Source organism: Jatropha curcas, chromosome 5 (genome assembly GCF_041381405.1).
Source record: "Jatropha curcas cultivar XTBG-Jc1 chromosome 5, XTBG_Jcur_1.0, whole genome shotgun sequence".
NCBI lineage: Eukaryota > Viridiplantae > Streptophyta > Magnoliopsida > Malpighiales > Euphorbiaceae > Jatropha > Jatropha curcas.
In genome coordinates, this window is record NC_143155.1 from 4,287,738 (window position 1) to 4,359,826 (window position 72,089).

At 32.8% G+C, this 72,089-nt stretch overlaps 6 protein-coding genes across 9 annotated transcripts in view; 4 read left to right on the plus strand and 2 right to left on the minus strand.

Moving 5' to 3' along the window:
• Positions 1-1,366: 1,366 nt before the first annotated feature.
• On the plus strand, positions 1,367-23,806 carry LOC105628987 (Rho GTPase activation protein (RhoGAP) with PH domain-containing protein). 4 transcript variants are annotated; one of them, XM_089720934.1, is made up of 22 exons: positions 1,368-1,948; positions 3,677-3,713; positions 6,172-6,248; positions 6,811-6,881; positions 6,956-7,034; positions 7,207-7,351; positions 7,447-7,566; positions 8,908-8,985; positions 9,154-9,209; positions 9,290-9,359; positions 11,830-11,917; positions 12,903-13,146; positions 14,259-14,486; positions 16,053-16,403; positions 17,850-17,899; positions 18,561-18,621; positions 18,708-18,791; positions 20,473-20,586; positions 20,690-20,859; positions 21,650-21,719; positions 22,697-22,897; positions 23,193-23,806. In XM_089720934.1, exons 1-22 carry the CDS (start codon positions 1,895-1,897, stop codon positions 23,376-23,378), a joined length of 2,634 nt encoding a protein of 877 aa, XP_089577060.1. In that variant the 5' UTR covers positions 1,368-1,894; the 3' UTR covers positions 23,379-23,806. The 4 variants fall into 4 exon arrangements, with proteins under 4 accessions (XP_089577058.1, XP_089577060.1, XP_089577061.1 ...); XM_089720935.1 differs by having other exon boundaries at positions 14,259-14,480; XM_089720932.1 differs by lacking the exon at positions 3,677-3,713 and having other exon boundaries at positions 1,367-1,948.
• A 14,366-nt stretch (positions 23,807-38,172) lies between these two features.
• Positions 38,173-44,476, plus strand: LOC119371460 (uncharacterized). Its single transcript, XM_089721963.1, has 4 exons — positions 38,173-38,306; positions 38,511-38,870; positions 43,690-43,978; positions 44,081-44,476. The coding sequence occupies exons 1-3, from the start codon at positions 38,244-38,246 to the stop codon at positions 43,696-43,698; spliced, it is 432 nt and encodes a 143-aa protein (XP_089578089.1). The 5' UTR covers positions 38,173-38,243; the 3' UTR covers positions 43,699-43,978; positions 44,081-44,476.
• A 1,955-nt stretch (positions 44,477-46,431) lies between these two features.
• On the minus strand, positions 46,432-47,597 carry LOC105629016 (protein FAR1-RELATED SEQUENCE 5-like). The gene is made up of 2 exons (XM_012210531.1): positions 46,737-47,597; positions 46,432-46,650 (listed from the first exon to the last, which is right to left on the minus strand). The coding sequence occupies exons 1-2, from the start codon at positions 47,595-47,597 to the stop codon at positions 46,432-46,434; spliced, it is 1,080 nt and encodes a 359-aa protein (XP_012065921.1).
• A 1,182-nt stretch (positions 47,598-48,779) lies between these two features.
• Positions 48,780-51,809, plus strand: LOC105628989 (Phospholipase A2 family protein). Its single transcript, XM_012210503.4, has 3 exons — positions 48,780-48,968; positions 50,388-51,070; positions 51,363-51,809. Exons 2-3 carry the CDS (start codon positions 50,455-50,457, stop codon positions 51,491-51,493), a joined length of 747 nt encoding a protein of 248 aa, XP_012065893.1. The 5' UTR covers positions 48,780-48,968; positions 50,388-50,454; the 3' UTR covers positions 51,494-51,809.
• Positions 51,810-61,039: 9,230 nt separating this feature from the next.
• Positions 61,040-61,694, minus strand: LOC105629017 (putative invertase inhibitor). Its single transcript, XM_089721962.1, has one exon. The coding sequence runs from the start codon at positions 61,653-61,655 to the stop codon at positions 61,116-61,118; it is 540 nt and encodes a 179-aa protein (XP_089578088.1). The 5' UTR covers positions 61,656-61,694; the 3' UTR covers positions 61,040-61,115.
• Positions 61,695-70,251: 8,557 nt separating this feature from the next.
• The window catches only part of LOC149496095 (uncharacterized), a 7,255-nt gene continuing 5,417 nt past the window's right edge, over positions 70,252-72,089 (plus strand). Inside the window, exon 1 of the mRNA XM_089720991.1 lies at positions 70,252-70,703. Within this exon, the coding sequence (XP_089577117.1) occupies positions 70,252-70,703 (452 nt within the window). The remainder of the gene's footprint in view (positions 70,704-72,089) is intronic.

Genomic DNA, 72,089 nt, shown 5'->3' on the forward strand with positions numbered 1-72,089 from the left:
CTAATCAAATATAGGATACCGTTTTAACATTGTGGGTCCACACGGTATTGTTTGGCTCGTGACATGGCGCGTGGAAATAACGCGTTGTATTGACTTCCTCAGTAAATTCAGTTTTGGGCTCTTCGTTTAGGGGAAAGTAGTAGATACAGATTTTAAACAAAGTGTACAGGAACTTACTTCCCTGAACATTGTCTGGCTGAGTACTTCACTTCTAGAGAGTTGGCTTAGATTACATTGTAAAGTGACCAATAAACTTATGACAAATCAGCATATGGTCAATTAGTTTAAGTAATTCCATAAATTTGCTTTTAGGTTTCCATTCTATTAATGTTGTACTATTTTCGTTAATAAAAATTTTAATTCTCAAAAGAAATTTGAAATATAACTGTTAACAATATTTTTTTTTTGTGAAAATAACTATTAACGATATTTAATTATATAAATTTTGTCATGTTTTATCATATCAATATATATTCTAAAGTTATTATATTATATAACTTTTTTTGTTTTTTTATATTCAACAGAGTATCATGTTACTAAATTAAAAAAAAAATTATCAAAATGTTATCATGACATAATTATCAGAACTATTAAAAAAATTAGAATTTAGAAATTCAAAATATAGGTCGTTTAAAATATAAATCGTTTAAAATTTTTGCATAAAGATTAATTAAGCAAATAAATTTTCTAAATTATAACAAACTTAAGAGTAATTTGACCAAATTATCCTTTATCTCAAAATTAATAGTTAGTTGCTTGTGAAATACTTATTTATTTACTGTAAACAAAGATAATATTAGAAAAACACCATATATTATTTCTTAAAATATACAAAACGACTTATATTTTGACACAAAATAACAAATCAAAAACTACTTATATTTTGGGATAGGGAGAGTATTATTATCACCCTCTTTAATCAATATTATCGCCACCAACACTATTTACTAAAATAAATTATCATTTTTTATTTAATAATAAATTTTTAAACATAAATTTTCAATATTTAATTTTTAATGTTTCAACTCAAGAACAAAAATTAATTATTTTAAAAATATTTTCTTAAAATTCTTAAAAATATTACTCAATAAAATTCATTGGAATAATGAGCGAAGTATTAATTTTTTTTTAAAAAAGTTGACCAAATATTGAATTTTTAATTTCACGTATAAGATAATTTAAATTCCACTTCTAGATATTAGTAATTTCATTTTTTCTCCAATTCTGAAATCAATAAGCTGAACCGCTCAACGAAGGCGTGGCAGATTTTAATACGATATGACCAGACTTTGACTAGAACTGGTCGTAGAGAACAAAACCCTCATTTCTCCACTCCCTCTCCTTCACTAGGCTGTCCTCTCTCTCCCTCTCTAGCCATAAGTAGGTGAAAAGCAAAGACTCCCTCTTTATCTCTCTCGCAGATTACAGGTTACCATATTACTACACAACCACTACTGTTGCCCTCTACCTAATCCAATACCTAAAGCCACATTCAACAATAAAATAAAATTTCCATAAACGAATAAAGAAGCTACCTAAGCGAGAAAGTGAAAGAAAAATGAACGGAAAGTGAGAGAAAATAAGAACAAATTCAGTTATTACTCATTCATTTGCCAATTTATGAAGATGCTGTGGTAGCTCTGCTTTGCTTCCTCTTCTTTCTTCTTTTTTACTGTTTAGTTATCAAATCAAAAACCCTAAATACATTTCACCCACTTTCTAGATCTTGAACCGATTGTTAAGTCTTGAGTTACCTTTCCGATCTAGTAAATCACTGTCGATGTGAAACTCGGCTCCGGCGAGTTGAGCTAATGGAGGACTCAGGCGATTCAGTTTGTTGAAATGTTAAGCATTTTGAATTATTGTAGTAGTATTTTGGTTGAGCCAAGTTCCAATGTCGGCTTCTTTAGCGGCTTTCGAGCGGCCAAGAGCCGGAGCTTCGAATACGGTACGGCTTTTCTTCTGGTTAATAGGAAAGTGAAAGAATATTTTTGGATCTTATGTTGTGTTTGCGTGTCTTAGGATATGGGAAGTAACTTAAACGGTTTTCGGTTATTTCGAGGATAGTATAAGATTTGATTTATTTCCTTTGTGCATTTCCTTCGTTGGATAAGATTGGATAACTGAGATTGAAGTACATTTCCTTGTTTACTTTTCTGTTTGGATGCTGCGAATCATGGAGAACTGGGAATTGGAATTAATTTATGGAGCTTCATTATCTGGAAAAAAATCAATTCAAATGACATTCTCTGTTTATACGAGGGTCCCCTTTTCTTAAGTGGTATTGTCAAATTTTGAAATTGAATTCAGGATTTCTAATTAATTTCAATTCCATTATTTTCACAGGCTATAAAAGAATCTGGTTAATGGAAAGTTGTTTACCTGTTATTGACAAAGTCAAATAAATGCCTGTAAGAAACATAAGATATGATACTGGGTTAAATGTAATGCAGTGCTATTTTTATGAATTTCATTGTTGAATCTAAATTGCTTTTCAAATTGTCTATAGGGAAGAAGATTTGGTAAACTTCTTTTTGATTTTGATGTGTTAAAATCATTGTTTAATTTGACATCACTGTCAGTGGTAAAGTCACATCTGTGACTCTAACAAAATGTGATCCCATGTCTTTAACATTAACTTTCTTGAAATATCTTTACTTGGCATAAAATTGTAGTGACCAATTCTCACAATTTTTCAAACAATCTTCAAAATTGTTTGGAAATATGAGACTTTTTAATTAATAATGCATCATAAATATTTTATTTGTTTGGACAGAAAATTCTATTCGAGGCTAAGCATATTTTCTTTCTATTGAATTTAAAAAAGTAAATGACAATTACCTCCATGCTTTAATGGAAGGAAACTTTTACCTGCCTGTACTTGAAATTGTAACAAATGGAGTAAACAAAGGCTGATAAGGATTCTGAAATCTTAGATGCTGCATGAAAACTCTAATTCTGTGGCATTATTATTAATGTATCAGATTCTGAAAGCTGCACTCCTAAAGTCATGGATTTTTAATACATTGTGAACAAAAAGGACTGTGTTGAACCTTGCCATGATTTTCTTTGTTCATTTTAAACTAGGTATGAATCCATGCAATTGAAGGGATTGATGTGAGTAAAATTGTCCTAGGGAATGTGTTTCCTGTAACATGTGCATGAAATGAATATAAAAGCTAAAATGCATAATGTGATGTACAGAAAAGGAATAATTTTTTATAGTTAATTAGATTCTATGCTTCATTATCATGAGAGAGAGAAGAAAAAAAAGATAAATTTTTTTAAGTAATTTCCATGCTTAAGGTAAGTTCAAGAGAGACTTCTACTTTTGTTAAGAAAATTAACTGATGACCAATGAGCTTGGGTCAAGGGTTGTGGCCCGTGAGATTGTGGGTTCAAACCCTAATAACATCCAATTTAACTAAAAAAACAAAAAGAAAAGAAGAAAAAAGGATTGTAATTGGGTCTAGTTAATTGAATATCACTTATTTATTGAAGTGTCAAGTGTGAGTTAAATATTTTTGATTTTATTGATCGTCTATCCCCTATTTGTTTAATGAAATTAGAAAGTAATATGCAAACAACACCATAATTTTGTATGTTTCCTTAAAGTTTACTTTTTGAACTTTGGCGTATAATCATCTAACATGAGATGACTTTGACTGTTTGACAGGTTTTCAAGAGTGGTCCTCTTTTCATTTCGTCAAAAGGCCAGTGATGTGTTTTTTGCTTATTTTCCAATTTCATTCTTCTCCTCCTTGCCTTGGTTTCTTGAGGATTTTAAAGATTATATATATGTTTTTTGATAAGTACTTCATGCTTTAATTTTGAGATTATTTTGTAAATTATTTGTGTCTCCAGGCATTGTCTGAATAAAAATGGTTTTCTGCAATAAAGCATGTATATTGATTTATGCTTAAATATGAATCTTGATGCCAGTCCTTGATGTAAGGTTATTCATTTACAAAATGATGCACAAAACTTTTGAATGGTTTCTGTGCTTAGTTCTGTCAAACTTGCCAACTAGTCTTTTAATAATTTCTTGAGTCCATTTGGTCTTTTGAGGTTACGGGATCATACCAAGACTAATTTCAATAGCTATTTGTGCTTAGTGCTTGTTAATTTCCTAAATACTGCTGTTATTTATGGATGTTTGTTGGCTATGTCATGGCTCTCTAATGGACAAGTTCTATTGGGAATTATTTAGTTGTAGTGGTATTATACTGTGTAATTTTCGGTGACTCTTGTCATTAGAGAGACCATTCATTATGTAAGTATTTTGAGTGGAAATTGCATTAGGAGGCTTTGTTTCTAATACTTAGTCATTCTGAATTATGGCATCTCTTTTGGAACCTTAAATATGCTTGGTGCTTGTGTTTGAATTTCAGTAATTGCTGAGAAATTGGAATATTAAACAAATTAATTTCAAGAGGAATACTTACAGCCTTTTTGTAACAACAACAAGAACAACCAAGCCTTAGTTCCAAACTAGTGGAACCTGTTTGTAACAAATGAATTAGAAATGTAGAATTCCTTTCTAAAGAATTTCTCATGTTTAGAATGACATAGCTCAAAACAGGAAATTTTAATTGAATTTCATATTTTTCTGTTTGGAATGAGCCTAGAATTGAATGTTCTTGTCCTTACTAAAATATCCTTAATATAAAACTTGGAAAACAATATTATGACTAAAAAAAAAAAAAAAATCAAATATATCTAATCTATTATCAACTTCATTTTTTAAAAATATTAAAAAATTTAGTTAAGAGAGTAGGAAAAAAAAAAAAACCTTGAAGACAGAAAAATAAAAGATAAAAAAAAGAGAGAGAGAGAGAGAGAGAGAGAGAGAGAGAGAGAGAGAAAGAGAGAGAGAGCAGGGGGAAGGGAGAGAGAAGAAGAAGAAAAAGCAGCAGCAGGAGGAGGAGGAGATGATATGGGCATTATTATCTATGAAACAAGGTTTTTTTAGTATTAAGGGATTATTTGGAAATTCCACCTATATTTTAAACTTAGCTTAGTTATGTTTAATTCTATAGAATTGAGTTTTGAACAATTTTAAATGTTACAAAAATAAAAACTTGAAATTCTAAGTAAATTCTGCAAAATTTTGCAGAACTCATTTGTTCCAAATGGGTTGCCAGTGTAATATTTTGTTATTCCTGTTTTCCATGATAATGTGCATGAATAGAATAGGTATTTTTGTTGATTGAGATGAAAGCAATAATTTCTTGAAAGACATTAGCGAATTCAAGGAAATTGGGTATTGGAACATGATTTTGCTAGAGCATGAAGGATGTTCTCTTGCTGATTAGTCAGTGCCAAGTTGTTTATATTACCTTAATTGTGTTGAAAGATAAAACTGTTAGTTTGTGTACTTCTGAAATTGTAAGATAAGGACATGCTTTTCCAACTAACAGTTGGTGGCTAATGCCCTGTCATGACCTCCATTACTATCTTTCTCAATTTAATACTTGAGTGAGTAGATTATTTTATCTAGCAAATTGAGTTTTATTTCAGCCCCATCGATTAAATATTGCTGGCATGTGTGTGAACATATTGAACTTATTAGATCTTATGTGGAGCTTAGAGAATTAAGGACTGATTACATATATATGTGCTTCAGGAAAATTTTGGGGTTCAGTTATGTATAAAAGATGAACTCAGATTCCATTAGTTTCACAGATAGCAATAAACCGGCAGAGAATTTAGGTTTCGGAGCCCTTTAGAAACAAAGAGGCAGGAGGCAAGGGCTTGTATTTTCTCAGTATCTTGAAGCTTAATTCGGAGAGTGAAGCTATTTGGTGTTAAATTAACTATTTCATAGCCATTCTGCACCTGCTCATGTATGCTGCATATCTTTCTTTTCTTACCAAAGAGGCTAAAGAAAAATGTGCATTCACTAAAATCGGAACTAACTTGGGGATGGATCTAGCATAAACTATCATCTTTCCTGCACCCATTAGTTCATATTTTTTGGAACGATGAGATACTAAAGTAATTATCGATTGCACCCAGAGTTCTAATAAATAATAGTGTATTATTTGTAAATATCAAGTTGTACCAATAATATCAATTCAATTCCATCATATTGCCATAAAGCTTGCAATATATATATATATATATATATATATATTGCCACTCAATTATATTATTGTTGAATATCTGCAGGATTAGGCTGGAAATCGTGGAAGAAACGGTGGTTTATCTTGACTCGCACTTCCTTGGTGTTCTTTAAAAATGATCCTGTTAGTACTTTATTTATTTTATATTACTCCTGTCCAATTTTTATTTGTAACTTTTTCATTGTTTTGTGTTGTCTATAATTTTTTAATTTGCAGCCTCTAAAAGATAGATATTAACTATTAAGGAATCTGAATAAGATAGTTGTAAATTGAACTCTGAAATTGCCATGTAACAGAACTTCTTGCTCTGATTTATTTATGCAATTGTCTTTATGAGTACCTGTGTTTTCTTTTTTCCAAGCGAATCATTTAGTCTTAGCTTGTTATGTGGAAATATTCTCTGAAGACATATTTTAAATTCTAGTCTTGGAAGGAAAATTGGTTAGCAGAAGACAGTGTACTGTTTAAATGAAAAACTAAGCCTTTTTCAAGAAAAATAAGCCCATTTTTCTTATGGTGACAGTTTTTACGCACTCTATGGGATTGTCTGTTTCAAAGTGAAAAACAATCGCTTCATCTTATTTATCACAGTATCTTGATATTAACATTTTTTGTGATTATTCATTTATTGTTCTGGATCATTATGAATTAATTGAAATAAAATTTGTGTTTGATTGGTATGCAGAGTGCTCTGCCGCAAAGAGGTGGTGAAGTAAATTTAACTTTGGGGGGCATTGACTTGAATAATTCAGGGAGGTATGTTTACTGAACAGACCCTCATTGGAAGTGATTTCTTATGAATATGGCTAATGGTTTTTACTCTTGTGCAGTGTTGTTGTCAGAGAGGATAAGAAGTTATTAACTGTCTTGTTTCCTGATGGACGTGATGGGCGAGCATTCACCCTCAAGGTGCTTCTTTTTCTGCTCTTCCTGATATTGATTTCTGTTTTTCGTACTACATTATGTTTTTCTTTTTTCTGTTAAGATGTTAGGCATGTGGCATCTTGCATTCTCTCTTCAAATTTTATGAACCATTGTTCAGTATGTAAGTTCTTTTTTGGTTTTCCTCCTCTAATTTCAGGCTGAGACGTCCGAAGATTTGTATGAGTGGAAGACAGCCCTAGAACATGCCCTTGCGCAAGCACCAAGTGCTGCCCTTGTTATGGGACATAATGGAATTTTTCGAAGTGATACAAATGAAGCAATTGAAGGATCTTTCCATCAATGTTTGTACTTCACTGCTTCTCCACTTAGTCATATGCCATTTTTTCTGCTAGTTTTTCTAGACTTGCTGATTCTTTATTCTGCATATTTTGATTAGGGAGGGATAAACGTCCTGTTAAATCATTGGTTGTTGGAAGGCCAATTTTGCTTGCCCTTGAAGATATTGATGGAGGACCATCATTCCTCGAGAAAGCTCTTAGATTTCTTGAGAAATTTGGTGAGTTATTTATGATTCTAAATTGTGTGGAAGTTGATGTTTTAAGTTTCTCATAGTGGAAACTGGAGCATTTCTGGTATACCATTCTTCAAGATTCTAGTGATCATCCCAAAAAGGGAAAAAAGAAACAAGATACATTAAGAATTTCAATATTTTGGATGATTTTGTTTTATTGTATGTAAATGTGTGCAGACATCTCGTCAAATGTCCAATTGTTTGGTTATGATAATAATCTGAGAGGGATACCTGTTGGATTGTATGATTTTTGTGGGAAGGAAAATTAATCTTGTTAAGAGCTGCATTTTTACACGCTCATTGGGTAGGCACAGAATTCTTTTGGAGATTCTAATTAGACCATATTATACCTGAAGAATTATTTATTGTGAAATTAGCTTCCTTCCTTAAGGGATTAAGATAAGGGATTTACAAACTCAATATTGGAGCAAACTAGTTAATCTATATAAATTGAGAATTCCAATTTCCCCGCAAGTTGAAGAGCTTACTTTCATGGCTATATATGTTCACTTTTATTTTTGGGAGGTTATCTTGAATAATTCTATTGTCACACTGTATAGATAGTTCTATCACTGCACTAGGGATGACTCTCCGCAGGACAAAATAAAATCAAAGAAGTAATGCAATTACAACTATTTTACAAATGTCATTACTTTGTTTACAAAAATCTATTGTTGATGATACGGATATTTTTGCAGGTAATGCCTGTTATCACATACTTCAGCACCATTGTTGATGATTCAACCATTATGACCCCCTATAACCAAAGTATCACTACCATCAAAGCTTTGTAACTGAATATAGTTGATACTACTAATATTACTAAAAACCATTGCTGCTGCCATACTTTAATCATCACCACTCCTATGCTTCCGCTAAATAACTACATATGGGAATTCAAATCTGATTGCATTAGTACTTTATTTTTTGTAACCGAATATAATTTTTCAATGGAATGGTCGTTATATTTGTCATTCTATTCCTTATTTTATCACATTGTCAATAATGTTCCATTCCATTATCTCCTGCCAGATGTATCTTGACCTGTGACATTCATGTGACACGATATCATTGGTTTATATATCTACAAGAACCTTCTTGCTGTAAAGTGCATTGCAAAATGCTAATGGGCGTGATACATACTGCTTGCATAACCTTGTAACAGTGTGGTAGTTTAATTGGTCAGAGCCTATAACTTGAAAACTGTGGAATTGAGCCCTGTCAGTCCCGGATTTTGAATTGGAGAAGGGTGGTGGAATAATGGGCCTACGTACATTTTTGCACACTCCTGTTATTGATACTCATTGTGAGATACCTTTCGTGCAGGAACTAAAGTTGAAGGAATTTTGCGACAGTCTGCTGATGTTGAGGAGGTTGAACGCAGAGTTCAAGAATATGAACAAGGTATCTTTTCTATTCAATGTTTCCCTTAAATATGGATAATGACTCAACTTTGCTGCCTAAATGGATATTTCCTCAATCATTATGTTTTTGTTATGCTACATTTAAGCACTTGCATTCCATATATTTGAACCAAGGTTTCATTACTAATTTCTGCTTGACCATTACCAGGAAAGTCTGAATTTGAACCAGATGAAGATGCTCATGTTGTTGGTGATTGTGTCAAGGTACGCTACATGGTCTTGTTTGTGACTTACTGATGAATCAACCTGGTTCTGTGCTCACCTGCAAACTTTCTGATCTTTAGCATGTCCTAAGGGAGCTGCCCTCCTCTCCAGTTCCAGCATCTTGCTGCACTGCATTGCTGGAGGCTTATAGTAAGTTCAACTTCCTATCTTCCTCACTCTTTTATAAATTTGTATTATATGTAGGTCCCGTCATAAGTTTGTTAGACTCTACTTTGTTAAACCTGTTAAGTATTAGTTGTAAATAGAGTTCTATTAGGAGTTAGATTCCTAATTAGTTTATGATTTGTATTCCTAAATAGCTAGGTAGCATAGGAATTCCTTATATATAGACCTATGTAATCGATTGATGATATATAAGAAATACAACTACAATATTTTTCTATCAACATGGTATCAGAGCCTTCCATTCACAAAAAAAAAAAAAAAAAAAAAAAAGGAAATTTCCCGAAACTTCCCTTACGAGAAGCCACTGCCACCCTAGGAAGCCTTTCTAGGGTTAGTATTTTGCCTCACCGCCCACCCCAGGATATTCTCCAGCCGCCGATCAGCGACTCCCCAGAATCCGGTCGCCGGATTCCAAGCGAATGGCCACCACTCCCACCTCTTTCTTCCTGCCCTGGTTCACGCGCTGGCATGTCCAGTGGTCTTTTTCACTTCGGTTCCTCTCTCCGGCGTTGACTTGAAGAGAGACATGCAACCTAGTGAGTTGCATTGTCATTCTTGGGCTTATTCAATAGGTTTGTTTGCTGCGATTCTGTTGCAGCTGTGTCGGGCAGTCTTCTGCTACTGTTGTTGCTTTAATTTGCTGAGGAAACCTATTTTTTCCTTTGTTGTGACAATTGTTTTAGGTAATTTTCGGTGTATTTTCTAGTGATTCCTTTTTGCATTAGGGTTTAGTACTGCACCTTTGCTGCAGTTACAGGTATTCTGCTTTTGAACCTTCTCCTTTGTCGAGAGCAGTGCAACCCCAATGAGTTGCATGGTGTTTTTGGCCTTCAGTGGTGTGCTCCGTTTGCCAGATTTTCCTTTGCTGCATTTCTGAATATCTGCGGACTGGGCTTCCTCTTTGAGGCATTGATTATGGAAGCTTGAAACAGCCCTGTGAGTTGTTTTCTGGTCCGGTGAGATTTGTTTCGACAACCTAAGTGTGTTGTCTTAATTCTGTTGCTACTATTTGGTTTGGGATTCTATATTGCTATAATGAAGTGGGTACAGTTGCTGAGTATGGTATTGTGCTTTGCTGAAAGTAGTAGTTTGTAACAAGTTGAGCATGATTAACATCTATGCTCCAACTTGAGGGGGAGTGTTAAGGATTAGTTGTAAATAGAGTTCTATTAGGAGTTAGATTCCTAATTAGTTTATGATTTGTATTCCTAAATAGCTAGGTAGCATAGGAATTCCTTATATATAGAGCTATGTAATCGATTGATGAGATACAAGAAATACAACTACAATATTTTTCTATCAACAAAACCCATTAAAAAGGTTGCTCAAATGTTCATAGTTTTGCTACTAAGGTCTTAGACTCTAGTTGCTTTCTACTTCAACTTCTTGATTTGTCCTATCAATTACCATTTAACTTATAGAAACAGACTATTGGATATCTGATTGAAGTCCACTGTGGCAGGAAAATTTGTAAAAGAATGAATACTAACATTTGTTATTTGCTGATATGAGAAAAATAGAAAAGGAGACGGGAAAAAAAAATATTTCACTATCTACACATTTTTTTGGTCAGGGTCAGCATGCTCAGTGAGTAACCACTCACATACAGTGGCTTGTTTAGTATATCCATTTAACATCGTACACTTTGTACATGGTAGGACCAGATTGAGCAATTAAGGGACTCAATAGAACACAATTAAGGGACTCAATAGAACACAATTTCACTTAGATGGCTCACTGTCAAAGAACACATAGTTGAGGGTGCTTCTTACTTCTTAATGATTTCTGCTGTTAAATTTTGATTTGTGATGGAGGTTTATAATTTTAATTCTATTTTTGTTAATATTTTGAATGGTGTAGGGTTTCATCTAATTTAATTGAATTTTATTTGATCAGATCTAATTATTAAAAAAAAAAATTGTATCTTTTAATTAATTTATTTACACCTATATTATAAATTAGGATACGTTTCTAATTTTTTCATTGCTTATAAGAATTCAGAAAAAAAGATTTTGATCTTAGTTTTGTGTTGTAGTATATTCATGTGATAATTATGTTATTTTGGCATATATGACAAGTATGAGTTGGCAAATATTATATAATAATTTGTGCATAATCTGCCATAGACCAACAAAGTATATCTGTATAAAGTTTGTGATGCATTTTTCTAATACAAATTTTCACATGCTAAAAATTACTGAGAAAAGCATGTGACTTGAAATCATTGTGAATAACATTCAATCAGGAATTAAGATAACTTTTAAAATGGGAATAATACAAAGGCTTGCTAAGAAGCACTGTGTCTATTCTCAAAGTTTATTAATGATATTTATGTGTGCATATGGGTTTGGATTTTGTTAATGTGTCTTGTTATCTTGCTAGTGAGTGTCTGGTTAGATGTTGATATTGTTATTTTACTGTTTTATTGAATTAGAAATTGATCGTAAAGAAACTCGGATTAATTCAATGCGTTCTGCAATATTAGAGACGTTTCCTGAACCAAACCGACGTTTATTACAGAGGTAATCTCTCGATTGATCTTTTTTACTTGGTTTTCTTATCTGTCAAGCTTTCTTTGGTATAGATCTTCATGCTTATTTATTCAGATTTGAGTTGGAAATTAAAATCTCAAGTTTGCTATGCAACTCATAGTTTCCTTATGTGTTATAATCATTACATTGATATTGTGTGTGTTTTTCATGAAGTTGGAGATGTTTTATCTTTTACTGATGAATGTGAATGTAGAAATATTCTTATGGTAATGCCTAATGAGCCCTATGCATTGAGCATAATCAAGATTTTTTTGTCAAATTATACTTTTGTGTATTAGACTGCAATGATGAACTAATGCTATTCTATTTAACTCCCAGAGGCTTACACTGCAGAAAGTAGAGGATTAGCTTGCATTGCAAGTGTATATGGCTTCATTGGGCAATTGCTGTTCTTTCTGCTTTGTTGTGCATTGAAAACCAAAAACTTTTAAGTAGTTCTAAGAATGTGTAAAAGGGACAGGACCTTGTGAAGGAATTTGTGGTAGTCATTAGCGGTGTTGCAAAAGGTTCTTCTGCATTCTAAAGTCATTTCCTCATCCTGCTTAGGATCAGAGTTTCTTACAGGCCAACCTCATTCACTGGTCAGTCTGGCATCAGGATTACATGTTCCTCGTATAGTATAATCTTTAGTGATCTCTATTTTTCCATTGTTTTCTATAGGAGAAAATAATATGCCAAAGAGGAAGAAGCATGCTTGTTTATGAATTTAAATGCAGCTGCAGGCTCTGAGAATTTGTAAACTTTTGTACTTTGTCAGCCTATTCTTTTCATAAATGCCACTGCTCTGGAAGCTTGCAATTCAGTAACAAATTTTCTAGTGTTGGCATTCATATTTTGAAATGCTCTTTAAAGCTACTTAATTTGTGATTAAGGGTCTTTGATTGTCTTCAGTGTGTTATTTGTGCATCCATTTTTTTCTTTTCTTTTTATTTTCATTTCACTTGATACTTTGCAGAATTCTTAAAATGATGCACACAATCTCATCTCATGCTAATGAGAATCGAATGACTGCATCTGCTGTTGCTGCTTGCATGGCACCCTTGCTACTGCGTCCTCTGTTAGCTGGTGAATGTGAGTTGGAGGATGACTTTGATATTAATGGTGATAGTTCTGCACAGCTTCTTGCTGCTGCAAATGCTGCTAATAATGCTCAAGCCATCATTACCACTCTTTTAGAGGAGTATGAGAATATTTTTGATGTAAGATACTATCCATTTGTTTGCTTGATAGTGGGAAGCTTGTTTAATTACTTATGCATGTTTGAATGAAATATTCTTTCAAATGGACACGTTTATGGATCATAATTGAGTGAAAAATGTGCTAATTGAAAAGCAGTCTTAGAGCAAAGTTCTTGACCTGGTATATGGTAATCAACGGGTTACTATTCCTATCAATGGATGCTGATGTTTTCTCATTTAAACAAAATAATATGGAACTGTGGGCTCAGAGCACCATATGTATTGCAGGAAAGATATAATTTCTTATTTTCATCTCCCTTGTTTTTCTTCCCTTTATTTTTTGTTTGAGAGTTTGGAGGGAAATTATTAGGAGGTTCAGTGATGGAGAGTAAATCTTTCTCTGCTCTTATGCAATACTAATAGTTGGATCAGAAATTTTAAACTTTGGCATCACATGATAGTTTTTGTGAATGCTTTTGATATTTGATTCTTTTGATTAATTTATATGGTCGCTTAATAACTTATGCATCAATATTGGAAACAATTGGAGAAAACTGAATCAAGGAATCGATAAGGATTTACTGAGCTGATATTGCTTCTTCAAGTTGGAAAGCTAGTTTCTGTTAGTGTTTAATATCTGATATTAAGCAACTGCTTTTTCTTTTACATTGATCAGGTTCAAGTTATGCCACATGCTGATTGGACTAAAATTTTATGCAGAACTAGGTTGAGTCAATTCAATCATATTCACTGAAACCTGTCTGACCCTGAATGTGCCTGTTCAGGTTTCAACATAGTCATACTGTAGTTGGTCTCATAACAAACAAGTGCCATGTTTACTGGGACTCGTTAGACTGGTTTGGCCAGTCTGGATTGAATAACTATACTGATTTATGATGTCAAGAAAGGAGTATAAGTAAAGATTCCAGAGGGAAGCTGGTGAAGTATGTGGATGGAATTATCTTTGCTCTTTATATGCCACTTGGGAAGAGGCTTGTCAATCTTATATGTGATATATTCATCTGCTTTCACTTTGGCATTGGCTAAATATCTTACAAAATTGAAGTTTCTATAAACGATATTGTTTTATCCTTGTTCTAGTAATGATGCCTAGCTCTTATCCGTTATTTCAGGATGAAAATCTACATAGGTGTTCTATCTCTGCTGATTCCCGGATTGAAAACAGTGGTAGTGAAGATTCATCTGATGATGAAACTATGGATGTAAAGGAAAATGGTTATCATGATGCAGAAAATGAAGCTGATCAAGAAACTGATGATGATGCTGAAAGAGTACTCAGTGGCAAATTAAGTGAGAGCAGTGGTTATGCTGGCAGTGATCTTTATGACTACAAGGTTGAGGTTGTCTTTTCTACAGAAGTATTCCCATATATTTCTGACTGCTCTCCCATCCATTTTAAATTAGTAACTAGTTCAACCTATTGTCATGTGACTGCACTGGTCTAAGACTGATGCTGCTTGGAATTCTAGACAGATTCCTAGTGTCATTATTTTAATTTCAAGCTGTGATACATAACATAAGCTTCCTGCTGCCATTAGTTGGCAATCGGTTCATTTCGTGTTTGGGACTTCATCCTAGTTTAGGCATCTTATTGAAAATCTATTTACTGCTCATTGCAAGTGGCAGTGCTCAATCTTTAATATTACTTCTCTTCAAAAGTTATGTTTGGATATCCTTCGGCTGATGAAAATAATATGTAAGGTAATTTTAGTTTTTGATTGTGGTACAAGACTTATGTGGGATATCATAAGTCAGCAATTTTTCTTTTCTTTACTATTTTTTTCCTTTTTTCTGGATCACTAGAAAGAGTAATTAGTGATTAACAGATGAAATCAAATGGGTGTGACCTGTTCAAGCAGTGATACCCATCTGAATGGAATTTATATATCATAAATGAAATAGAATACTACATGAATGAAAATATGGAATTCAGATCAGCTGAATTACTCCTTTTATGCTCTTCTACATCCTAGGTAATTCTTTTTTTCTTTTTATTTATTTATTTATTTTTTTTGATATACAAATTTTTTATAATAGTATCAGTGGAGTCAGCATTACTAGTTTCTTGATGACTAAAGACAATTCACTTCACCAAAAGTACAAGGGGAAAAAAAGAAAGAAATAAAAATATTTAAAAAAGGTTTGTCAAAGGAATATGATCACAAAAAAATGATGTCTTAAAATATCTAAAGAATGTGTGACATATTTACACTCATCTGTCTGAGATTTGATATTTTTTGAAGCCCCATGCCTAAGTTATACCTTAGCATAATCAACAAGATGGCATCCACATCTCTTACATTTTACTCATCTCACAAATTGAAGTTGGCGGCATTATTTTGTTTGGCTGATGTCTAATGGAATGTTTATCACATTGATAAATATTTTGCTACTTCAGCAGTTCATTAGCGATTTCCTTGCTTCAGACTCCTGTTCTGGGTAGATGACATTTTCTTCTCCTTAAGATCCAACCTTGATTATGATTATGTAGTGACTACGTGGTCACAGTTAAGGTTGGATCTTATTTATCTAGATTTTCTTACACTGCTCTGTTACTGGTAAATGGGAACCAGAATGCTTGATGTGCTAGAGGAACAGTGGGTTGGGAAAGAAAAGCATAATGCTTTTGGCTTTGATGTGGTTCTATGCTTGCAGTGAAAAACGTTTATTCTGTTGGAAAGAAAATCCAAGATATTTTCTTTTTCTAGTGCTGGAATTTAAGTAATCCAGTCAAGGGGAAAACTACATTTCTGTGGATCTTGGATCCTGTTTGTTTGGGATGATTTCCCTTTCATCAAGATTCTTATCTACTTGATCTCACTTCACCCTGCCAAATTATTTTTCAGACACTTGTTGCTGAGATATAATCTTATTGATCTGTATTTACTCTATTTGTTCACGTGCAGGCTTTTGGTGGGGATGATTCCGATGATGGATCGCCGAGAAATAATCATGCTTCAGCTGAGAGTTCAAACTTACAAGTTGATTCTGTCCAAACTAGAGATCCTAATGTTCAAACCAGGGAACAACCAAATAAACTAAAGAAAGGAAATGAGAATTCAATTAATGAGATGGATGTTTCAAATGTGTCACCTACTGGTGAATCTTACCGGTCAATGGGGGAAATTCTATCTTCAATGGATCCTGTCCCATCTTTACCCATATCTGGCCCTGAATCATCTGCGGAGAAGCCAGCTGGTAAAGTTGCAACCTCCAATCTCAATGGAAAGCGGTCAGCATTTTGGGGAAGAAGTAATGTAAGTCATTATCTGTCGATGTACTTTATGGCCACATATTGGCTAGATGGAAAGATAAATCACATGCAGTTGATGATATAATGTTTTAAGTTGATGTCTTGCTTTCAGAAGGGCACATCCTTTTCTTTATTTTGTTCATTTCTTTACCCATTTATTTTGTTCCATACAGTGTATATCTTACCCTCAACTAAAATGATTCTCATCTTCTCTTATGTATAGATATCTCTTTCATCAAGAAAATAATAACAAAAGGGTGTACATTAACACTGTTTAACTAGAGGAATATAAAGTAGGAAGAAAAGGTGATTAGTTTTCCCTTCTTTTTGGATTGGGTAGAAAATGGGAGAAGGAAAATTAAACTTCCCTTATTTGGAAAGCTAAGAAAAGTGGAGTGATATAAGACTGGAAGTATTAAAAATTGCAATTGTGCTCTTATTTAATCTAGTTCAAAATAACGTGGATAATCAGGCAGTTTCCCAAGAAAAATAAGCTGATTGGTGAAATTTTCCATCCCCCTATTTTGGAGAGAAGGATTTGGGTGGCCCCGAGGATTTTGGACAACTCATCCTCACTTTCTCTTCTTGTGGTTTCAGCCTTTTCCATTGGCAATGCTATTTTGCCCCTCCCCTATTTTTGCACTCTCTCTCTCCTTCTCTCACTCTCTCACTCTCTCTCTTCCCAGTCTTTTCAATCTTCCCAAACAAGTGATTAAAAGTGTTTTTAAAATGATTTAAGATGATTGAGAATGGTCGAGTATGAATTTGATGTCAAGTTTGCATGATTGACCAAATTAGTCAATGATTGATATTGTATGGATTAGATATTCTGGTATATGAAAGATGATTATGTTAATTAAGTGTTAGAAGATTTGTTATGCATAAACCAGTGGTGGATGAAGTTAAGAATGCTTAAGAAAGTAAAGTAAGTCTATTACAATTGAGTATCTTGAAATTCAGTCACCAAGATTGATTTAGTTAAATAGGTAAACGAACTCCAAAAATTATGAAAGTTTACAGAGAAGTGTGTTATGATGTTGGGAAGGTTGTGGTTAAAGGGCAAGTGCATTGGATAAAGGGAAATAAAGTTATAGCTAGATTTATGCAGGCTGCTCATTGGAAAGGGAAACATCTATGCATGTATGCAAGGTTTACCAATATGACTTTTGTCAATCTGTTTTTTTATGTTATTGGGTTGGTGGCTTGGAAATTTGGAAGAGGAAGTGCATGACATCCTTCAGAGAAATTGTAGTGTAGTGTGAAATTATCTCTCGACATTGGTTATACACTCAGCTAAAGCTGTTTATTCTCCTCAAGGTTTTTAACATTGGTTTTGCCTAGGTTTTCTTTGACATGAGTGAAAAAATGATGTTAATTTCAGTTCCAACAGTTTCATTTGTGTAAAGCAAAATTAGACATCTAATGTATTTTTTTTTTGAACTCTATACAGGCCAGAAAGACACCATCAGTGGAGTCAGTTGATTCTTCCGGCGAAGAAGAGTAAGATACTATTTATGTACATTCTCTTTAACAGCATTCGCACTATGAATTGCAAAATTTGTATTCAGGTGTATGTTTCTTTGGCTTATGCTGTCTGTCAAGCAAGTTCAGTTATGGTATCTGCCTTAACATTGATAACTTAACATTCTATGAGAAATAATGGTTTTCAAATGGGTTAATAATATTATTGTTGTAAAAACAATTCAGCATAATGTAATACCTATTATCCCTGGTTTCACTATTTCTTGTTTATTTTATTTTATTTTATATTCTCCTTCAAAATCTGTGAGACTTAAAATTGTAAACTCGAAATATGTCAAGGTAAATCATAAGTTTAGATCAAAGTTAAACCTATAAATAATAAATTGGACCTAAGAAAGGAGTTTGCACAAACTAAATTGAATTTTTGCTAAATTGTTTCTGTTGCACAAGTACCAATGTAATTTTCTGTTGATCCAACTCTGTCATTTTATATTTCTGCCAGAAATGAGTGAAAATACAGATGACTGTTAACAGTTTAGTTTAGTGTAACCGTTTTTCTTGAATGCTTTTCTTGCATTAGCTTGGAAGTTCAGCTTTCTTTTTGTTTTATATTTGATATGGTCTATATTGGTAATCTAATCTAATCTAGTTTAACAAAACTGAATTATATTATTTGTAGACTTGCTATTCAGAGACTTGAGATCACAAAAAATGACTTGAAGCAAAGGATTGCGAAGGAGGTCTAATTACTTTCTTTAAACCTGATTTATGCTTAATTATGGAATATTTACATTTGTCTAACAAGATTTGCTGTTCATCTTTTTAGGCAAGAGGAAATGCAATTTTACAAGCTAGCTTAGAGAGGAGGAAACAAGCTTTGCATGAGCGACGTTTGGCGCTTGAACAAGATGTACTTATTTCCAACTCATTACATTTTGCATCCTCTTAAATTTTAGCGGGTTTTATTTTTATATACCTTTTGCATCAAATGTTAGCTTTCTAGAAACCTTATGCATTTATACCTTTTCATTGTTGCTTCTTCAGTACACATATTGTACTTGTATGCAATCTAGCTTAAGATGGTTCCAACTTACAAGAACTAAAGGAATTGACATAATTGCAACTTCAAGCCTGAACTGAAATAAGCATGAATAGTTCTATTTATAGTAAATCTCTGAAGTCAATTCTGATGCAGGAATGCAAAGCATTCTGAAAATTTCTTCTCTCAAATCTGGGTTGAAAATATTTCTTTGTTCATTGATTGAATACAAGAGTTATCAAAATAGTAATTTCATCTACCCATTTAAAATAGAGAGAGAGAGAGAGAGAGAGAGAGAAAGAACAAGATATATCTAACATTTTGCCTACCCCAAGACCATAGACACCTAAAGGGTCTTTCTATCAATTAAGAAGTTGGTGTAATCTCCTGTAGAAAGTCCTCAACTCCTTCCTCCCCCTCTATTATCAAATAAACCTGGTAAGATGATGCTGGAGTACTTCTGCAATGCCAGTATTCAAGCATCTTCTTTACCATGCTGTGGAGCACCTGACAAATTCCAACTAGGCAATCTTTTTCTTCTATACCAAAAAGATGAATAATCTCTTTGTGATCATATTCTATTTTTGTTTTTGTGACACCCTAGACGAATCCCACATTGGCTAAACACAATGTACAAGTGAAGTACATAAAAATGGGCAAGTGTTAGATTAGTAAGAGACCTTTGGCCTATTGAGTTGGTTCTAGCCCAAGAACAAAGCCGTGCAGGCTTTAGTTGGTTCGGCTCAAAGCGGGCAATATTTTGCTAGGTCTGGGATGTCACAGACTTGGTATCAGAGTCAAGCTTTGTCCCTCTGGCTGGTGTTGCAGTAAACTTCAGCGAGGACGCTGAGTCCCTAAGGGGGGGTGGGATGCCACAGACTTGGTATTAGAGTCAAGCCTTGTCCCTTTGGCTAGTGGTGGGGCAAACCTCAGCGAGAACGCTGAGTCCCTAAGAGGGATGAACTGTGACACCTTAGGCGAATCTTACATCGGCTAAGCACAAAGTGTAAGTAAAGTGCATAAAATGGGCATGCCTTAGACTAGTAAGAGGCCTTTTGGGCTATTGAGTTGGTTCTAGCCCAAGAACAAAGCCGTGCGGGCCTGAGTTGGTTCGGCCCAAAGCGGACAATATCTTGTTGGGTTTGGGATGCTACATAAACATAACCATGATCCTTAGTAAATGCATTTATTCCTGACATTATTTCTTATTGTATTTGTATTTCAACATTGTTGTGTTCATTTGCTTGCTACTCGTGGCAATTATTGTCAACTTCTAACTTCTGGCATTAAATGCTAAATCAATACATGTGCATGATTCCCTTTTTGGATTTTAACATTATTAAATAGTAATAGTTCTTTGGTGTTCTTGATTATTTTGTTTGAGGACTGGGATTGTTGGTGCAAAAGTCTGACTTTTGTCCATAGACAGAAAGTTCAATAATATGTTTTTGGATAGAATGGTTATGTGTTTTGAAATGTTCAATGCTTGTAGAGCAAGTATACTATCATGCATTTCTTGTTTGTGTTCACTGACATGTGGATGACTCTATAGGTATCAAGGCTGCAAGAGCAGCTGCAAGCTGAAAGAGATCTTAGAGCTGCACTGGAAGTTGGCTTGAGCATGTCTTCTGGACAGTTCTCCAGTTCACGTGGCATGGATTCTAAAGTGTGTTCACATCTCGATGACTTTTTACCTTGTTTCCTTTACTCCTTCAAATACATAGAATATTTAGGTAATGCACATTCTTATGACTTAAAATTATGTGAAGACAAGGGCTGAGCTTGAGGAGATTGCTCTTGCTGAAGCTGATGTGGCCAGGTTGAAGCAGAAAGTTGCAGAACTTCACCATCAACTTAATCAGCAACGACAGCACCATTATGGTTCGCTCTCTGATGCGTGTGACCGCTATCAACATGTCCAAAATCAAAGCACTCAACAGTAAGTATGCCAATCGAGTATCTTTGCAGTTGCTCAATTTATGCTATTGACAATTATGAGTACTTAGCATGTTGCATTTCTTTTCATGTTTGAACTATCAGTTCACTGGCCTTTTCAAGACTGGGGTTTCGAGTATGTTGATTGTATGAACATGATTTCTGAATTGGGGAACCACAGAAGTTTCTTCTGGCGTCCTCCCCATTGAAACTCTCTATTCTAGGAGTAATATGTTGAGTTCCTTTTTTCTGAATTCACAAAAGACCAAGGATAATTATCCAAGTCTTTGCGCCCATTCCCTGCCCCTCGATACCCACCACTCCCAAATCAAGACGCATGTTTTCTTTATGTGTGCATACTGCATCTACTGCATGTCACCAATCTACTGGATTCATATGTTTGTTGTGAGAAATTATTTAAGCTACATAACATTTTTTTTTTTTTTTTAAAAAAAAAAAGGTAAAATACTTGATGTGGAAACTTTGAATATTTAAAGCCCTATCAACAGAATGTGTTGTAATGCAGTTCATTTGATAGTTTTTGGTGGAAAGAATTGGCAAAGCGTCTTTCTTTTCTTAATGTGAAAGCTAACTGATTCTTATTGCAATTGCATTTTATTTGTCTCTCCTTTCTCTTTCCTTTTGTTTTAATGGTAAGGAGCCTAGCAAGAAGTAGACATAGAAGCATTGTGATCACTGAAATTAGAGACAATTTCACTGGGTGATTCATGAAAGTGGTTGCCATAACAATTTTCAAAGCCTATTTAACGTCCTCTTTTTTCTGATATCTGCAGGAGATTTCTTCAGCAAGATTTTGATGCAACCCTTGCTTTCGTGAATCATGAAAGGAAACAAAGAACTGAGGTATTTGATAGCTCCAAGTTGCTTTCAGTTGAAACTCTTTTTAAGAGCTTTAGAAGTGCTTTGATATAAACTGAGTGGTTCCTGTAAGCTTGTGTTTTATAGGAACAAGTTATTGAACATGGTTATTATCACCTATTTGACTAAATGATAGTGTTTTTGAATTTTAGATTATTCATCCACATGCTTGTGTCACTTGTTCTTTGATGTTTGGAATTTCAGTCTTCCTGGCTGCTTAGGCACAAAACCTTCTCTTTAATTTGTCCTCTGATTTATAGATTTAGAATTACAATAGTTCACCAGAATTTGCAGAATAGAATAGAGAAAGATAATCCATGTAGCTGACTTCCATTATTTTGAGACTTCGGTTGAAATGAATTGAGTTTTTTTTTTTTATTTTTTTTTATTTTTTTTTTATTTTTTATTTTCTTTCTTGGAAGGATTTGTCCTCTGATTTATAGATTTAGTATTATAGTTCACCAAAATTTTGGCTCTGAACAGAATATAATAGAATACAGAAACAGAATCCATGTAGCTGATTCCCATTATTTTGGAACATATTCAAATGAATAAAAAAAATGGGTCTGGAACTCTTGCGCAAAGCTTCTATGCTTCTGTATAGTAGTTGAATTAACTGTAGGTTCTTTGATAAAATGTTTTAGTGGAAAATAATTCCAACACTTCAACTTTCACCCAACCATCCCCAACTTGTAATAACGAAAAAAAAAAAAAAAAGAATGAAAGAAAAAGAATAGAAATATAGAATTTGCAAATGAAAATACATAATTAAATTTAATTATTTGCCCTGAAAACCTTGAGACATAAATGTATATGTTATTTTTTCTTTTGGCTTTATACTTGATTTTGTTTGACAGAAAGCACTTTTAAGCCCTAGCAATCCTCATTATGATCTCCTCTTTTGGTGTATTTATCTGACAGTACCCTAAAAATCCAACTTAAAGTTGACTATTATGCTGCAGGAGAGCTTGTTAGGAGCAGATTGGAGAAATATTAAAGGAACTGGATTAGCAACTGGCAGCAGTAGTAGGCAGCCTCCTCGAAAGCAATTTATGGAACCAACAAGCCTGATTGATTCCAAAAGCACAGAGGCTTCCACCAACATGTCCATGGATGAGCTCTGCGGTGTTGATTCTGCTCCCTCCACTTCGAGAGCAGTAGAGGTAAGGGTATTCTCATAGCATCTGCTACTATAAATTCATGTTATTTAATATGTTGTTGATCTGGAAAAATCTGACCTAGTGATATGAATATGTTTTTAAAAATCTGGATGACCTTTCCCATCTAGCAAAAGTTAAAGGACTGAGAAAATGTTAATAGTAAATGGAAAGTTTTGTTTTAGATAAAGAGGAAAAAAAAAGGATATGCATTCATATGCATGAGACTTATATACAGGAATAATAATAATCTTGGATATTCTTTTTCACCCAAGATATGATTTTGTCATAATGGTTGCAGATGATGGATTATCCAAGACATCCATCGGCAGCATCTTCTGCCTTGGTAGAATTAACTACCCGGCTTGATTTCTTCAAGGAAAGGCGTTCTCAATTAATGGAACAGCTCCACAACCTCGACTTGAACTACGGCACAGCATCATCACAAGATTTTGTTTATAGACCATCATCCCCACCCTGGAACTGACAAGAAATGTTGCTCAGCGGTGAGTCATGTTGTACATTCTTTCAGGATTGCATATACTTGTATCTTGAGAACTCTTTGCTTCAATTCCAATATTCTTCCCCCCATTTTGCTCTCCTTTTTACATTGTTCTAGTTAGAATGTGATTGGATTCTAATCACCAAGTCTCCATCCTCCTAGCATTTGTTTTGCTATTCTGTCTCAACTATTGTAAACAAAAAAATTGGGCGTTTCCTGTTGTGTCAATAGCAGGTGATCTGTACTGAACATATATTTTGGAAGACTTTTTTTTTTTTTTTTTTTTTTTTTTTTTTTTTTTTTTAATCTTTTGAGAAATCTATCTTGTATGTATTCAACAAAAATGGTCCTGTGTATATGAACATAAATGAGTGAATGAATGATCGAAATTTGATGGGTGCATTTTACGGAAATTTTTGAAGATGAATTCAATGACCAGTTTGTTGACAATGGCAACCCGTTTAGAAGTACAGCTGAGCTGATGTGTTCATTTGTGAAATGAATCATTGGTTAAATGTATAAAGACGATCCAAAATGATATGAGCAGATGAATTCAATCGCATTATACGCTGGTGGTTTCATACATTGGTACATTGGAATTCCCGAACTGATACGAGTAGCTAGTTTATTGGAACTGAAATGAGGTGCAGTTCAGGTAAACTTGTATGTTGCGCTTGGTTGGAATTTAACATTTTTATGAAAAATTATTCGTAGAAAAATAGATTCCTAGACGAGCAATTTTAGAAATATTAAGCTTTTATGTTTTGTTATAAATATTTTCTAGGAATCTTTGATAATTGTATCTATTTAATTTATGAAAAATATATACAAATTAAAAGAATATTCTTAATTCATAGGTATTTTCGTTATTTCATATTTCAGAATTATATCATACAAATATAAGCATCGGTTCCATAACTTTTGTATAATAATAAATTAATATGAAATGCAAATATTATTAAAATAATTAATTAATATAATATAGGACAATTTTTACATAATTTTTGTATTATAAAAAATTAATATAAAATATAAATATTATTAAAATAATTAATTAATATAATATAGAACATAATTTTTACTGTAATTTTTGTATTATAATAAATTAATATGAAATACAAATATTATTAAAATAATTAATTAATATAATATAGGACATAATTTTTACTGTAACAAATTAAATTATTCATAATGCCCACCGCAGGTTCAATGCGGTGGATTTTACTCACAATATACACGAGGCATTTTGAATGTTATATATATGGAAGCATTTCAGACATTTAATATTATCAATTTTTCTTGACAAATTGGGCAAATATATTTTTCGAAATACAATATATATTTAAATAAATTATGAATTTGGAAGTAGAGGAAATTGATTAAAATAAATGAATGAAATATTTTTATAAATTGATTGTAAAGCTAACGAATCAGCCAAACAAACATGATATGTCCTCTAACAGTGTAAAAGTCCCATTTAAATTCTCCGATGAATTCAATCTAAACCATTTCAACTTTAAGCAACAAATTAAATTTTCAAAGCTCTGATTTATTTTTCTTTTTCCAAACACTATTCATTTACTTTCTCTATAATTACAATTTTATTACAGGCAATCCAAGTTACTTTTGCAAATTTCTTTGTTTAATTTATTTTAATTGCACAACTAGTGAAGCATATACTGTGGATTCAACCCACAGTCGATGAGTCAGTTTAAGTGCAATTTTAATTTTTCAGTTAGTATACTACGCACACCTGATACACCTACAATTTTCAATTCAAGCTATCAACCAATCGCACCATTTCATTGGCTCATTCCCTTGAATGAACCAACAATCTTTAGTGGCATGCTTGGTGGGACGTTGTTGTATATTCTAAACACCTTTCACTTGAGTTTTAAGAGGAATCCATCCTAACCACCTTTCACTTGGCCAAACTCCTACAAACCATGAATATCTTCATGGAGAAAGTCACTGGAAAGAAGATTGATGTTGTTGACTCACTCGTCATTTAATCTCACACTTCCCCAAGTCCCTCGGGAGGCACTGGAAATGGTTGTGCTCTTGCTGAAGAGAGGCATCAACCACCACGGCGAAGAGAAGAGCCGGAGCATCACCCATAAAGAACACCACTTCAATTAGGTAGCCCCACTAGCAAGCCTACAATGACTCAACATATTATTTTTGTGTCCACTTGTCCCATCACTTACCCAAATGTCTATAAGATTGAGGCTTCTCATGCTACTCAATTGTTGAGAGGTGTATAGGGAAGTCAAGGAGCTAAAGGAGTTTACCAATACATACACTAGTGTCATTATAGTTTCTTAAGTGATAGGTAACATTGTTCCTTAAATTTCCAAGTCACCATGGACGTTTTGAGGGACGTTGTGTAGGAGCTATATGTGTGGGGCCTCAAATAGGTTGGCTTATTAGATTTGTGAAGCCCCATTTAGAAACCATCGACAGAGAGCCCTTATCTTAGGGGGTATAAAATTTTAGACTTTTCCTTGTTTTCTGGAGAAGATGGATAGTTGACCTTAGAGCACATTATCAGATTCACCATCCAATGCGGTGAAATAACTAATTTGGAGAATTTTGCTAACTATAAGCTTAGATTGTTTTCTAACTCCTTGACAGGTACAACTTTCACCTGGTATTCAAGACTCCAAATGAACTTATTCAACTCATCATATGAAACGGAGCAACTCTCTGTACTCAGTTCTTTAGAGTTGAGCTAAAGGTCTATGTGGCTAAATTGTCTAGGTTGACACAAAGAAGTGGAGAGACAATTGATTTATTCATAGCAACATTTAAGAAGCTAAGGAATTGGTGTGTAAGGTGTTATTACGTGAACATGAATTTGCCAAGATGGATAAGAGTTCGACTTCAAGTTGAAGAAGTTCCAAGGGATAGAGTTAGGGATTTCTATGAGCTGACGGTGAGGGTAGTATAATATGAAGAACTTTGAAAGAATAATCGTAGAGGGAAAGAAGCTCAACAAGGACATATTAGCAATAGCCTCACCAGGAAACTGTCGTGGCTGACTTGGTGAACTCAGGTTCCTATGTGTGCTCGAATCTGGGAGTTCCTATAATGACAGCTCTTAAAGGAAGAACTCCAGCTCAGAAACTTGACTTACCTTTGATGTTTCTAAGATAGAAGAGATCTTCAATTTCTTTCTAAAGGAAAATTTCATAACTCTTCCAACAGGTCATAACCTGCTGACGAAAGAAGCAACAAAGGGCAAACAATATTATACGTATCATGATTTCTGGAACCATATTACTAATAACTGTTGAAATTTTAAAGAATGCTTTACAAAATCTCATCAACAGGGGAAGCCTTGAGGTTCCTTGACAAAGAGAAAATGCTAATAGATGAAGATCTTTTCCTACTCATGCCATCCATCAATGTTTTTGAAGTAGATATGAGGAGTATCATTAATTGGTTGAAGAAGATGCAGGTTCATCCGAGTTCTTAAAGACTCATAAAGAGCCGCAATGATACTAGCAACAGAAGTTTCTAAGGGGAGCTGGTCCCTGCTTTGACCGCTTTTTCCTACAAAGGCAAGAGTTGTTAAATTTGAGCGAAAGTTTCAAAGGAATGAATCAAAATTTGTTGTTCTCCCACCTGTTGAGCCTAGCAAAAAGTGGATGATGATGCAACATGCAAAGTTCCTCAGCCTCTGACTTAAACTCAGAAGAGGAGGTTGTAGGGTCCCAATAGGCAAATATCCAAGAGAGGAGTGAATTGGTATTTTCAAAAATTAATCCTTTTTCAAGAATTTTTCAATCACAGTAGAAGCAACATATCATACCAACTCAAATAAGATAATAAACATGTATAAATCAATTAAACATTCAATCTGATTTATTATAGACATTAAAACATAAAGCTAAACCAGTTACTGAATATAGCTTATTGAAACTAGTCAGTAGAGTTTCTGCAAGTCAGTAACTAATCAAGGCAACCTCAGAAGTCAAATAATCACAATGCAACAGATAATCAAGTGAGTGTGTGAGTATATTCAAATATAACTATCAAGAGATAAAAGAGGAGAAAACAACAAAATCAATTTTATAGTGGTTTGGCACTTCTCACACCTACATCCACTCCTCAAGAAATCATCTTGAGATCCTCCACTATCATACTCTTTTCAAAGGCAAGAGCAAAGGCAAGTACAATGGAAATAGTTCGACTCCTTGAACTAACCATTTCCCATAAGTTTTTCAAAGAACTTATAAACTTTTCCTTTCTAGTTTTTGATAAAGAACTAGATAAAAATTTAACCCCACTAATTTTTAATAAAAACTAGGAAACTTACAAGACTTGCTCTTACTCAAAGAGAGGTGCTTGATTACCCAAACAACAAAAGTAGCTTCACACAAGCTTTATTCTCGCAAGATTTTTGATTTAGCTTTCCTCTACTCTGTTCTAGATTAATAAGAACTTATAATAGAAAGAGAGTTAAGCCTATTCAAGCTCAAGAAAGAGAATTTAAAATGTTTTTCAATTCAGTTTTGAAAATCTCTCTCAAAACAGGTTCATCCTCTTCTCTTAGAAATAATGCACTTGAACCATAAAGAAGAAGAAAGAGATGAAGGTTTATTATGAAAATTTTTACAGTTAAAACAATAAACACGTATTTTCTCTCATACTTGTTGAAGTTTTTTGGCAACCTTTTATACCTAGAAAATTCTTTTCTTCCCGTTAAAGAGCAAAGTTAATGTAGTAAAAAAAGGAGGAAGAAGAAAGAAAAAAGATATCGACAGAATTTTAGCAAGAAAGAGGGAAAGGTTTGGGCTGTTGTACTATATTAGGAAGTGGGTCATTTCAAGTTTAAAAGCCCTAGGTGATTCTAAAATCTTATTTGCCCATAAAATATCTTTATAAAAAAGAAGGTATTTTTTTAATTTGAAAAGTGAGATTTGAAATACCATTTACCCTCTTAATATTTCAAGAAATATTATTTTAACAAAAGTATGATATTTTAAAAAACTAGAAAGATGATTTTGATTTTAGCTAGAATAGACATAATTTATTTTTCTGTTTTAACAAGATGAATTAGAGTTTAACTAGCTAGGCTAACTTATTACATTACCTTTAAGTCTTCAAGTATCCTTCTTGATCTTCATTAGAATAGTTCTTTAAACTTCAAGTTGATGAGATCTTCTTGATTTAATTTATGCAAAAGACTTTAGAAAAATAATATATAATAAATTATTTCAATTTATTATTATTAGAGGTTGTAAAATCCCTTGAGCCAATAAAGATTGTCGAGGAAATGAACTTTAGACAAATGACAGAAGGCAACTCTAACCAATTCCAACTATGTAATTGAAAAAAATAAGTTTAGACAAATCTATAGATGATGACAAAGAGTCTACGAAAGTTCTACAAAGAAAGAGGTTTTAGAAGGTAAGTTTTCACTAAAGGAGTACATTTGCCTTTTAGTTGTGCAGTTACAGGAATGGTCTTGTCACTAAAGTTTTGGAAGTTCCTAAGGAAGACATGTGTACCTCAGGAGGAATAAGCTTGTCAAAAGCCTAAGGTATACAATGGAGTTACTGTTCAATATACCAAGTCTGGGGAACCAAAACGAGTGGTGGTTGACAAACTTGCAGAAAACATGATTCAACATATCAGACTGTTATATATCACTGCACACATCAATGGAAAAGCCTACTTCAAGAGTTCTTGTGGATAGTGGGTCAACATTGAACACAATGTCATTCAAAATTCTCTTAACTATTAGGAGGACAGAGAAACATCTTATAGCCACTAACATTTATGTGTTGACTTTTACTCGTGATGTGAAATCAAAATACTCCCTTCATTCCAAATATTTATCACATTTGAGAAAATATCATATTTCTAAATACTTGTCACATTTGTGAATTTAATAAATCATAAATTATTTTTTTCATTTTTATCCTATGTATATGACTAATAGTGATTGCTTCTATTCCTTAATGGTTTATTGTAACTTAGAGAAATTAAGTGTAGTATAATCAGTTCATTCAATAATTTATTATAACCTAGACAAATTGAATGTAAAGGACGTGAAATATCAAAATGTGATAAATATTTTAAAATGAGGGTGTAATAAAATTATTTTTGGAAAAAATTAGTACCAATCTGAATTAATTTTCGGTAAAGCTACTTAGCACAGTCTGTGCTATCTCAGGAGGGCTAATTATGTAATCTACTTACCTGATTAACATTAATGAAATTGTGCAGGACTAATTGCAATTTGCAAAAGACTAAACTGGCCTTTACATGGACAGAGGATACGAAAGGTTTGGCTTTTTGAAATTCAAATTTGTTTTTGGATTGTCGAGTAAGCTTTAATGCTTTTGATTCTTTCCAATGCAAGACGCATTTATGTTTTGTATAAGTAGTTGAAAAGTTGAATAAGAAAACTTTGAGGTTTTTAAATATTTTTCATTGCAGAATACTATTTCATATTACAAAAGAATTATTTTTGTTTTAAGTGGTTCAAAAAAGCTAGAAAAATGGCAGGAAGCTCTCGAAGGAAGAGTAACTGTAAGATCAATAAGTATTATGTTATATTCAGAGGTAAAGAAAATGGTATTTTTAATCATTGGCATGAAGTGGCTCCACATGTAATAGGTGTGAAGAACAATTTATATTGTTCATTTGGCACTTTGGAGGAGGCTACAACTCTGCTTATAACAATTTCTATATAAGTAAGAAAGACAAGGAAGTTGTTTCTTCTGAAAAGGTTGGTTCATGTAAAACTGATGAAGGATGTAGTTTGTCAAAGGAGACGATATCTTCAGAGAGGTTGATTCCTGAGGAGTTACGTTCACAAGATGGATTTATATTGGAAATTCTGGCAGGGATGATGTTGTCAAGCCAAAAACAGTAGTTCTGTTTATCGAAGTTTATGTGTTTGTTGTGCCATTTCATATTTGATATGAACATTGAAATATGAAATTCGATTTTTTTGTTATGGCAAGGTGTACTTGTTTGTCATTTAACAAATTGTTGGTTGATGATTATTATCATTTATTTAAAAACAATCTTGTCCATTATAAAGTTTATTTTAATTTTTTATTTTGTAATTGATGAAATTGAATTGTTAATGAATTGTTAATTTGAAAGGGTAAGTTATATTGAAACTGAGACTGTCATTGCTTGTTAATTTGAAAGTTGTAATTACTTTTACAACTGAAGAAATTCCTGATGTTAACTTGGGCTATAAAGAAGAAGGTGTATTAGGTTATGTAATAAGTTTGTAATCTAATATCAGCTTAATATAAGAGAGCAAGTTGTATTAGCTTTATCTGAAACTGTTAGAGTGAAAGAATGAAATTTAATTCATTTAACAGTTTTTTTTTTTTCATTATAGTAAAATTATAAAATGAATAAATCTATTAAGAGTGCAATATTTATAGATGATAGTCGTTTAAATGATGAAGTGAATTTATTTAACTAATTAAGGTAGATTAATATTACAACAATTGTGGATAGTGATTGGCATAAGGTGAATGACATAGAGATAATAATATATTATATTAAGGTGATTAAAAAATGAGGAATATAAAATGTAAAAACAATCCAAAACTAGTTTGAAAAGTAAAAAACAACCAAGAAGTGCATAATATCATAGGACATAGACTCAATCAAATAGAGTGTGATGATGAGTCTGAGATCATCACTAAATCTACTCCTTGATGAGTTGCTTGAATATTATTCTTCATGACATCATTCATGATTTCATACATAGTTAGCAGTGGGTATTCATTGAGCAAGGTTTCAGAGACATAAGTTGCTCCAATGTCAATTATCAATCTGATAAAAAATTATTTCAACTCATTCTTTAAAGAAGTGAACTTGTCTCTGTTAGACTTGTAAAGGGCTTCCAAAGTTGCTGGACTGGCTGGAAGAGTCCTACTTCTAACCCTTACTGCCTCATTAGCACGAGCCATTTTTTTTTTATGAAAAGTGTTTGAAATATTTTTTGAGGTTATGAAGATATTGAAAATCATGAATGGTAAGCAATTACTTACTTGTAATTATTCATAAAGGTAGGCAATGAGTTATAGGTTAATGAAACTTAGTTATGGAGGGAAACAAGTGTTGAGGCATGGAGGGAAAAATAAAGATAAGTTGAGGGAAAATGTGCTCTTGAGTTATGGCTACCTTAGGGAATGTGCAAGGTATTAATTGAGTTGATAAAACGCGTTTTTACATAGTCTATTTCAATCGTTAATTGTGTTGGTTGGATCTAAGTTGACCACTCACCTCAAACTACTAAATAGCACTACCCTACCATTAATGAATATGAACTTGTATGATAATAACCAGTTGGGAATCAAAGTAGGTGAACTGTATTCTGGAGAAATGAATTACATGAATGAGTTTTTTTATGTTAACATAATGTATGTGATGAAGAATTATCTATTCCTGGTAAGTTTGATGCATAGTAATTGTAGTAATTAATGAAGCACGATTGATTGAATTTTTAAAATAATGATGATTATTCTTAATAGCCCATTGCAGAAGAAGCTTGTCACTTATTTTGTGAAGGGTAAAAAATTTGCTTGTATCTTAGCGATGGTAGTCAATGGACAGTGTTGGTAGAAAGAAGATGTAATGTTAAATACTTGAAGGAGGGTTGGCCTGAGTTTATGGATTTTTTCTGCTGTAGTTCTATTGTCCAGGAGGTTTGCTTTATAAAACTTTCTAATAGTGAATTTGTGGTGACTATGATTGGGAAGAACAAGAAGAACATATTCAAAGAGAAACTCATGGAAAACAATTCCATAATCGAACCCCCTCCAAATTCTTTGCAATACCATTTCTCCATATATGTTATAAAGACTGTCCAAAGTTTGAAGCGAGACTATCAAGGAAGCATTGGAGAAAAAAAAGATTTGAGTTTATTGTTTATTATTATTTCCACAGTATATAATATATGAATATTATTTTTAGTGAATAAAAGTTGATGTTTAATAAGTTGAGAATTATTTGATTTGCTTAAACTTGTGACTTTTATATGCAGCACCATTCATATTGGTTTTTACAGAGAACATCTTGGATTGTAAGATGCTCAGGAGAAAGTTTTTGATATACTGATTGAAGATGGTAGTCAGTTTAAAACAATTGTTTTAGTGAGAAAGAAGGGAGAGAGAGCGTTGAAGTGTGGAATACAGTGTGGTTAGAAAGAAATATGTGACTCTCAGTCATTAAAAGAAGATGATCAAATAGTTTTTGGGTTGATAGATGCTGCCAATTATGTTTTGATAATGAAAGTTGTTAAATGAACAAGTTGAACTGAATAAGATGATCAATGATATTTTGAATTTTTAAATTTCCAGATGTTAGCAATGTATGCTTTTGACTGATAGTACTATAATTCCTTAACTATAGAATATTCAATAAAGACTGCAGTAAAAATATTAGAAAGGCTTGAAAGACTAATATTTCATTAATATTAGGAAAATGATACATATATAAGGCTATGAAAAGTTTAAAGGGTAGGAAATCTGGAAATATTGATTAAAAAAGAGCAGAACTCATTAGTGTTGTCTGTCAATATGAATTCCAGCTCGTCATTGTTCTGCAACTCATTGTCTTTTACAAATCGGTGCCATCTGTTTTCAAATCTTGCCCTTCGCATTGAACCTTTACGAGTATAAGTAATATAACGAACGTTCAAACCACTGACTGATCCTGAAGCAAATATCCACACATCTTTGTTTCCTTGACCAAGTAAAGACCTTGCAAAAATACATAGAAATGTTCTGCCATCCGTTAAAAGTTAGAAAATTATAAATTGATTTCATTAGCGTTGAAGAAATATAACTCTATTTTTTTGAAAGAAATATGTAATTTGATGAATAATGAAACTCACAATTCGCTGATGCCAGTCACGTGTATCCATCTTCTTATTGAAGCTAGGAAGTAAAGGCATTATAGCTTTTGATTTTTGATATCAAAGTGGTTATTATGATCATCATCAACATCAACAATTGTTGGATTATTATGGAGGCAAATTTCTGCCATGTTGTGCTTAAAAATCCTAATATTCATCTTATTAGGGGGCTGGAATTCAAGTAATATAATAGATAGGGCAGGCATTTTGAAAGTTGATGTTATATCTGGTATTCCATCAGCTAGATATTATCTACCATCTTGGTCATCAAAAGTGACTTGAATGCTCCAGAAAAACCAAGAACATTAGGTAATCCGATGTTGACGTTTTGAGAAACTGTTTTTTGAAGTCTTCTGATGAATTGTGGAGGTAAAGGCTGTGATAAAGATGATAGTATTTATTAATAAAATAAATCAGGGCTTTACCCAATATAGAGATTATTATAACAGAATATGAAATATAAAATAGGCAAAAAAAACCGTGATTGATTTAAAAGGTTATAAAAACTCACCAATCTTTGTTCACAGCCTAAAAAAGAGATGGTGAACTTCATAGTTGGTACTCTGTGTGTTGTTCCTCTATTACAGAAACGCAGAATTGAGAAGGTTTTTTTTTTTTTTTTTTGGGAAAAAAGAACAGTAAGAAAGATGATTTTAAACTTGAAGTTGAAGAAATGTGGGCTAAAGTAAATGGAAGCTCACGAGATGCAAGTCATTGCTTAATAGTTTCAATGCAATTAATAAGTTTAGGTTCCCAGAGTTTTTGGAGGGACTGTAGCTTTTTTAGGCGCCAAGAATTTTTTTCTTAAGGTTTGGTTAACAACTGGAAGTCTATAAGCTTATTTGCGTATTTAGCATTAGTTGTCATTTGTAGTTTTAGTTGCTATCGTTTGCATATAAATTCTTATTTTCTAAATTATGTCAGTGTCGTTTGGGTATGAAAAAAGATTTTTAAATTATGTAATTTATTGATAAATAAGTTTGTTGCACATATAATATCAGTTTAAAATCTTTTTTTTTATTATTTTTTTCAAAAAATAAATATTGTAATAAAACAAAATAGTTGAATGAAACCTTAAATTGAATGTTCCTTTTACAAAAAGAAACAAACAAAATAGTAGAATAATTGACAACTTAATTGATTCAATCGGCAATTTAATGGATTAAAAAACAATTGAAAAGTGTAATCAGAAATTATTCCATAAACTAATCCTTCAATTTAATCAAATGGAATACTTGTCACAATGACTTAATTTGGTCAATGTTGTTATTTAAGTAATCACACGATCAATTAAATATATAATCATAAATTAGAGTTTCACTATATAGTTATTGCTATGGATGACACATAGTTTATAAGCGAACCCTAAATTATAATATAAATATATCATATGAACGTGATCCTGAAGTCTATATAAATAGAATAGTTGGGACACAAACTTTGATCCTGAAGTCTATATAAATAGATCATATCAACGATTTGAACATATTATCAGTAATTAATTTGTAATTTCGTTGAATATATATATATTTTTAAAACTAATCCTTAAATTATAACTTTGTCAATTTAATCCAGCGGATTACTTGTCACAATGACCTTGCTTGTTCTTGTTATTTAAGTAATCACACAAGCAATTCAATTTATAGTTATTGCTATGGATTATATAGAGTTTATTGGTGAACCCTATTTTAGAGTTGTGTAGTTTTTATTTAAATTAAATTTAGTCAAATGCATTCCATGATTATATAGTTTATAAGGATCATCTATTATTTTTGGTAGAGAATATATATTTATTCAATTATACTTATTTATTAAATTTTTTATACATTAAAAAAATTTTAAAACCTTTCAAATAAAGAAAATAGGGTTTGGTTTAATGGCGAAACTTCCTTCCTTGGTTGATATTTTTGTACATTACAGGCTTGACACGTCAAAAAGTGCACTTTCCTCTCAGTTTGGCACGTGTACGATATATTTTGACACAAAGTCAAGTAAACTTTGTTTTTCATCAATAAATTTGACTTTAAAAAAGAAAAAAAATAAAATAAAATAGTAAATATGCAAGCAGCAACGACATCGTTCTAATAATAATTCAAGCGACATCGTTCTAGTAATAACAGGAACGACATCATTTAGTTTCTATCTTGATTGGGGCTCCCCTTTATCAAGCAAACGCCTTCGTCTTCTAGAAGCACGGGTTCGTCCTTGCCCTGCGCACTCTCGGTGTAGATGCTACATAGTTGGTTCTAATCCTTCAGAGACTACAAATGTAATAGGAGCATCCGTCGACAAAAGGATCACCCTAAGATGATCATCTCATGGCTATTGAGAACGAATCAAATTAGATGGTTCTATTTCTCTGCAAGCTCATATATAATGTAACTGTTATTCTGTTATATATATATATATATATATATATATATATATATATTTCTAAACGACACTCATAATGGAGATTATGGAGACAGAAAGAACTGAATCAGTGGAGAATATGGAGGTAAAAGAACATGAATCAATGGAAGATATGGAGATCAAAGGATCTAAATCACATTTGACCACATTGATGGTAGAATTAGTAACCCAGCATATAGGAAAAGTGCGTCCTCTTTTAGATTAGACATTGGCAGCGTGAAGTTGAGGTATGTAGAAAGATGCAGTATAAGGAAATCAAATTCTGTCTTTTACAGCATCTTATTAATATTTGTTCATCGTCGGCTTTACTGTTTATGTGTCATTACAGTTGCAAATTTCTTAAATTGGCTTCTAAGAGTAGCATTGTTTACAAAAGAATACCCATGGAAGGTTAACCATTTTTTCACATGCAACCATTGTATCGTCTTTGCCTTTATTTTGGGAACCCAGAAACTCTTTACTGGCAAGGAATGGTTAGTTTGAAGTTTTCAGTTTGTAGTATTTTGATGAATTTGTCTCATATGATATATTAGTATTTTAATGCAACAACTATTTTAATATTTTTTTTTGTTTGAAAAAGTTACAATATTTTACAAATTATAGCTTTGAAGTGGGTTTTGACTTTTTTGCAAAAGCTGCTTATGGAGGGCATATTCATGCAACGTATATAACTGGTTTATTGCTATTGTTGAAAGAAAACAAAAGGCAAGAGCATGCAAAAGGAATATCCATGATAGAAAAGATTAAGTGGATGGGAAGATTACAAGAATGTCGGAATTTGTTAAGGAGACGTCTATTTTGGCTTGGGTGGAATAATATTTTATTCAAAGAAAAATCAATTTCTATTAAATGTTCTATATTTAAGGCACATTTAGAAGTCCCATTTGCTTCTGCTTATAATGTCGATCACCCTGAATAATTCATTACGGCCTTAGGTGCTCCTGTCAGCAAGAAGTGGATAACTTTCTAACGTTCTTTCAAGGACACTATCGTCCTAATTAATATATTTAGTGAATACTTTATTGTATTGTAGTAATAGTTTCGACGATAATAGTTATTTGTAATAGTTCTGACGTACTTGCCTTTATTGTAGATGTAGTTTTAATTATAATATATATAATATAATTTTATTTATTATGCATTTTTTTGTGGTTCAAATTTTAAGTTTAATTTGAATTACTTAATTTTAGTTTTTTTTTACCGATAATTTAATTTTATTATTCCTTCAATGTGGCTTTAATTTACATTATAATGTTCGCAATTTTTAATTATATTATGTACCTGTGATTTACGATAAAATCACTAATCACACTAAAGTTGAAATATTATTACTTTATAAATAATCATTTCCATTTCAATAATCATTTCCATTTCAATATAATAACTGTCATGGTTAGAATAAATGTGGTTTTGAAATATATTTATAGTTATAAATAATGAATTTCAAATATATTCATATATGAGCAAAATGATATGGTTATTCTTTAATTTTTAATTTTATATTCATTTCTTTTTTTTCTCCTTATATTCAATTTTATTTTCTCCAACATCACCCTTGTATTAGTATTATTTTTCGATTTTTTTTTGAAGAATATTTTTCTACTATCATTGTTGATTTCCATATGCATATATGATTCTTAATAAATAAGATAGATTGTTGTTACAAAATATGAAACAAAATAAAATTTAAAAATCATAATTATCTATATATCTTACTAAAAATTGATCAAAGAAATAAATTGAAAACTTTTATAATACGGTTGTTGACTTATAACAAAATATAATTATATGTAAGTCATACTAATTATAATAGGGATGATATGTAAGTTATAATAATTATGATTTGGTTCTAGTTATTCACTTGTTAAGGCTTGAAAGCCACGCTTTGAAGACAAATCGTGAAAAAACATGTTTTTAAATAAATTTCGAACTTATTTTTTTTTTGTCTGAGTATAGTTTCTAAAAGAAATTACTAAGAATTTTTATTAAATTAAATTGATTTACTTTTTTCAAAACTAACATTTCTTATCATTATTAACCATTGAAGCTATTAATATTTAAAAAAAATTCAAAAATTTAAAATATATTATTTAATTTTGATTCGAAACTGAAAAAAAACTCCAATCGGATTTAGATAACTTTAAATTATATGATTAAAATTTGTGACCTATATTTAGTTAACCTAAAATGTTTAATAAATAAGGTAAAAAAAAAAATCATAGTTCATATTCCCTAAAACGACGTCATGTTATTAATTAATATTTTAAAATGATGACTTCGTCACAAAACATTAAAAGGTTGATTTTTTACTATGATTCATATGACGACGTTCTTTTATATAATTAAGTACCTATTTTATGGTGTAGATAGTGTTGCATTGAATTACTATCAAAGCAAAGCATTGATCTTCTTTTCGTTTTCAACTACTTCTCAACGAAGGGGAAAAGAACCTTCTCCCAAACTTACCATCTCTTAACATCTTTGACTCTCAATCGAAAGGAAAACTTATGAAATCTACTGTTCTTTAGGGTGCAGCCATGGAGAAACAATGTTTCGCCGTTAACAGAAGGAATTACATGGTTGACCATTACCTCCGATTGGTAAGGTTTTATGATTATATATATATATATATATATATATATATATGAATATGATTACTTCAGACTTTTCAAGTTTATACTCTGTTTGTTTGGTATTTCTTTGATGTTTGAAAAAATTTTTAGTTTTTCAAATTTTTAGTCTGTTTAAAATTTTTTTATTCAGATTTACTATTCCACATGATTTTATTTTGCTATGATTGTCAGCTGCTGAAAGACAGATTCGTGGGACACCTGCAGCCAGGCCAATACATTACATTGCATATGGATGGTCTTGCTGCTATGAAGGTTTTGGTTTCAGAAGGTGAAACAAAGCGAAAATTTTTGGATGAAGGATGGAAAGAAGTGGTAGACTATGTCTTAACCATAGAAGGGGCTCGTTGGCCAAAGTTCTATTACTATCCAGGTGCTAATTACAAGCTTGTTTTTGCGGTTGATGACCTGAATCCATTAACTTTAGGCCGACCTATTCAAAACAATCAGGATAAAGAAGATGGAATACAAGATCTCCCAACTGGCTTTGCAGTTACTGTAAAGGACATGACAATTAAGCATCACACAGTCATGGTTGGTTCTCTAAACTCACTTCTTACTTTCATTACTCTAATGAAGTTTAAATGCCTTGTTGTAAGTAGGTTGAAGTTTAAATAGTTTGAAATTGTATGTTTTAATTTGAACAGACTATTCCTAACCAGTATAAAGACACAGTCACTGTAGAAATTAGTTCTGTGATAAGTTTTTTCTTTTATGGCGGAGTTGAGTGGAAAATGAACACTACAAGAAAAACGCCGTTTTGCGACCGACAAATCGGTCACAAAATGGCTAATATCAGTCGCAAATTTCCTTATGCGACCGATCTGCGACCGACATATGTCGGTCGCAAAATACCTGGTCGCAAATTTTTTTGCGACTGATTATTCCATCGGTCGCAAAAAAATTTATCGGTCGCAATTGTTGGTCGTGGTTTAATTTGAAATTCAGTCGCAAATATGGTCGCAGGAAAACGGTCGCAAATTTTTTAAATTGGTCGCAAAATGTTAATTTAAAATTGTAAATTTCGGTATCAAATCGGTCGCAAATCGGTCGCAAAATTAAAAAAATAAAAAAAATTAAATATTATTATAAAACCAAAATTTTTCCGCACCTGTGAAAATTGACATATATACATATATATCACACACGCAATTCAAGAACAATGTAAAATTGTAATTTTATTGTGCTCAACAAATTAAAATATCAAAATACAAATAAAAAACTAAAAAGGTCCAAAATCAAATCTATGCTGCTGCTCATCTGCAGGATCCGATGTCGGATCGCCGGGAGGAGTACCTGCTGGATGTGATGTAGCGCCAGGAGGGGTGACCAAGGTATCGTCTGCAGCATCGGGATCAGGAGCAGGAAGTGGCTGCTGCTGAGACGTCAAAACATGTCGGTCTGTAGCAGGCGCAGGATCAGAAGAAGAAGTACCAGCATGGGCCTCACCGGACAGCCGCATCACATGCGCTCTAAGCTCTGCAATCTGTCTCTGCTGATCAGCAAGCTGAGCCTGTATATCATCATCATACTGCGAGTCAGTGTGCTCCGGCTGTTGTGCTGCGCTGGCTGTAGAAGCGTGAGCTGCTGAGCCAGTGTAAAACTGTGATGCCTGAGAACCGATGCCGTATACCTTCCTCTTCTTCTCGCCCCCTACAGCCTCGAGATAAAGCGCTACCTCGTCAATCCTTGACTCAGCTTCGGATTTATCGGTCTGAGAAGTAACAATACGCTCCCGAGCTGTAGTATAATTCTCCTGAAAACAAAAAATTAATTAATCAATGCAATTGAAAGCTTTATTATATTCAACTTTGTACATCTTCGCAATGATTAGAGGGAATATTATTCATTGTTACTTACATTGACGCTCAGCGCACGTCTGTCGACAAAGGTATTACGATCGTGGTCCTTCGTGTGAGTGTATCTAAACACCTCCATCGGTGTGGGCTCACGACCTAATTCTTTAGCCTGCAATGAATTTTTATGCATGATATATTAATATATATAGTGTCCTTTCATTAAACATCAGTTTCTTGTAAAGGGACTAGTTCACTTACTAATAATCGAGCTGTCTCTATAGCAGATATAGATCCGCCTGTGTGTCGCGAAGGTCCTGCTCCATCACTGCCAGTCTCACTGCGCCTGTTTTGTGCAAATATCTCCCGCTTTCTCTTGAATGCAGGATCCTCCCAAGCCTTTTGCCAGCTCTCCCATATCTCCTGAGACACGCACTGCTGCTTCTTACCGCTTCTTCTCATCCTATAGGTGAAGTCAGCGTATCGATCGGCGCATATCTTCTCCCAGGCTACTTTCAGCATAGCCGTAATGGCCTCGTCCCATATGAAATGTTTCTGCAAAAAAAATGAAATATAGCGTTTAAACTCTAAGGATGTATCTTGAATTGTAAACATTGAATGATGATATAACTTAAACCAAAGAGTACCTGGAACTCCTCCTAATAAAAGTCTCTCGCCTCTTGTGGTACGGCATCCCATGTGTATCCTTCTTTATGCAGCTGTAGCTTGATTATCTTCAAAATTTGTCTCACTGCTCGAGAAGATGGATATATGCTGAAAAAAAAAACAGAAGTGAAATATAATTACACGAAAGCATCACAGTTATGAATAAGTACAAAATATAATTACAAAATATGCCTGCAGAAAATTTGAATAAGTACTTACTGTCCCGCTACCAAACTGAGGGTGATACGTGGATCTGATGAAGCTGCAAAAAAAATGACAAATGTTATAAATTTTTAGATAATTAATATATAATTAAAATGACAGTTATGACATTTATGATTACCTTGCACAGTAGGTGACTGTGCAGCTGGTGGAGTCTGTACTGGTCCAGAAGAGGAAGGAGCAGAAGAGGAAGGAGCATAAGGCTGTGATGGCGGCAGTACTGGACGCTGAGCAGAGGATGAAGCCCCAGACGTACCTGAAGAAGGATGTGATGGCGGCAGTACTGGTCGCTGAGCAGATGACGAAGCCCCAGACGTACCTGACGAAGGACGAGGGATCGACCCTCCTCGTCCACGGGCACTGCGTCCAGGGCCATGACCTCCACGCGAACCACTGCCGGACGCGTCAGAATCAAACTGTCTGCCTCTAGCCATCTGTACTGCAGATATCAGAACCTAGATAAAATGAATTTATACAATTATATGAATTGTAGAACATGTGGTAAATATGAGTAAACAAAGTGAATACCATTGAAATTCTTCATTAATAATATTAATTACATATACATTTATCAATTTGTAACAGTAAAATTGCTCTAAGTTTTAAGTGTCTTGAATATCATCAGCTTCCTCCTCCTCTTCATCAGCTTCCTCTTCTTCATATTCGTCTTCTGAGGTACCCATGATGGTTTGATCTTCTTCCTCTTCATCATCTGATGGTCCTATTTCAACATAAGATCGGCTTTCATCATCCAATCTATCTGTTAAATCTTCAACAACTTGCATCGGTTGCATTTCGACCCTAACTTCTTAAAATGCCTCCGATACTGCGAGTGAAGAAGATTGTTTCGTTTCAAGTGCATGAACAACTGATCTAGCCTTGATTTTACACACCGCCATCCAATCGCATCTATCTCGTTTAAACGATGGATATGGGACATAGTACACCTGTGCAGCTTGCATTGCCAAAACAAAAGGTTCATACTTTGTATATCTTCTTCTTTGATTAATATCAACCAGATTATACTTAGGATGAACCTTCGTGCCAATGTTTGGCGTAGGATCAAACCATTCACATTTGAATAAGATTGTGCACTTCATTGGTAGGCCTGGATATTCTAACTCCAAAACCTCAACCAATTTCCCATAAAAATCGTTTGACATGTCACTGTAGTTTGATCCCTTTATGCACACATCGCTGTTCATTGTCTTTCTGCTTCTCCCATAACCCTCAGTGTGAAACTTGTAACCGTTTACAAAGTAGCCAGAGTAGGCATTAGCAACCGGTAATGGCCCCTTTGCCAGATCCGTAATAAATCTGTTACGAATATCGCTTTCCGAGCTTCGAGCCTATGGAAAATAGTAATGACATGAGTCAGATTTAATAAATGTACATTCCGTGTTGTGTACATTGAAAGTAACTTACATAATATTTGAACCATTCTGCAAATTTCGTGTCCAGCTTTGCATCAACTGCAGTATCAGTCAAATTGAGATTTTGAAGCCGCAGAAGATTGATATATTTCCTATTTATCAACTAACCATATTAGCATAAGTATGATTTAACAACGGCCCACGTCAAGTTTAGAATGTTTACATTATTTATACTTACTGTACATATGGTGTGATCTCTTCGCAATTCAATAAAATATAGGTTTGAGCCGCTTGTATCTCTGCATCAGTCAATCGTCTTTTTTTTGATTTACCAATCGTACGCCCAGGGTAGGTGAAAATTTTTAGATTTCCTTCAAACTCAGATTGAACGCGATCTCCTCCGTCATCGTTACGTGACACTCTCCGATGCTTGGTGAAAACATGTTGGTCAAAGTAGTGTGAACAGAATGTGGAAGCTTCTTCCACCAAATATGCATTGCAAATGGATCCTTAGACCTTTGCCTTATTGCGCACATTCTTTTTAATTTTCTGTAGGTGTCTGTGATTGTACAATGCCAATATGTTAGTATAAGTTCATAAAAATGATGTAATCATTAGAATGAGATGTTAGTGAATCACCTCTCAAATGGTTTTCCCTTCAATGTTCATGACAGTGTTGAACAGATTTTCAAACACATTTTTTTCTATGTGCATGACATCAAGGTTATGACGGATAAGAAGTGAACTCCAGTATGGCAAATCCTAGAAGATGCTTCGCTTTTTCCACCCGCTATTCCTGCCAATTCTTGTATTTACCTCATCTGCACCAACCTCTGTAACTTTCATAAGCCCCAGATCTTCAATTTCTTGTATTATTTTTAATACCCGACAAAATTGCGACCGATTTGCGACTGCAACAGTCGGTCGCAAAATATCGGTCGCAATTTTATCTCATTTCGGTCTCAGATTGTATCCCTTTTTTGACGCGCCCTTTTTTGCGACAGAAACACAGTTGGTCGCAAAGAGGTCGCAAAATCGGTCGCAAATGAGCAGTAATTCAGTCGCAAACGGAAAGGCAAACTCGCGCGAGTTTTCCGCGCTAAAATCTGCGACTGTTTGCCAATCAGTTGCAAATTGGTATCAATATTGCGACCGATTTGCGTCGGTCGCAAAAATCGGTCGCAATTTGAAGTTTTTTTTGTAGTGGAAGGTCAAAGAAAATGAAGAGAAATTGAAAATTTTTGATGACGTGTGGCCAGAGTTTCTCACCTTTATAAGAAAAATTCCATTTGTCAGGAGAGTTGAATTTAGCGCTATTCCTGGAGGAAACTTCTTTGTCAAATTGGCTGGAAAGCGCAGATAAAAAGTAGTGGTTGTTAACAATGAAATGACTCCTCATATTGCCAACAATGAAGCCCAAGTTCCAGTAGCAGAACAACATTCTAACAATTTTCGTGAAGAGCAAGTGCCCTCAGAACAGGAGCCATCCGACACTTTTCCTCAAGTGCTTAGACAAGAAGAAGAAGCTATTGCTTTTCCCCATTTCGAAATCACATTGAATAAATCTGACTGGATTCATAGATTGGTATGCATAAGTGAATAATTACTTTCATTGTTAACTCTGTTAAACATATATTTATATTATAAACTGTTTTTAATTTTACTTGTGGTCTATATTTGCTTGTAGTATGTCCCTAAGATTTTTGCAGACCAGCACATTCACTTGCATGCTAGCAAAACAAAATTAAGGAGCAAGCTCATTTGTGATAGGAAGGAAGAAAATGTCGATCTTGTTGGGAGATTAAATGGCAGCGCAGTTACAGAGTGAGATTTGAGAAAGGCTGGAATAACTTCTGGAGTCCAGTGGACCTAAGGAAGGGATGCATATTGGTGTTTAAGTTGACCGATTCTGAAAAACAAACTTATAGAATTGAGGTCGAATCATCAAGGAATATAAATGTCAGTAAGAATTATGTGAATGATTAGCACAATGTTACATATTTATGAGTACAATTTATTTTATATTAATGCTTTTGATGTTATAAAACCAGACATGATCTAATTTTTACTGTTTGACAGTTTGTTGCTTGTTGCTTTGCTTTTGATGTTATGGTTTCTTGCTTGTGGCTTTGCTTTTGATGTTATAGTTTGTTGCTTTGCTTATATATATGTATATAGGAAAATTATGAATGTCTCTTAATCTAAATTCTGATATGACCTTTGCATATATATGTTTTCTGTAGATATTTTAATATACTTGCTTATGCTTTCTTCCATGTCTTAATATCCTTGTTTGCAGTATTTTGCTTTGTTATATATATATCTATATATATAAACATTATGAATGCCTTCAAAGTAATTGTGACTTTTTAATAATTTTTGTAATATCTCTTATTATTGGAGTTAGAACTTTGTCTTAGAACATATAGAGCTCTTATAATCTCTGCTCCAGGTGAATGAAAACAGAGTATGAGCTGCAACCTCTTCTTTGTGTGTGTGTTTTGAATTTTTTCTCTCTAACTTTCTGCTTTAAAACCAACACTTTATTATGAAAAGTTTGGTCTTACTTGTGCTTTTAAACAAATTTTCGCCAATGATGATTCTGAATATGGATGAATATAGAAAATCAAATAGGGCAAAAATACTAAAATTAGATATCTTTGGACATAATTGTATATATTAATTTTCAAACTTTATATCTATATTCAAAACAATCTAAGTTAATACATTTTAAACTTTATATCTAAATATAAAACAATCTAAGTTACTTTATTTACTAAATAGTTAGCCAATTTGATGTCAACTTCTTCATCCAGTGATACAATGTTCTCTTGAATGTTGCTATAACGGTTTGAATGCATTCCTCCTGAATTGGAATTCAGAATGCCATTGCCATCAGTTTAATAATTAGTGTGTGTACCGTACTGTGTTCTGGATTGCAATACCTGCATCACAGGAATCATAAATAATCAAAAGTTCATATTTAACCTAGTCTATATAAAACAGAGCAACAGGAGACTGTAAGTAAATCAAAATTAACTATTATACCTCTCCTGGAGCTCTTGACATATTGCCAGTAAATGCTCTATGAACACGATACCCACGCCTTACTCTGCCTGTATTATTGTTGTTTAATTGGTTGTTGTTCAATAACATTATTGCGCCATTTTCTATGCGATTGATACCGATTAATCCTTGGTCTCCCACGACTGCGTGTTGCATGGGGATCAAGCATTGGATTCCGATCGATGTTCTCATTTGTTTCAAACTCTTTTTTGCCTCTTCCAGCTACCTCATCATCATTTTCTGCTGCAACTTCTGCATCATTCAAACTTCTTAATGAATCCTTGAAATTATTTAAGGAAACTTTCAAGTGATTCATCCATGCAATGCTAGTCTCAGCTAACTCATAACATTCGTCGAAGCATTTCTCTAACTCTCTAAACTTTTCATAATCCCTTGTCATGCTGGGGAACCCTCCATCGAAGAAAATTTTGCTATCCCTTCTGTATACATCCTTTCTCCATCTCTTTAGCATATATTTTTGGTCCAATAGCCTGACATCTTTATGAGGTATTACTTTTATTATATGGGCACACAAAAAATACCTTCACTCTTAAATTTCTTGCAGTCACATTTCAAATCACATCCATCTTCCTTGTACTTCACAGTAAATACAAATTCCTAGATAAACCAGTCTGTCAGTAATTTTTTTTCCAGAATTTTTATCATTTCATACCCATTTTCATCAAATTGATTCACTCTTTCCTCTGTTGGAAGTTCCAAACAAGAGCAGCGAATTGTCCTAGAATCTGTTTTTGAAAATTTTCAAACAATACATGAGTGTAAGCCTTTTGAAATTGTTTCTCCCATTCAAAGTCTGTCAAAAGAGCAACTTGGACATTCTTCGATTTGAAATCAGCTCAGACCTCTTTCTCAATCTTATTCCTCAAAGCAATTTCATATTGCTCCAAATTGTTTAAGTGTGCTCATAGAATGTACCTACCCATCAAAATAAGGATGCATGCTCTCGCTTCTCTAGGTAGAGCGCATCCCACCCCAAAATGTGTCATTCAAATACACAGGTACCCATCTCCTTCTTTCCAGATATAACTTAAGCAGCCATTCATTGCTCTCCACTTCGTGCTTTCTGAGAAATTCAACCCATTGTGTTTCAAACATCTCCACAGTTAAGCTATCATAAATCAAGCCCTTGAAATTGTCTTCTGCTTTCTTAAATTTTTCAATGTGCTTGAACTTCTCAGGAAATTTAGAGAGAATGTGCCATAGACAAAATCGATGTCTAGTATTTGGCATCTCTTCTGTGATAGCCTTTTTCATACTTTCACACTGATAGTCATTATTGCTTCACGTGCAATGCCACCCATTGCAGCCAACCAATTTCTAAAATTCCATTTGTTAGCTACAGTATCCTCACGGGGGATCAACGCACAACCTAGTAAAATAGATTGGCCATGGTGATCTACACCAACTATAGTTGCAAACAACATTTTGTATCGATTGACAAGATATGTTGTATCAAAGCATATAACATCATTGAATTCTTCATAAGCAGCTCTAATTCGACAGTGAACCCAAATTACATTTCTCAATCTGCCATCATTGTCTGTATCAACCAAATGAAAAACATTGCGGTCTTTCAGTTGCATACTGCTAAACATTCTAGTAATTGATTCTGCATCGCCATCACCTAGCCTCAGCCTTCTTCTTGCCTCAATATAATTCCTACAATCTTTAACTGAACAAGTCATCTTCTTAGGGCCTCCTGCTTCTACTATCATCAACTTTATACTTTTGCATGATCTAATTCCAGCAATATCATTTGCTTCCAACTTCCTCTTCATCGTTGAATCTAAATTTCTGTGTCCGTGCATGAAACTAGACATGGTTTCCAATTCATGATTATGGTATGTGTTGATCTTTGTGACTTCCCAAAATCCATTTTTCCTCAAAACTGCACTAACCTTAGCAGGGCAGTCTGTTCTTTTAGATTCCTTAAAAGAAGCTGTGGGTTTTCTTCCCTTGTCACACGAAATTGTATAATATCTTTTATTACCTCCCCTGTCTTTTGAGCCAGACTTTCGAGCCACACTGAATCCTCTCGCTTTTGCATGCTTTAGATAACATTTGAAAAGACTTTCTAAATTAGAGGAACAACATTCCGATTCTGGGACCCAATTCATCACTTAATGGTTCGCTAGAAATCACATCATCATTATCATCCGTGCAGTTAAATTCATCTTGGGAAATAGAATTCAGATGAAGGTTTTCATTTCCCTGGATATTATCATCAACTCCATCACCAGAGTTTTAAAAAGATTTATAATATGGAGCATCATATTCATCTACTTCATTTATGTGTTATTCTTTAAATTCAGGATTGTTCCATTCTCCTTTACCTTCATATTCTAACTCAAACCTCTATTCTTCAAATTCATTACCCTCTGCTTCTATTTCGTTAGAGTGAACAATTCCATCAACAGGAGAGCTGCCAAATAAATTTTTAAGTACATGTCTCCTTCACAGAAGACTACTTGATCCATCTTTCGTCAGCCATTGAAATTGAATTAAGAACTAAACGAAATTTAAACAATGAAAAATAAAATGCAGCTTTTTAAGGCTTCTAATTTCAATTTGTCAAACTCTCCAATCTTTTCATGTTTTGCAGATCCAGTTTTCATTGGAAAGAATTAAATTACTCATTAAAATACAGTTTCCATTGCTCAACAATCAAGATGTGCAATTAATTTTTCATTGGAAATAAGACTGATTTTGGGCAGAATATATTTGGTTTGCAAGTTCCCGCCGAAGAACATAAAGGGTGGAAGAAGAAGAATAACATTTTATTCTGTTTTTATTTATTAAAATAAAAATTGACTTCCCTTTTTTACCCCTGTTTGAGCTGGCTCAACCTGTGCCAATTATCATCACCTATTAATTTTATGTGAAACCGAACGGAATTTAGAAATAATTTTAAAGCTGAACCAAAATAAATAAACAAATTAAAAATTTAAAAAAACATTCCAATACATTAAAATGATACATAAATTATTTTCTTTTTATCAAAATAAAACCATATTGAATTATAAAAGTCAAATCGAAATAACTGAATTTAATTTTTGGTTAACCATGTTGACCCCTACAAACGTTCCTTATATTTTAGTACTAAATCTTTGTTCCTCTGTTTCTAACTTCCAAATCCGTTTCTCTATTTCCTCACTCCACACTACAGGCCGCACCTATTTTTACAAAAATAAAACAAAATAAAAAGTACTTCTATTAATAAATCCACTAAAAACGTGCCACGTCATGAATTGTGTACCAAGTGGGCCCATCCTGCCTTATTATATGGAGTAGTATAACCCGAAAATGGGGTCGGCATTATCTGTTCTTCTAGTCCTGCCGAGCCAGGGCATCATACGCAGAGAGACAGAGACCGGAGCGAGAGCGAAACGTTTCTCTCCCAGAACTTCCTGTGAAAAATAATTATTATACGCCATACTTCTCTGTCTGTCGCATTGATACTCGATAACCTTTTCGTGAAATCAGATCCAGTAAGTTCTCTTATTTTGTTTCAGTTTCCTTTTCCTTATTGATTCTTCTTTCCTTTTTCGCTTTGTTTGGATGCTGAGAAAACTGGAGAAAACTGCTGGAAAACCTTATTTGTGTTTCAGCAATATCTGTTAACGAGACCTAGAAGTTATTAGTTGACTGACCTAAAGAATTTCCTGAAATAGGGAATACTAAATAATCAATTATTGGATACCAAAATGAAAGGTTTTGTTATAAAATCTTATCATCTAGTAAACAATTATTTGCTCTAGGGTTTGGATCGTAAAGAAGAATGTTAGAGGGGAAAAGTTGGGACGAGAAGAACGTGATATTACTACTTTGGTCCTATTATAAGTTGTTTTTACCATTATGATAGATAGTTTTTCCTTATTTGCATTGTGGAAATGATTTAAATTTTTTTTTTTTTTTCAGTTGAACAGTGTGTAGGAAATGATTGACATTATTTCTCTTTCCGATTGTAAAATCATCATATCCTAGATCAACTTGCACACTTTGGTAGATTGTGCTTGCCTGAGATTACGTGGAGTGTGAATGTTCTTGTATGTTGAATGAAAACAGGATTAGGAACCCATCTTCTAGAAATGTGGTACAGTGATAAGATAGGCTTATTTGAATTGCTTGTTCAAAATATAAAATACTTCTTAGGAATAGGGACGCATAGGTAAGGGAATCTATGCAAAATATCATGTTGGAAATAAAATAAGAACCACAAACAAGGACTTTCGGTATAATTTCATATATTCATTTCTTTTGCACATGAATTTCATTCAGATGATTCTTTTGTAAATGAGTCTTCACATTTGAATGGAATTCATTAAAAATATGTAAGTTTTACTGTCTTGTACTAATTTGCTAGCTGTAGGATCTTGCACGCTTGTTAAGTTTAAAGTTCATTTGCAAGTCCTATCAACTTTTTAGAATTTAATCCAATTATAACCAATATCTTAAACTTAAAAATGTAGAATTCTAGATGAATTTTCATTTATATCAAACATGAACTTAAAATTCTATGGAATTGATTTATACCAAAAAGCTCATAATTTCCTATTGCTGCATAATAAATCATCCATTACAATTGCTACATTAAATACTTAATGCTAGCAATGGTATCCAAATTCTGAAATTCACATCAACATTTAAATTATCTGAGATTTGTCACTGAGATTGGTTGACAAGTTTGATTTATGGGTTTTTGCACTTGGGATCCAATATTTGGATCATAGGATCCAGTTTAAAATTTGCCGAACGTGCATAAATTTATTGTTACATTGAACTTGACAAAATATGCTCAGAAAAATAATTTTTTCCCTTCCATCAAAACTAATTAGTGTTTATATAGTAGCATGTTAACAATTCATCAACACCTCTTGATATTGTTTGTATCATTGTATGTGTGACAGGTTTTGCTGAACAAGTTATTTGTGGTGGTGAATGGTGTAACATGGTGATGTCTTCTGTTACTTAACAATGAATTTCAGGTTTCTGGATCACATACCATGGTTAAATATGCATTCAAACAAGAATTTGGACACAAGCCTTCCACCCACCAATACTGTTTTATCTGTGGGTACTACCTTTGAACAATCGAAGCAAAAAACTCAGTTTGATATCAAGTTGTGGGGATGGTCCTTGCTTTCATTTGTTCCTTGGGCTATCAATGCTAAAGATAGAATTCAAACACCAACCACTATAAACAAAGGTTTGAAAAGGCGTGCTCGATCTCATGGTGTTATCGAAAATAGTGGAGCTGGTGGTAACCCTTTGCGCTTTAGACCATATGTATCCAAGGTTCCGTGGCATACTGGTCCAAGAGGATTTCTTTCTCAGCTATTTCCACGCTATGGGCATTATTGTGGGCCCAATTGGTCGAGTGGGAAAGATGGGGGTTCTCTTCTTTGGGATAGGAGACCAATTGATTGGTTAGATTATTGCTGCTACTGTCATGATATCGGCTATGATACTCATGATCAAGCCAAGCTGTTGAAGGCAGACTTAGAATTTCTTGAGTGCTTGGAGAGGCCACGTATGACTATGAAAGGAGATCCCCATGTTGCTCGGATATATAAGACAATGTGCATCACAGGTACACCTAGCATCACATGCAGATTTTTTTTTTTTAAACCATTGTTTTTTTTTTCTAAATATATGAATTAAAAGAAGGTTGAAAAGTAAAATTTTTAAAAATTTTGGGAGGTCTTGGCCCGTGCAATGCTACATGCAGTACTGCCTCTGATTACAATGGGGAACAAAATGAAAATTTCTCTTTTTTTTATTTTTTATTTATTTATTAATCTGGTAGCAGGGAAACGGGGTTTGTTTTTATGACTTTCAGCTTTTTCTAATTGCTCTATTGTTTTTTCTCTAAATCATTGTAGGTCTTAAGAATATCCTGATACCATACAGAATCCACCTGTTGAAGTTACAGTCTGGGAGATCCTTACTCAATTTTGGGTGGCTAAGCAATGTGAAATGGAGAGGTAGGAATTGGCAGAAAAAGGAAAAATAATTACAGCTGTGATCATCAGACAACAAGGTTGGAATTACATCGGTACTTATCTTGTACTTGTATTTAAATTTATGTTGGACCTTGTTTGTGCTAGTGCTTCAAGGTACAGAGGGATCACGGCTGTATAGGAAATTTGAGATGGCTAAAACTCGTTTGCCTTTCTCAAGAATGCATATAATGTAAATAACTGCTTTTGGCATCTCTTTTTTTTTTTTTTTATATGGTTGCAAAAATATAGTAAAATCCATCATGCAATTGGTAGATACTTGTGTACTTGTTTTATTGTATACATATATGAGACGTTGATTAGGTATTACCTTGAGTTTACCCATATTTCTCACATCCATTTTATCTGGAATTTTATGTTTTCAATTATTGTGTAACTCATTTTTTGCAACACAATACTACCTGGACTGAGGCTTGGATTAACAAATTATTGCATGCTATTCTATTGCATCATTATAGCAGACAACTGCGCATCTCATTTCGGCAGTTTTAAGATATGAACCATTTAACTTTATGTGCCTCCTTTTGTGTTCCTTTTGGTGTTATGCAGAGAGTGGCAATGCTCACTTTTTATTGACTTATTTCTTTTCTTGCTTCGCAAATCACATTGCGTTTTATTGATTGTACTTGATTTTGAGTCTATACAATCTGATTAGGGTTGTATTCGGCAATAGTTTTTAACATTTTAACTTTCAGAGGTTAATGTAGCGTTTTATAAAAAGTTAATCCATCTAACGTTTAGATGTTAGCTTTTAGCTTTCTATTAAAAGCTATTTAAATAGCTAACAGCTAAATGCTACTAAAACAGCTAATAGCTATCAAAACAGTTAATTTTATTGAATAGACCTTAGGCTTTTTTTTATATTTATCACAGTGTTTTTAGTTGGATGTCTGATCACTATTAGAATGCTTCATTGTAATCTCTATGGTGGTATATGATCTTGATTCTGAAGAGCTGTTTATATTAATTTCTTTATGTTATTGCAGTAATAAAGTTTTATTAACACTTACTATTCTCCCATCGAGTGCATAGTCTTCTTCAATGTTTGGTTTGTTCTATCACATGGAATATATTTCATTTGTGTGGTGGTCATCATTGCATATTGCCAATCCATTCGTTTTAATACTAGATTTTTAACCTGGTTTTGGATTTATTCTTTTGCATATATTCTTTTTTTATTTTTTGGAGTATCCGGACTTGGGATCAATTATCAGGTTATTTTATTGTTTTTTTCCTACCAGTTGGATATTTTTTATTATAATTATACTTATGTTTTGTTTAGTGAGTTGTAATAAAATGTAATGCAACGGAATTAAATGTATTTCTAATATTAGTATTAATGTAATAATTAAACTTGATTAGTGTATTATATTGCTATTTAGTATTAAACATATGTAATTTGTACAATTAAACTGGTAAAGTATGCTTTTCAATATCCGAAGATCTGATTAGGTAATCAGGTGCTATGAAATTGAAAGAATTGAGTTAAATTATAATTTGACATTCTGAGAACACTTCAGATTTAAAATTTTGAATTCACATTGTCGCTTTCTTTTCAACTTTTTTATTATAAAATAAATTATACACATTCTTTTGACTTTCAAGTGCATTACAAATAAATAAATAATACTGATAAGGTGTTGATTGAAATAGTTAGAGACCTTGTTAGGAGAGCCAAACACCTTTAAATTTTATAGCGTGAGGGAGATTAAACTTCATGATTGTATCAAATAATAAAATATACTCTTTTTTCTATTCATTAAAACTATTCATAATTATTTCATAAAAATAAATTAACTGAAAATTTTGTAATGCCTCAATATCCATATAAATGATGATAGCTATGTTTTCAAATTAATATATTATTTTTTTATTATTTAATACAATTATTCATAATTATTGTCGTTATAAACAAGTATCTTTAATTATACTCTTATTATTAGTTCATCTTTCCTACAGAGGATGATAAAAAGTTATGCTTCTCAAATTAATATGTTAATTTTACAATTATTTATAAGTGTTGTGATTTGAAAAAATATATAGCTAACAAAATTCTTTCTCCTGTAAAAAGATTATTAGAAACAAGAAATTACATTTTCTATTCATAAACTCAATAAATTTCATTCAAAGCAATGCTGGAAATATTTACGTACATTTTCACTATTATAAAGTGAATCCACTGTAATTAGTTTTTTTACAGTGTGTGAAAAGATGATATTGATTTTAATAAATGAAATACATTCGAGTTTGGCTCCATCAGATGTGTTATTGTCGGATTCGCATATTCTTGCAAAATGAAAAAAGAAATTCACCCTCATGCAATGGATTTTCTATGTGACCCACAGTGGAAGATTGACCAACATTGATACGTGAACAAAACTCAATTAATTGAATTATGCTAGTATAATTATATATAAGCTAGAGTACTGCCATTTGACCGACGGTGATCCAGGATCACGGTATTTTAATGGCAAATATCATCTTTGTTGGTTTTGAATACCATGAGTTGTATGCTCGGTGACTATCACCTGAGCCAATAAGAGTGAATTGAGCTTGTAATGACAGAGGAGGGTTTTGGGTTTATGCATGACGTATTCAAGTAGTTGATGAAGCAAACAGACTGTATGCTCATCCATGATCGTGCCATGTGGGAAATGTATATCCATTAATCATATCAGTATTGAGGCTCAATTTTAGATCAATTTGGCACATAAAATTGTCCTTATCTCATTGCATAAAGTTACAGCTACATCTCTTGAAGCTAAAATTGATGCAAGTGTTGTTGACAGTTTTTGAAGGTATTTTGTTAAAATCATTTAGATTTTGTTGTACTTTGTGGAAGTCAAGAAGTATGTTTTAGGTAGATTTGGTGAACAAACTTTCTTGACTTATAGAAGTTTGGTGAACAAACTTCCTTGACTTATAGAAAGTTGGTGAACAAACTTTAGAATAAGTTTAGTATAAATATTTACATTATGCTGTAATGTAATTAATGAGATGTGAATATTTGTATCTCCACACTTACAAAATCTGCAGATTTTCCTTCTCTGCAGAATTTTCCTTCTCTTCCTTAATTTTCTGCTCTTCTAAACCAACAAGTGGCATCAGAACAACCTTGATCTCAAAGGGTTCTGTGTGTGTTTGAGTGAAAATCATAGAGAAAGACACCAAATAAACCAGAATTTGTGAAGTTTTCTATTTATTTACTTTTTCTCAAATGGCTTCCAGCAGCATGTCTTTTTCACCACCTCATTTTAATGGGGAAAACTATCATGTTTGGGCTGTGAAGATGAGAGCTTATTTCAAGGGGCTTGGATTATGGCAGTGTGTGGAGGAAAACAGAGTACCTCCACCTCTTAATCAAAATCCAACCCTTCAGCAGATTAGACAACATGAAGAAGAGGTAGGTTGCTAAGGCTCCAAAAGCTCTGTCCTATATCCATGCAGCTGTTGTAGATCTTATCTTCACCAAGATTATGACATGTGAGACAACACATGAAGCTTGGGAGAAGTTGAAAATTGAGTATCATGGATATGAAAAAACTAGACAGATGCAGGTATTTAATTTAAGAAAAGAATTTGAAATGTTGAAAATGAAGGAAAATGAAAAGGTGAAAGATTATGTTGATAAAGTTATGAAAATTGTAAACCAAATTCGATTGTTGGGAGAAGAGTTAGAAGAGAAGAGAATTGTGGAGAAAGTTATGGTGACTCTCCCTGAAAAATTTGAAGCCAAGATTTCTTCTCTTGAAGATACTTGGGACATGTCACAAATATCATTGAATGTGCTTTCAAATGCTCTACAAGCTGTAGAACAAAGAAAAGCCTATAGGGAAGAAGAAACCATTAGAGAGAAGGCTCTTGTTGTGACTCATAAAACAAAAATGCAAGAAGGAGGTTCAAGAGGCCAGCAAACTGACAGAAAACCAAAAATAAAGAAGAATTTCAGAAAAAATTGGAGGATGGACAGATTTCCACCTTGTCCACATTGCAAAAAAACAAACCACACCGAGAACTACTGTTGGTTCAGACCTGGAGCTCAATGTAAGGTTTGTAAGCAGTTTGGTCACACCGAGAAAGTTTGTTCTACAAAACCAGAATCAACAAACACAAGCCCATCATGCACAAGTCACCGAAAATTTTGAAAAGTATGAAGAACAACTGTTTGCTGCAAATGAAATTGAAAAATGTGGTGTTTCAATTGAAGCTAAAGAAGCATGGCTTGTTGATAGTGGCTGCACTAACCACATGACACCAAACTTGGTCAATTTCGATAGCTTGGATACAAACTATTCTTCAAAAGTCAAACTTGGAGATGGTAGGCTTGTTGATGTCAAAGGCAAAGGAGATGTGATTGTACAAACTTCTTTAGGTACAAAGCTTGTTTTCGATGTTCTTTACGTACCAGAACTAAATCAAAGCTTATTTTCGGTTGGTCAATTGCTGGATAAGAATTACAGTTTGCTATTTAAAGATAAAACTTGTGAAATAAATGATCCTTCTGGCTCAAAGTTATTTGCTGTCAAAATGAAATGGAGAAGCTTTCCTCTAAATTTAAAAGACTTCGAAGAAGAATCTTGCTTGAGTCATAAAGAAGAATCTGATTTGTGGCATAAGAGACTTGGTCACACCAATCTCATTTCATTAAAATTGCTACAATCCAAGAAGTTAGTTGCTGATTTGCCATCTGTAGTTGAAGACAGCAGTATATGTGAAATATGTCAGTTAGGCAAACTCAGCCAAACAACATTCTCAACTGGTCAAGCATGGAGAGCTTCTATGAAACTTGAATTAATACACACTGATGTGTGTGGCCCTATGAGTGTCTCATCTTACAATGACAGCAAGTATTTTCTATTATTTATTGATGACTACACCAGATTCTGCTGGGTATATTTCCTCCAATTCAATCTGAAGTTTTCAAAATGTTCTTGAAGTTTAAATCAATGGTAGAGAATCAAGCTGGCTCCCCAATCAAGATTTTAAGATCTGATAATGGGACTGAATTTACATCCAATCAATTCAAGCAATATTTGCAAGAAGCGGGCATTCACCATCAATTAACAGTAGCTTACACACCTCAACAAAATGGTGTAAGTGAAAGAAAGAATCGATCTGTGATGAATATGGCAAGATGTCTCTTGTTTGAGAAAAATCTACCCAAAGTTCTTTGGGCTGAAGCTGTAAACACGGCTGTATATCTTCAAAATCGGCTTCGAACCAAAGCTATTGATGGAAAAACTCCTTTCGAAAGCTGGTTTGGAGTTAAACCATCGGTAGGTCATCTCAAAATCTTTGGAAGCATATGTTATTCATTTATTCCAAATGCAAAAAGAGGGAAATTGGATCAACGAGCTGAAAAAGGAATTTTAGTAGGCTACAACAGTGAATCCAAAGCCTACAGAATTTTGAATCCTGTTACTAAACAGGTGTATGTCAGCAGGAGTGTCAAATTCGATGAGAAAGGTGAATGGGATTGGAGTAAAATGGAGCCAGGAAATTCTAAATCAATTCTTGAACAAGATCATTTTAGCAAGAGCAAGAACTTCCAGTTGACAATGAAGAATCAGATGAAGATGATTATGCAATTAGAGGGACTAGATCCCTAGAGGAAATTTACAGCAGATGTAATGTTGTTTCACTTGAATCAACTCAGGTGGATGAAGCCTTAAAATTGCCTGAGTGGAGAGCTGCCATGGACGAGGAGTTGAAGATGATTATAAAGAACGAAACATGGATTTTAGTTCCAAGACCATTGAATAAGCATGTAATTGGAACTAATGGGTATTCAAATTGAAATTAAATTCTGATCGCTCCATCAATAAGCACAAAGCAAGATATGTTGTTAAAGGCTACGCTCAACAACAAGGGGTTGATTTTTCAGAAACCTTCGCACCAGTTGCAAGATTTGACACTATCAGATTGATTTTGGCACTAGCAGCAAGTGAAGGTTGGCAAGTCTTTCAATTGGATGTGAAATCAGCTTTCTTAAATGGTTCTTTGAAGGAAGAAGTGTATATTGAGCAGCCTGAAGGTTTTAATGATGGAAGCAATAGAGTGTGTTTGTTGAAGAAAGCACTCTATGGTTTAAAACAAGCCCCAAGGGCCTGGTATGCCAAGATTGATGATTACTTGCTGAATTTAGGCTTTAAACGCAGCTTGAATGATGCAACACTTTATGTAACTCAACAAGGAATTGATGTGCTTATCGTTTCTGTGTACGTTGACGATCTACTTGTCACAGGCAACAATTTACAATTAATTCAAGAATTCAGATTGAAGATGCAGCAGGTTTTTGAGATGAATGATCTTGGCTTAATGTGTTATTTCCTTAGGATTGAAATTGTTCAAGATGAGCAAGGGGTTTTTATTTCACAAAAGAAATTTGCTTGGGAGCTGCTTAAAAGGTTTGAACTTAGCAAATGCAAACCAGTGAGTATACCTACAACCCATGGAATAAAATTGCAAAAGGATGATGGTTCTCACTCTATAGATGCTTCAACTTATAGGAGCATGGTTGGTTCTTTGCTGTATTTATTTGTAACAAGACCAGATATCATGTTTGCAACAAATTTACTGTCGAGATTCATGAATTCTCCAACTGAAAACTATCTTACAGCAGCCAAACGAGTTCTGAGATATGTGCAAGGGACTGGTGAATTTGGTTTGTTTTATAGAAGATTAAATGGTGTGAAGTTGTTGGGGTTCTCAGATAGTGATTGGGCTGGTTTATTGGACGATATGAAGAGCACTACTGGTTTTTGTTTTTCACTTGGTTCTACTGTCATTTGTTGGGGAACAAGAAAGCAAGCTTCAGTCACTCAATCAACTGCAGAGGCAGAGTATATTGCAGCATCTGCTGCTGTAAACCAAGCTATTTGGTTGAGAAAAGTGTTAGTCGATTTGAATTTTCAGCAAGAAAATCCAACTAAAATACTTTGTGACAACAAATCAGCTGTTGCTATAGTTAAAAATCCAATCTTCCATGGAAAAACCAAGCATATAAAAATCAAGCATCATGAAATTCGTGAAGCTGAAAAGGAAAATGAAATTCAGATTGTTCATTGCAGTTCTGAAGACCAAACAGCAGATATTTTCACCAAGGCATTGCAAAAACCAAGATTTGAATTTCTTAGGAATCGACTTGGTGTTTGTCTCAACTCTTGCATTAAGGAGGAATGTTAAAGTTACAGCTACATCTCTTGAAGCTAAAATTGATGCAAGTGTTGTTGACAGTTTTTGAAGGTATTTTGTTAAAATCATTTAGATTTTGTTGTACTTTGTCGAAGTCAAGAAGTAGGTGAACTACCTTGCTTTTAGGTAGATTTGGTGAACAAACTTCCTTGACTTATAGAAGTTTGGTGAACAAACTTCCTTGACTTATGGAAGGTTGGTGAACAAACTTTAGAATAAGTTTAGTAGAAATATTTACATTATGCTGTAATGGAATTAATGAGATGTGAATATTTATTTTTCCACACTTACAAAATCTGCAGATTTTTCTTCTCTGCAGAATTTTCCTTCTCTTCTGCTCTTCTAAACTAACAAATTTGGCACATAAAATTGTCCCTATCTCATTGCATAAAACACAAAAATGTTCCAACGGGCTAACTGAATAACAAAAAAAACCCACTTTCTAAAAAAACTGGGCTTTAAAAGTGAGAGGCAGCCGCTGAAGAAAATTCATTTACTTGAATTATCAAGCAGCAAGAAGCATGGTCATGTAAAGATTAGGGGATTTGATGACTACCAGATTAGGTTGATTAAGTGCACTTTAAAGGTAAGTAAATTGATAGACGTGTTTAATCATGCTAATTTTACTACCACTCCAAAGTAGAGATTTGAGTATGTCAGTTTCATACTCTAACAAATCGCAATGTGCCATCATATTGAGGAAATGCGGAACTTAGCTACTAAGGATGCTGGAAGCGTTTACGATACCATGTTATTTCCTACGATAAAAGAAGGAAAGCTAAATGTGAAAAGATAAGCAAAAGGATTGATTCCCTTGTTAATCTTCATGCTACTTTACAAAATAATGGAATGTGGCGGGTGAAAAAGGTCATGACAACACAACCATGAGTTGGATACTTCCATGTACAAATTTATTCCAGCTCATAGGAAAGTTACCCTTAGCATGAAGAGATTATTAGAAGCCAATGACATATGTGGTATTAGGTCATGTAAGAGCATAAGATGCTTATCATACAAGCTAGATGGGGATGTTGATGCAATCATTCGGCTGTTTGACAAAATGCAACTTCTGGATCGAAACTTTTCAATAGACTTTCAAATGTGTTATAGATTCATCCACAGGGCAGGGCAACTTACCAAGAGTTTCACGATGTTATTTATGACACTACTTATCTTGTCAATCGATATTGAGGCATTTGCCATTGTCGTGGGGATTAATCATCACGAGATTTGCATTCTCCTCGGTTGTGCACTAATATCACATGAGGATGTTGATACTTTCAAATGGTTATTTAGGACTTGCCTTGCAACGATGGGAGACATTCATCCTACATCCATCATGACAGACTAATACAAAAGCATGAAGAAAGCGATTAAGGAAATAATGTCTGACACTACTCACACGTAAAAACCATATGTTATATTACCTTGAATGGAGATTCAAATTTTTTTTATACTTCTTTACTTGTACTGATAGAGTGTAATATTTCCTTTTACAACCTTAAATACTAACTTGAGCAAATATGCATATATGTAGGTTTTGTATTTGGCATGTATTATTTAAGGTACTTGAGAAATTCAATCGGCTTGAAGACTACAAGATAACAAAGAATGAGATTAGAGCTATTATTCAAGACAACTTAAGAATTGAGACATTCGAGACCAATTGGGCGAATTTTTTGACTAAATGGAAAATGGAAAACAATGAATGGTTAGCAAAGCTTTACATGAAAAGGGATAAATGAGTTCCGATCTACCTAAATAGATGGTTTTAGGGAGATATATTATCGACACAAAGAAACGAGAGCATGCACTCGTACTGTGATGGATATGCGCACTTCAGGAGTGATCTGAAGCAATTTGTTGAGCAATACGGGATTGTAGGAGATAAGGCGGAAAAGGAATTTTTGAAGAGCGTAATCGAGATATAAGGTCATTAAGTGTTGTTCTGCTTATCTATTTGAGAGACAATTTCAAAAGGTTTTCACTCATGAGATGTTCAAGAAAACACAAGCACAAATTGTTCATACTGTCACCTGTACCCTCATTTGTCCTAGCAGGGAAGAAGACCTACGAAACCGGACTGAACCTACTTGCAAATTGAAAGAAAGATCTACATAACTATTTATAGGAGATATTGTGTATGAAGTAGAGCACATGAAAAATGACTAATATTACAACTACAACTGCAAGATGTTCAAAAGTTAAGGGATTCTATGCTGTCATACCTTCAAAGCCCTGATGGATTATGATATTATATATGTTAATGAGAGGTATCTGCTACATATATATTATCTATGAAGTTTCAACAAAATAAGTTTGTTGCACGACCACACACACAAGTATACCAAAAAACACCTAGAGTGATATTATTATTAATTTAAAGTTACAAAATTAACATTTAGAGCATTTCTAGTGCTTTTAGGTCAAGATTTTGTTGATGGCCAAGGCATTGTCACACAAAAAGAGGAACATTGCATTCCTGGCCAACATTATAGAATCTGGGCTCCCACTTTCCTTCAACTTGCCCTCGCAGGATTCAATATTGGTAATCGCTGCATTCACCCACGTGAACACTGTATGTCTATTATCTGTTGACAAAGCAGTTATAGAGTTTTCTAGTTCCTGGGAAGCATTTGAATACTGGTCTGCACAATGACTTAGCGCCTGTTGAATCGCAGGGTCCAATGTTTGGTTTCCAAGAACGTGCTGCATATACAAAGACGTGTATGTTGCGTTCTGAGCAGCTAGCTTTAAAGCTAGTACCCCGAGTTGCTCTAGACTCGCTCCCTCACTCTCTGGGTTTGAGTTAAAGCTTTCTATACATTTTGCTTTGTCGTGGGAGTGTTCGCATACTTGTTCCACCAGACTACTGCCTGCAATTTGATGGGGAAAGAGAGTGATGAGGCTAAGGACTAGAGAAGAGAGGAAGAAACAATTTCTAATTGTAATTGTCTTCATTTTCCCTTTCTTCTCTGGCCTCTTAGTTTAGGTTGAGGAAGTGAGTAGTGATTAACGATTAATTTGCATATTCTTAAATAAGAAATTCAAATGTTAATTTGTCTAACATTAGATTAAATTTAGTGGATATTATTATTCGTTAAAAAATTGACCATAAATTTTTTTTTTATATATATATATATATGCACTTTACCACTAAGATTGAGCATTTTTAGTACTTTTTATAGAAAATTTCTTCAATCAATTAAATAACACTTGGTGCATAGAACGATTCCATTGTGGTTGCAACTAAAAATTTATTTATTTTTATGAATTATAGAAATTGGAGCAATTCTTGTCACAGAAATTGTTATTTTTGTTCTTGAAATTTGAAATTGCATAGCGGGCCACTGTTAGTGCCTAAACCCAATTTCTATGTATGCATCAAGCCTGTGAGTGATGTTTTTGGACTCCCCATGGCAAATTCAGCAATAGGCCAACTAGAGATAATTACTTGGCACTTCACAGACTTTTTTTTTGTTTTTTTTTAAGATTAATTGGTGTTTAATTTGAGGGTTTGAATTCACAAGCTAACAATTTCTATCTATTTATTTTTTTTCCAAAAACATTTTTGACATAACTTTCGTAAGCCATAGTGTAAAAGGAGTGAAAAGATTTTGATACCATGGCTAAATCTTTTAGCAGTTTTAGTATGATTGATATCGTGCTTGTAACTGTAAATGTAGACATATTGTACTGGTTAAAATATGACATTAGGGTCGATCTTTTGTAGCTCAAAAATAATAATGGTTATACATTCTCAAGTCTACTGAAACGAGCCAATAATTTACGACACTTGCATTTGCTACCTACAAACTCATCGACCTTTTTTACTTACACAACCGGACCAACCGGTGACCTAGAGTTAGAACTTTCAAGTCTGGGTCGACCAAGCCCATGTCCACCAAACGGTCCAACCTTTTAAGGCCTTTGCTCCTCTGTGGCTGTGGGTACCTCCACGAGTATCGTGACCAGGTCTAATGACTTTCTCTGGCATTCTAGAGCAGATAAAGATAAACTGACCGGCGATGATGAAGCAGAGCAACCTCTCTCATCTCTTTTCTTCCGTCCTGATTCCATCTCTATACCACCATTTCGACTACTGTTGTTACTCTTTCGGTACAAATTTCAGTAACGTTGCCTGATTGAACCGGGGCTTTACAGAGCGGACAGTTAAGAGTGAGAATGAAACCACATGTCGATACAACAAATATATGAAAGGCGTGATTACACTAAGGTAACACTCATCCTTCATCGCCGTCTTGTAATTCCGATAAGCAAACGGCGCATTCTACCACTGCATCCTGAGTTTTCGCGCTATAAAAAGTATAAAGAAATTGAGAATGGATTCTTAGAGATAGCTAATTTGGCATTCAATAATTACTGGACTTAAATGAAAAATCGTTTGAAGAATATTAAGCAAGAATTGCTTTCGATTAACAATGATGGTGAGGTCCATATTCCAACCGCATGCATTTAACAACTTCAAGATGACAGTGCTCCAAAGGGTGGAGTTATGATGTTTAAACCCGCCACTAATTAGGGGTAGAGGGAGGCCATGCATGAATAGATACTGGTCTCACAGAGAAGGAAATCAAGGTAATACAACCAATAAAGTTAGAGGAAGCAGAAGGCGTGGAAAAGGGAGACGCGTAAATCATGGCGGACGAAATAATTCTCAGTTATTATTATAACTAGAGAATTAGTTGACATAACAATACATCCAAGTACACATTTTATTTGCATTTGACAGTATAATGAGTTGCCTATTGTCTTCCTTTCTTTGTACTTTTTTTTTTCCCTACTTAAACAGGCTACAATTCGAGACAGGCATGTCTATGACATCACTGTGGATGACAATGTTGGAAGTTCATTTGACTTTAACAATAGTCCAATTGACTAGCATGCAAATGATGACCAATACGATTTGGATCAAAACCTATTTCCTACACAAGAATTTAGAAGTTTAAATTTGGACTTTAATATGGAATATACAGGCTACGAGTAGTGACTTGAATGTGAAAAAATTGATTTCTTGTGAGTAGTGACTAGAAAGTGAAAATTGATTACTGGTGTTGGGAAGTAACCTTTTTCCTTTCTTTGATAGCATAGAGAAAGCATAAACCTTTGTTCTTTTTTCTTGCTAATAGTATTTAATATAAGAATAATCTTATATTGATAAACTGATTTAATGCAAATTGAGACTAATTCTATTTACAAACCTAATTAGAAGACATAAAATCAACAATCCCAAAGGTTGTTTCATATATACTTTCTCAAACATCTAGCAGTATATATACTTTCATATATAATTCCTCATCTATAACAATGCACCGTTTGAAGTCCTTTGTTGCCTGTGAAAATCATATTGATTCTGCAATAGTATGAATAGATGATTTTGAAAATTGAGAGGTTGAAGAGGCTAAAAGTGATTGATACAAATCAACCCCTTTCTTCTTGCGCAAACACAATTATTTGAAAGTTCAATACTTCGACTAGGGTATGATTAAGGAAGTTGAGGAAAGGAATCATGTTTGACGGAATTAAGGAATCAAAATTGAGGAGACTAATTGTGAAAATTAGTATTAGATATAGGTAAGAAACATAAGATGAGATTTGATTTTGTGAAGGAATAGATGCACTAAGGCAAGATAACTTACGGGTTGAGAAGAATTTGAGAGTCATGGTTTGCCATTAGCACAGAAAGAAACCAAAAGGTTTTCTGGACCATAAAAGTGTTTGGTAAGGATTATCCAGGATTAACACTAACATCAGTATTATACACTGCATAAACAATTACATTCTTCTTTTTTTTTTTTTTTTTTTTTTCAAGTCATTATTGATATGATATTAAAATATTACCCTTATTCCTTGTCTGTAAGTCAATTACATATATGTATATTAAAATATTACCATTTAGCATTATACAATTTCGAGGGTTTTTAATCGAGAACTGAACCAAACAAATTCAATTTTATCAGTTTCAGATAGTTATTTTAGAAATTCAGTTATCCATCAATTTGGATATATAAAACCGTTTGATTCAATTTTTAGTTCAATTAAATTTATATAACTAACTGAATTTATTTGACGTCTAAAATAGTAAATTTGTTTCAAAATAACCGAATCCAAATTGAACCAATCCATTTAATTCGATTTGATTCGGTCTAATTAAATATCACAATAGCAGATAATGATAATTGAAAGCATTCCTCAGCTTATTCCAAATCAGAAGAAGAGGAAGCTTTTAATGGTAACCGAAGTCTGAACATTTGCATTCTCACTCTGTACATTTGAAGAAGAGGAAAATGAGCATCAGCATTTATTGCTCCTACAAAGTCAATGCTACTTCTAAGAGAAGCAGTGATGAGTCATTTGTGTGTTAATTTTTATGTCACAACTTGTCGAGAACGTAGCCAAGAGATTTGACTACTTAATTTTTAATTTTTAACTTTTAATAAAAAAATATATTAAAACTATCATCAGCAAAACACATTAGCTCTCCTTGCTATCTTGTGTATTGAATAATCTAGATATTCTCGAACTTTCTCACTTTCCTTTTTCATTTTTTTTATTTTAAGAACTGGAAGTAAAATGTCCATTATGCATTTATATATTAAATACAATTAATTAATGGGACTTGCAATATTTGGCTATGTAGAAAATAGAACTGTGTAAAAAATTGAAAATATAATTATTTTTCCATGCTCAAAAACCAAAAATCAATTAATGTAATTTTTAGGGAAATTGTAGATAGAGGCAAACAAAATTGTATTTTGCCTCCAAATTGATCAAAGACATTCAGGACATTTATACTATTCTAGTTGTTTTATGACGTATGACGTTGGTTGCACGTTTATTTTACTCGTTATATATTTATTTTAACTCGTTTAATTTTTTATTTATATAATATTAAAGTATAATTTTTTATTTAGATTAAAATAAATATAATGATTATTTTATATTGGACTTTATTTATATAATAAATTTTGTTTTCACATGTTTTGCGCTCTAACATTTAATTAAAAAGAAAATAATATTTTCACTTCTCCCTTTAAAATTCTATTTTTCTTTCCTTTTTTTTTTTTTTTTGAAACTCTAAAAAATGCACTTTTTATTTACATTCTTTTTAAAGTACTTGTCCATTCTAACGTGGAAAATATTATATTAATAATCATTATTATTATTTTGAAGCTATTTAACTTGAATTAATAGAACATAAATATTTAGGAGGTCTTCATCTCTTTAATTCAAATTTCCTTTTGAATTTGATTTTATATCAAACACCTATTTTAAATATAATAACTAATATTTAATATTCTGCTCATAATTCTGAGCGTATCAGTATGTATGGGTATAAATATATTATTTAAATAAATTTTATTTTAAATTGTATTATTATTTATTTTGATTAAAATAATAAAGATTAACATGTGTTTTTATTCATTTAAAATTAATGATATAAAATATTTTTTTCTTTTAATTAATATACTTTATAAATATAAAAAAATAAAATGATTACTATTTAAAAAAATGATAAAACTCGTTGAAAAAAAATATATTATTACTCATTAAATTAAAAATATATTAAAAGATAATCAAAAATATTGCAATATCTAATTTTCTATTTATCATGCAACTATTTTCATTCCAATTGTTTCAATATTTTTTCTTTACTAAAAAAGACTTCAAAATGAAATAAATAAATGATAACATGTAACTTAAAAATAAATATGCAAACAATAATATTGGTAATGGAATATCATCTCTCAAGCCTACAAATAGATATATATGACATTAAATTCAAAAATTTCAAAGTCTTACATTTATTTGAAAAAATTAAAATTTTAAATATCTAATTATCTTTATATCTATTTTAAAAATTATTTTATAAAAATACATCCAATTATATCATAGAAAAATTAAATAAAATTTCATAAATTAAAAAAAGAATAAAATATTAAATAAAAAGAGAGCTCTTGAATTTCTTCATCATTTTATCTTTAATATAGAAAAACTGAAAATGAAAATAATAGGAAATATGCACAAATAGCCATTTTTCATTAATTCACACACTTTTTTAGCGTATTTTTATAATAAGATTTCATTTAAAAAGGAAAAACTTTTTCATATGATATTAATCAAATACAATAATGTGTAAATAGTCCAAATAAGTGTACATACACCATCACCTCTCAAAAAATCAAAGAGAATTTAATTAATTATAGTCTAATAGTAAAGTGTTCACCCATATTTTAAAAAATTCAGAACATAATTAATTAAAGAATTTAAATTTTATTTTCAATACTTGAATTAAAGTTTTCGATTTACCTTTTAGATAGTGATATCATATGAAAACTTATAATTAAGAACATCAAAATCTATTAACTATAAAAATTATTGAACAATAATAATGCAAGATAAAATAGAGAAAAAATATACACATATTTTCTCTAATTAAAATGCATAAAAAATACAACTAAAAGAATAAATGGTATCTCCAATTAAAATACATAAAAAAATCTAACTAAATGGATATATTAGGAATTCCAAATTAATCTAAGGCTATTATAGAAAATCACATTATTTCCCTCCGTATTCCCACATTTATATGTGGGTCCCGTATATGTATGGCACAACCCAAGAGAGGGGGTAAATTGAGTTTTCTAAAAATATAAATTTTAGATTTTAAAAACAAAATATAGAATACTAAGTGCAGCAGAAAAATAGAGAACTTGTGAGAATAAATTATGGATTAGAACTTCCTCACAATGTTCTATAGAAAGAGTATGCAAAGTGCATCTATTTATTAGAACTGCTTCACAATATCTTATTCAATATCAGAACTTCTTTATGACAGAAAGCTATTATATTTAGAACTTCCTCATAAGATTTAGAAAATCATATAAGACTGTGTGAGAGACAGTTATTGAAATTAGAACTGCTTCACAAAGCTTTAATCAATTTAGAAAGCTGATTAGAAACTCAAGTAGTGAAATATACTGTAAATAGAAGAACAGTTTAGAACTTGGTATACTCACTTATCAGAATTCCAGAGTTCTAATATTCAGAGAAGATAAGACTTATTTCAGTTTTAGAACATCAAATCCATTAACAATTTTAGCATTTCTAAAATATAAACAGAAGTGTAAGTAAAGTAGTATCAAGCAAAACTTCAGAAATTAAAAAGATCAACACAGTGATTTATAGTGGTTCGGCACTAACTCGCCTACATCCACTCCCCAAGACTCATCTTGAGATCCTCAACTATGTTATTTCTTTTCAAGGGTAAGAGACAAACCAATAGTACAAGGCAATAGATCAGCACCTAGATCTACTCTTTATCCTACTAGATTTTCCAAAGGTTCTAGTTAACCTCAACCCTTTCTGTTTTTGACAGAGTACAGAAACTCAATTCAAGACATTAGAATCTCTCTCACGGAGAAGGTTGCTTGATAACCTCTTTCACAATAGCTTCTTACCTAAGCTATTACACAATTGTTTATCAAATAAAGACCTGTCTACTAAAGATTACAGAATCTAAATAGACAGACAAAAATGCAAACATAAGCACAGGAAAAACAGTTTTTCAAATTAGAAAATCGTTTAGAACACAGAACTGTTTTTCAAAAGTAGTGATTATAAAAATTCTTTTTTCTTTTAAAGATAAAAACGTAAAGTATAAAGATGAAAAGAAAAATGGGGGTAGAGAGTAAGTTTTGAGAGATAAAATATGTGATCAATAGGTGAATACTCTTAAAATGAAAACTCTTTCTTCCACACATTTCAAAGAGTGAAAACTCCTTTTTATAGAGAGATTTGTGACTCTCGTTTTTAGAAAGTGGATATTTCTTTTTGAAATCAGAATATTTGCTTTCCTTATTTAGAAGATACGAAAATCTTAGTTACCAAAAATTTGTTTTATCCTTTTGGTAAGAAAATAGGAGATGATCTTTCTTTCCTTAAACATAAAGATTTTCGAAAGCAATTTATTTGAGAAATATTTTTCAAAAATATTCTACTCACTAAAACAAAACAATAAAATCTTCATTCGTTTTAGGTAAGAGAATAAATTAAAATTCTTAGATCTTCAAAGAGGATTTCCGAAAAAGAAAGCATACGATTTATTACCAAAATTGTTAGAGACATAATCTCTTTACTTTTAGGTAATTGAATCATTTCGATTTCTTTTAAAGGAATTTCAAAAACAACTTTTTTTGACGAAAGGATTTATTTTGAAGAATCTAATTTTCGAAAAAAATTTTGATGAGAGAAAGATTAGTTTTTGTGCTTATAGATGAATTTTCTCTCTATCCTACAATGAATCCTAAAGACCTAACCACTAGGGTCTTCGGATGTCTTCACACACTATGGATTTTGTAGGACTTGCCTTGTTTGTTACTTTCCATAAGTATTCTGCATAAAATATTATTAGCACGAATAATATAATTTAAATTTATTTATTTTGTTTTAATCATCAAAATTCCGAGACTAGAATTTGACCCTTGAGCCAACATTATATATAATATATATTTGGAAAATCTAGAAAAGAGAGAAAAAGAATAAGGAAGGAAAGAAAATAAAGAGAAGAAAATAAGGAAAGATTGTAGATGGTCGTAGCCGGAGAATCCATATATTGGCATTATTTGCAGTAAAAGTTTTTCAATTGATTAGTGATGGAGGAGAAGAAAAAGGAATCGGGGTAGCAATGTTTCCTGTGTTAGGTTTAGAAAACAATGTGTTTTGATTGATTTTATGGGCTTGGGTTAAGTTAACCCAAGTTGGTTAGGTGGGATTTACTTTATTACTATTATATTATGACGCCCTAGCTAATTTTGCATTTAGAGTGACTAGTCTTTTTTATGACATGCGATGCACGTTGACTATGCTCGTTATATGCTTATTATTTATACTCATTTAATTTTTTATTTATATAATATTAAGTATAAATTCTTATTTAGATTGAGTGGTTAAAATACATTACACTTTATACATACAATAAAATTTTTTTTATTACATGTCAACGTACTGATTCACATGGTATTTATTATTTGTTAGTTGCTTTCATTTTCTTTTTTAAATAAAAACTAAATTAATTTATAAAAATCATCATACAGCTTCTATTATAAGTTTTATAATTAATTTACATATTTTGTTAATAATTTATACTATAATCTCTTGTAGTAAATAAATATACTTTAACAATAGAATAAGAAATCAATCTAATAAATCAAATTAAATATTTATAAGTAATAATAAATTTTATTTTTATTTTTTTAGCCATAAAAAATTATTAATAAAATTATATTCTTTAACAGAAATAGGATTTGAATTATATGAGATATCAATATAACTAATAAAATTTGAGATTTTTAAAAATAATAATTTTTTTATCTTAATTTTTAGCTAACCATATTAGAGTGCAATTTGTAATTAAAAAAAAATTAATTATACCATTTTAAAATCAAAATTTGAATCATTAAGATATATTTATTTAAAATAAATTCAAAAAAATGTAAAAGTTTTCAAATGCCTCATATTTACATATATTATTCATATGGCTCAAGAGGAACTAGAGAGATCCTTCACATCAGAAGAAATTTTATGTGTTGTGAAAGGCATGTATCGTGATAAGGCTTCGAGACCGGATGGTTTAAATTTGGGATTCTCTCAACGTTTCTGGCATGTGGTGGGTAGGGATGTCATACAAGCTTGTTTGAATTTTTTGAATAATGGTGGTACTCTTCTAGTCAATAATCAAACCAGTGTTGTTTTAATCTCAAAAAAAATCAAGCATGTTCGTATTGTTGATTTGCGCCCCATCTCTCTTTATAATGTGGTTGACAAAATAGTGAGCAAGGCTATGGCCAATCGAATGAAGACCTATTTGAATGAGGTTATATCAGAGTATCAGAGTGCTTTCATTCGTGGTCATTTTATTTCTGATAATGTTATGGTAGCATATGAGGTCATGCATTTTTTACAACAGAAGCGGCAAGGGAAGGATGGGTATGTGGTTCTTAAAAATGATATGTCCAAAGTGTTGTGGATCCCTCCAACATGTGGGACCCGCACAAATTTGAAGAAAGAAAAAAAAAATAAAGCAACAAACACGTTTTGTTTTGGGCAGTCAATGAAGTCTGCGAAGAAAGAGAAAAACGAGTTATTTGAAAAAGAATAAAAGTTGGCAATCTTCTTTGACAAAGTATAAAGATGTGAATGAGTTATACACGACTCATTCACTGAACTGCTTATAAAAGGAGGCAGACGAATTTCATTTAAATGTACAAAAACAAAAGATTAGAAATACACAATTAAGTGTAAAGAATTTTAGGAAAGGGTTCCTAAAATTGGGAAAGAGAGAAAACAGTGAGGATTATAATTTTTGGGGTGTTTATTTCTGGGAAACACTTAGAGTACCACTATTTTTGTAATCTCTTTTGTACCTACTATTTTTAGTGGAAGAATTAGTCGGAGTTTTTGTTTCGTAGACGTAGCCCATAACAGTTGAAGGGTGAACCATGTAAATCTCGGTGTCCTTATTTTTCATCTGGCATTTAAGGTAATTATTTAATTTTTACCGTGGTTATTATTTCTGGTGAATTCGATCGTTAATATCCAATACGTAATTATTGGAGCATTTTTCCGCAGACCCCACTCGAGATCAGTTATAATCCCAACAACTGGTATCAGAGCCTTTGGTTGGTAAATTCTGTCAGTTTCTACAAAGTTACTATTCGCATGAATAGTGAATTTCGTAAATAGCAAAATTTTGTCATATACAGAATTCGACATGGCTAACGACGAGGCAATGATCAAATTGACGGATTCAAATTACTCAATGTGGAAATCCAAAATGGAGGACTACCTCAATTGCAAAGATCTGTACGATCCAATTGAAGGTGACAGTGCAAAGCTAGAAGAAATGAAAGAAAGGCAGCGGGAGAAATTAAAAAAGCAGACATTAGGTACAATACGCCAATGGTAGATGCTAGCCTGTAAAACCATGTGAGAAATGAAAAAGATCCCTAAGTTCTCTGTAAGAAATTAGAGAATATGTACGAGGCTACGAATGCTCAAGGAAAAGTCTTCATGATTCGTAAAGTCATGAACTTGAAGCTGTCAGAGGGATGATCAATTACACAACACCTGAACGATTTTGAAGGACTCGTAACTAAGTTAGCAGTTAGCGGTATGTCCTTAGATGATGACATGCAAGCATGCCTACTGTTGGGATCTCTACTGAATAGTTGGGATACTCTTGTGGTATCATTGAATAACTCAGCCCCAAATGGTGTGGTAACAATGTCAATGGTAAAGAATAGACTACTTAATGAAGAACTACGAAGAAGAGACGTTGCCAGTACCAGTTCACAAGCCCTTATCGGAGAGAAT

Excerpts from the sequence above, each read along its gene's own strand:
- LOC119371460 (XM_089721963.1), top strand. The coding sequence starts at position 38,244 with ATGGAGAAACAATGTTTCGCCGTTAACAGAAGGAATTACATGGTTGAC. Across the intron at positions 38,307-38,510 it reads TTGACCATTACCTCCGATTG|CTGCTGAAAGACAGATTCGT; the intron begins GTAAGGTTTTAT and ends TATGATTGTCAG.
- LOC105628989 (XM_012210503.4), top strand. The coding sequence starts at position 50,455 with ATGAATTTCAGGTTTCTGGATCACATACCATGGTTAAATATGCATTCA. Across the intron at positions 51,071-51,362 it reads TAAGACAATGTGCATCACAG|GTCTTAAGAATATCCTGATA; the intron begins GTACACCTAGCA and ends AAATCATTGTAG.
- LOC105629016 (XM_012210531.1), bottom strand. The coding sequence starts at position 47,597 with ATGAATTGGGTCCCAGAATCGGAATGTTGTTCCTCTAATTTAGAAAGT. Across the intron at positions 46,651-46,736 it reads TAATGACTATCAGTGTGAAA|TTCAAGCACATTGAAAAATT; the intron begins GTATGAAAAAGG and ends TTTCCTGAGAAG.
- LOC105629017 (XM_089721962.1), bottom strand. The coding sequence starts at position 61,655 with ATGAAGACAATTACAATTAGAAATTGTTTCTTCCTCTCTTCTCTAGTC.
- LOC105628987 (XM_089720932.1), top strand. The coding sequence starts at position 1,843 with ATGTTAAGCATTTTGAATTATTGTAGTAGTATTTTGGTTGAGCCAAGT. Across the intron at positions 9,360-11,829 it reads TGCATTGCTGGAGGCTTATA|AAATTGATCGTAAAGAAACT; the intron begins GTAAGTTCAACT and ends TTATTGAATTAG. Across the intron at positions 22,898-23,192 it reads CCACTTCGAGAGCAGTAGAG|ATGATGGATTATCCAAGACA; the intron begins GTAAGGGTATTC and ends TAATGGTTGCAG.